Source organism: Cydia amplana, chromosome 4, assembly GCF_948474715.1.
Source record: "Cydia amplana chromosome 4, ilCydAmpl1.1, whole genome shotgun sequence".
NCBI classification, from domain to species: domain Eukaryota; kingdom Metazoa; phylum Arthropoda; class Insecta; order Lepidoptera; family Tortricidae; genus Cydia; species Cydia amplana.
Window position 1 is genome coordinate 6530295 of NC_086072.1, and position 70688 is coordinate 6600982.

General features: G+C 37.3%; 8 protein-coding genes and 1 long non-coding RNA gene across 12 annotated transcripts; 5 read left to right on the forward strand and 4 right to left on the reverse strand.

Moving 5' to 3' along the window:
• Nucleotides 1-6994: 6994 nt before the first annotated feature.
• On the reverse strand, nucleotides 6995-11805 carry LOC134663132 (alkaline ceramidase). The gene is made up of 5 exons (XM_063519461.1): nucleotides 11600-11805; nucleotides 11349-11505; nucleotides 10344-10443; nucleotides 7931-8068; nucleotides 6995-7680 (listed from the first exon to the last, which is right to left on the reverse strand). Exons 1-5 carry the CDS (start codon nucleotides 11690-11692, stop codon nucleotides 7359-7361), a joined length of 810 nt encoding a protein of 269 aa, XP_063375531.1. The 5' UTR covers nucleotides 11693-11805; the 3' UTR covers nucleotides 6995-7358.
• Nucleotides 11806-12977: 1172 nt separating this feature from the next.
• On the forward strand, nucleotides 12978-19497 carry LOC134647500 (uncharacterized). Its single transcript, XM_063501851.1, has 17 exons — nucleotides 12978-13131; nucleotides 13295-13454; nucleotides 13535-13757; nucleotides 14018-14148; nucleotides 14345-14476; nucleotides 15196-15313; nucleotides 15400-15466; nucleotides 15558-15623; nucleotides 16085-16146; nucleotides 16269-17046; nucleotides 17266-17311; nucleotides 17388-17485; nucleotides 17594-18169; nucleotides 18332-18424; nucleotides 18821-18970; nucleotides 19075-19199; nucleotides 19441-19497. The coding sequence occupies exons 1-17, from the start codon at nucleotides 13074-13076 to the stop codon at nucleotides 19495-19497; spliced, it is 2940 nt and encodes a 979-aa protein (XP_063357921.1). The 5' UTR covers nucleotides 12978-13073.
• Nucleotides 19498-19911: 414 nt separating this feature from the next.
• LOC134647588 (uncharacterized) lies at nucleotides 19912-20619 on the forward strand. Its single transcript, XR_010096837.1, has 2 exons — nucleotides 19912-20031; nucleotides 20389-20619. It is a non-coding gene; the product is annotated as an uncharacterized LOC134647588 (long non-coding RNA).
• An 885-nt stretch (nucleotides 20620-21504) lies between these two features.
• On the reverse strand, nucleotides 21505-24845 carry LOC134663133 (proteasomal ATPase-associated factor 1-like). The gene is made up of 6 exons (XM_063519462.1): nucleotides 24591-24845; nucleotides 23609-23928; nucleotides 22708-22924; nucleotides 22442-22571; nucleotides 22202-22366; nucleotides 21505-21859 (listed from the first exon to the last, which is right to left on the reverse strand). Exons 1-6 carry the CDS (start codon nucleotides 24644-24646, stop codon nucleotides 21566-21568), a joined length of 1182 nt encoding a protein of 393 aa, XP_063375532.1. The 5' UTR covers nucleotides 24647-24845; the 3' UTR covers nucleotides 21505-21565.
• A 346-nt stretch (nucleotides 24846-25191) lies between these two features.
• LOC134663134 (sorting nexin-17) lies at nucleotides 25192-34633 on the forward strand. Of its 2 annotated transcripts, XM_063519464.1 has the most exons (9): nucleotides 25192-25389; nucleotides 25531-25720; nucleotides 25990-26344; nucleotides 26620-26782; nucleotides 28891-29064; nucleotides 29417-29458; nucleotides 30816-30968; nucleotides 31828-31995; nucleotides 34447-34633. In XM_063519464.1, the coding sequence occupies exons 1-9, from the start codon at nucleotides 25330-25332 to the stop codon at nucleotides 34591-34593; spliced, it is 1452 nt and encodes a 483-aa protein (XP_063375534.1). In that variant the 5' UTR covers nucleotides 25192-25329; the 3' UTR covers nucleotides 34594-34633. The 2 variants fall into 2 exon arrangements, with proteins under 2 accessions (XP_063375534.1, XP_063375533.1); XM_063519463.1 differs by lacking the exon at nucleotides 29417-29458 and having other exon boundaries at nucleotides 28891-29106.
• Nucleotides 34634-38609: 3976 nt separating this feature from the next.
• Nucleotides 38610-39576, reverse strand: LOC134663140 (cytochrome b-c1 complex subunit 7-like). Its single transcript, XM_063519483.1, has 3 exons — nucleotides 39459-39576; nucleotides 39304-39351; nucleotides 38610-38904 (listed from the first exon to the last, which is right to left on the reverse strand). Exons 1-3 carry the CDS (start codon nucleotides 39487-39489, stop codon nucleotides 38657-38659), a joined length of 327 nt encoding a protein of 108 aa, XP_063375553.1. The 5' UTR covers nucleotides 39490-39576; the 3' UTR covers nucleotides 38610-38656.
• A 1776-nt stretch (nucleotides 39577-41352) lies between these two features.
• On the forward strand, nucleotides 41353-42042 carry LOC134663141 (uncharacterized). Of its 2 annotated transcripts, XM_063519485.1 has the most exons (3): nucleotides 41353-41445; nucleotides 41536-41699; nucleotides 41877-42042. In XM_063519485.1, the coding sequence occupies exon 3, from the start codon at nucleotides 41884-41886 to the stop codon at nucleotides 42034-42036; it is 153 nt and encodes a 50-aa protein (XP_063375555.1). In that variant the 5' UTR covers nucleotides 41353-41445; nucleotides 41536-41699; nucleotides 41877-41883; the 3' UTR covers nucleotides 42037-42042. The 2 variants fall into 2 exon arrangements, with proteins under 2 accessions (XP_063375555.1, XP_063375554.1); XM_063519484.1 differs by lacking the exon at nucleotides 41353-41445 and having other exon boundaries at nucleotides 41452-41699.
• A 148-nt stretch (nucleotides 42043-42190) lies between these two features.
• On the forward strand, nucleotides 42191-52393 carry LOC134663138 (lipoyl amidotransferase LIPT1, mitochondrial). Of its 2 annotated transcripts, none has more exons than XM_063519480.1 (4): nucleotides 42191-42733; nucleotides 43445-43552; nucleotides 48953-49166; nucleotides 51954-52393. In XM_063519480.1, the coding sequence occupies exons 1-4, from the start codon at nucleotides 42194-42196 to the stop codon at nucleotides 52340-52342; spliced, it is 1251 nt and encodes a 416-aa protein (XP_063375550.1). In that variant the 5' UTR covers nucleotides 42191-42193; the 3' UTR covers nucleotides 52343-52393. The 2 variants fall into 2 exon arrangements, with proteins under 2 accessions (XP_063375550.1, XP_063375551.1); XM_063519481.1 differs by having other exon boundaries at nucleotides 48965-49166.
• Nucleotides 52394-66710: 14317 nt separating this feature from the next.
• LOC134647501 (uncharacterized) lies at nucleotides 66711-67592 on the reverse strand. The gene has a single exon (XM_063501852.1). The coding sequence runs from the start codon at nucleotides 67590-67592 to the stop codon at nucleotides 66711-66713; it is 882 nt and encodes a 293-aa protein (XP_063357922.1).
• Nucleotides 67593-70688: the final 3096 nt, after the last annotated feature.

Consider the following 70688-nt stretch of genomic DNA (forward strand, 5'->3'; position numbering starts at 1 on the left):
TCGAGTGTAGGATGAATAAACATATTTTTTAAGCATAAAATAAAAAATAAAAAATCATAATAAATAGATCTCACGGTATCCGAGTGGTGCAAATTTCCATATCAATTGAGATTAATATTATGACCTAATCATCAAATTTTCGAATTGTGTAGGAATTTTTAAGTTACATTTATATCGATTATTTAAAAAATAACTATAGATTGAGCTTACTGTACACAGCTCACAGGAAACTCTCGGGATTTCTTTGTTATTAATCATGAACTAACTTAAGACATATAATTGATACATTATCCCGACTGTATGACTTAGTCTGTATAGTGTTCTAGATATTGACCCTAGGGTCATTAATTTCATGAAGAGCTCAATTACGGTACTCGAGATAATCGTATCGTGGGCATCTGTAAACCCTAAATATTGATTAGAAAAAGCTTTCGAGACTGTACGAATTAATGCAAGCAAAATTTTTTCTTCCCCCGCCTATAATGTTTTGTTACGAAAATGGTTGGCTGCTCTATTCGGAACTGTAAGAGTAGGAGTGAAAAGTGCAGTATAGATTTGTTTTATTTTACTATGTTTCTACATGAATAACTTAAAATTAATGCCGTTAAAATAATTTTCACTGTTGGTTAAAATTCTCCCACATTTTAAAGTTTGAGAACCTGTAAACAGCATGATGACGTAGGCAAGTGCCAGTTAGGTCATTCGCGAATCTCGGAATAGAGTACCAGGCGGAGTATATTATTATACCATGGTATATATGTGTCGCAGACCGTCTATTATGATTTATGACGGCTGCGTTTGATGGAATGTCAAGTATTGAAATAGTCTATGCTTGAGTGTGTTTGACTGCGATACAGTGACTTTTATTTGAATGACCTGAACAGCTTCTTTAATGGATTGGTTCCTGGCTGATTCTGCGGACAGTCCGAAATGAGATGGCATCCTGAGTGGAACCGTCAGTCAGATTTGAATTGGAAAAGTGTCGCAGTCAACCTCACTACATTCCTATAATTAATATTTTATGAAATCTATCGTTTTACCTATGCCGTACATTGAGCATCTCTAATTAACATGATCGTTTATCCCTCCTCGTCATCAGAAGTGGGCTAGGAACGAATCTGCGTCTTCTGCATTTGCGGCGGACGCCAAAGCCACTAGCCTTCCGGGTCACGGTGGTACCGGTCGAATTTCTTGAGACTTCATATTATGTTTTCCTTTATTTAGGGGCTCTTTGGCCCACATTTGATACAGCCAAAATGAACACACAACTACTCAAACCAATGTTTTAATTATGCAAATATGAGTCTCGCTTAAGGCTCGAAAGCATGAAGGTTCCTTCGACGGCGGGCGCAATGACACTTAATGAGCGTTCTTGGCGACATAGACACGACAACTTAAAACGTCATACACGGTTTGGAATACAATATGTACTATTTTTAGCATGAATACCCGATGGAGATAAACCAATTTTTAATTAGTAGCGCATAGCGAGATATAAGCTGTTCAAGCTTTGCAACGATTAAAAACAGTAAAAATCTGTAGTTTATTTACGTATATTGATGCACAAACGTTATCTGACAAATTCTAATACACCTACCTATTGTTCTCGTGACAAATTTTAATTGATCTTGCAATGTACGAGTCAAATAATGCAAATTCTATGTGACTTGCTTCCCGGTTTCCGATGGAACTGGAATGAGAATAAATTGGATGACAATTTAATGCCATATTCTTATGACGTAGAGCTGATTCAGATCAGCTCCACATCAGTGATGGAGTTGAATGGGACGACGTACCTAGCTTGGTTGTGTTTAGTATTGTTGGAATTGTCTCGATGAGTATTGGTTGCCTGTTGGAGGGCAGGTACAGTCGGCGATGGAGGCTTTTGACGAAAATGAAATAAAATAAAAATAAAAACACTTCTTTTAATCGTTCAGTAATCAAGCACGCATTTTAAGATTGTGTTAATTAATTAAATTATTTATTTTGAAAGACAACGACCGCTAGAATACTTACAACAAACTGTCACTGTGGTCCCCTGAACAGCGGGATAGAGTGGCAACAAAATAACTTTGATCCACCCTTAAATTTAAAAACTATTATGTATGTAAAAACGATTAAATTGTTAACAATACGACAAGTCATGTTGGTAACATAATGGATAATGTAAATGTTACATACAGATTTGACATAATTATTTGAATGGTCATTTTCATTTTAACATGTAGGTACTCCAGAAAGCGACTAAGTCGTGATTCAGTAACGTCAACTCGTCGTCGTCTGCCCAATGGACTAGGTACTGAAATTTGCTTTCAATTAACTTGAGGCGTACCTACCGACCGGGTCATTATTTTAATTTGATTTTAATTTTGATATGGAGACATTATGGACACATTGTGAGTGTAAGACTATACACATTCCCGAAGTTATATTGCTTTGAAGCAATTAGTTATACAAAGACTGCCTTTATTTGTTTTTTTTTCCCCAGGGGTAGGATGGATCAAGAAAGTAATACGTTTGTCAAATTGTAATTAGTTTGATTTTATTAAAATTAGAAATTTAATGTCTATTGGTGTCCGGGTGAAACACGCTTCACGCTTTTCATTTTCATAAGACATTTAAGGCATACGTTGCATGTGGTATATAAGTGACATGAAACACCTATCTCCGTGCTTTGAAGTTGAAGTAGGTAGTGTTTCGATGATTTAGCATAACGATCTTGTTTTTAAAATCAAACAAAGCCCAAGTTTATTTATTTATGTTAGTTATTTATTTATGCATAATATTTTCATGACAGTAGGCCAACATAAGTTGTTTCGTATGGTTGTTTTCTTTTCGTTAATGGTTATAAAAATAAAGAACGGTGAATGGAATGGTGAGGTGAGGCGATTTACTAGTCGTCGCGAAACCGATTTTATTTCATGTATGATAAGGACCGAGGATGTAAGAAGATAAGGACCGACTGAGCAATTAAATTCCTTTTCGTGTGTCATGTTGCGCGTTACACCGTGTCTTCTGTAGGTCCTGGTCACCTGGAAGGTGGTGAAAGGAGATAGATACACATCGAAGCAATGCTCATACCTACAAGTATGCTCACGATTGGTTAGAGAAAATAGGTAAGTGCCAAAACCTTTACATCCAAGTAATCTAGACGATGATAATGCAGAGTCTGGAGCAAGTTCGCAATGATGACTTCTGATCATTAATAAATCATTCATTCATAACATCACTATGCTCTAAGTTGATGAAATGTTTAACATTCTCATGCGGATGATACTAGTAGTATACTGTGGTTTTTCATTGGTGGTTTAGCCAATGATGCAGATTGCGGGTTACGCAATGAGTTGTGGTTTTTCATTGGTGGTTTAGCCAATGATGCAGATTGCGGGTTACGCAATGAGTTGTGGTTTTTCATTGGTGGTTTAGCCAATGATGCAGATTGCGGGTTACGCAATGAGTTGTGGTTTTTCATTGGTGGTTTAGCCAATGATGCAGATTGCGGGTTACGCAATGAGTTGTGGTTTTTCATTGGTGGTTTAGCCAATGATGCAGATTGCGGGTTACGCAATGAGTTGTGGTTTTTCATTGGTGGTTTAGCCAATGATGCAGATTGCGGGTTACGCAATGAGTTGTGGTTTTTCATTGGTGGTTTAGCCAATGATGCAGATTGCGGGTTACGCAATGAGTACTGTGGTTTTTCATTGGTGGTTAGCCAATGATGCAGATTGCGGGTTACGCAATAAGGACAGAGCCAAAAAAAAAGATTATACCCTATAAATAAAAGGAGTTTGGCCAATGATGTGGATTGCGGGTTACGCAATTATGGATGTACAGAATACTACTAGTCTAACAACCTGTTCCATTTTTACTGATAATAAAGCTCTAAGCAAATAAGGTTATTGCGAACTTGCACTTGAACTTGCACTTGAACTTGGACTTGTACTTGCACTTGAACATTGCGGCTTTAAAATTCTTATATTCCTAAATAAAATTCGATTGAACTTGATCGAGCGAACTTATGTAAAGTCTGTTTGCACTTATGATTGTGATCAGGATAGCCGAGTGGACTTGTTGTTCCTGTGGAGTTTTGACTTGCATCGTACTCTTCCCACGAGGACGTGTGAAAGGTCAGAATGGCCGTGTCGCAGACCGTCTATTATGATTTATGACGGCTGCGTTTGATGGAATGTCAAGTATTGAAATAGTCTATGCTTGAGTGTGTTTGACTGCGATACAGTGACTTTTATTTGAATGACCTGAACAGCTTCTTTAATGGATTGGTTCCTGGCTGATTCTGCGGACAGCCCGAAATGAGATGGCATCCTGAGTGGAACCGTCAGTCAGATTTGAATTGGAAAAGTGTCGCAGTCAACCTCACTACATTCCTATAATTAATATTTTATGAAATCTATCGTTTTACCTATGCCGTACATTGAGCATCTCTAATTAACATGATCGTTTATCCCTCCTCGTCATATGTATAATTATGTAGTTACAGTTACGAAAACAGCTTTAAGTGTATCTCTCTCTCTCTCTCAATTGAAATTAGTTTCGCTATTCGACACTAGATGGCAAAACAGTCGTAGTAACGATAGTAGTAGCGTATTCTCTAGTGACGCAGTGAATTTAATAAACTGATATACATATGCCACGATCAATTGTTGTTCCCAGCTATATTGTAAATTTAGACAAGATGTAGGGCACATTGTAAGGTTAAGGTACAGTCAGCTGCGGAAAGGGGTGACCCCCCTGCATACATACAATCAGTCTAATGCAGGGGAGTCAAGGTACTTCTCTCTGCAGCTGACTTTTTTGTTTTAGTGACATACACATAAATTAATTTATTGTAGGTTTGCCAATGAACTTGAAGTAACAGTAAACATGATTGAAGTAACGATAGTTTTAAAACGCTTTATTATAATGTAAATAATAATATATGTATATAAACTATTCGTAAAGCATTGCCACTCGAGCCAAAAAATAAATAAATAAAATAGATACCAAAAAAATCACAGCGAAAATATAAATTTGGTTCGTTCTAATTAGAGAATTCTAACTAAAAATATAATACTATAAGAAATAATACAATTTCAATGATCGTGCATTACTTATGTACATGGCGAGCACGTTTATAAGATGTAGAAGGTAACAACATTTATATAGGTTTCATGTCGGCAGATAGAATAACTAGGTACCTACATAAAAACATGCAAAAAAATATTTTAATGAATGATAATGATAATGAGCACAACCCTTAATTTCTAGATCAATGTTTTATAATTTTGAGCTAATCATTTATATATGATACATACTTATTAACACCAAATGTACCAGGTACCTATCCCTAATATTAGGCATATTCATAAGCAAAGATTCATTGATTGTAAGAGATTTTGTGTAAGGCAAATCTTTGTTCGGATTTGACAGCTAATGTAGATAGATGGCACTGTACAGCTTCGTACATTACAGCTACATCATTAAAAAAAAAGCAGTAGCACCGACCGGAAAGTCTAATGCTCAACAACATAAGACTTTCCGGTCGGTGCTACATCTATTGTCAAGTAGCAGTACTGATAATTCCGCTACTCGATGCTAGATGTCGACTATGAAAATAATAGTCTTTTTGGTACCAAAACTGATGTATGGAGTGAGCACTCTTGTCTTACTATATTTCTCTATGTCTATATGCACTCTGTTGTCAAAAGTTGGCGACATCTGGTTTAGCTTTCAAACTCGAGGGCACGATTTTACTTACACTACATCTCTACTACAACCATGAACTCTTTGTTCAAAATTATTGTTAAAACGGTTTCTGAAAGGACATTAATTTATATAGAATGACGTGTACATAATTATTTTCTTTTCGCATCCACAACGGCGACACCATTGTTTGAATTCACCTACAAAAAAGGCAATCCAACCGATCGAATTTGTTTATTCAAGGTTCTCGCCTGATAGATATAGACTAGACACGTTCTAGGAAGTAATAAGATCACCTACATACTAAAATCTAGCTCCAAACTATAGGTATTAAATCGTGGAGGCTACACACATAACGACATGAAACTATGTAACATTATCATTAGCCCACTGCACTGACACTTATTATAACGTCACAGATTTATACTACTTATTTACGACATATTTTTCTCAATGTAGGATTTAGATTTAACAATAAATACATAAACTAAATACAAACACCTATTTCTAATTTGTCTGCTACCTTAATATCCTAATAATAATAACTTACAAAATAAATGCATTATTAATTGTACACAGATCTAACAAAATAAATAAATATATGGGTATCTAAAAGTGCAGACATGATTTACATTGCCATTTTCAGCACAATCATTTATAAAATTTAAATTTAAAAAAATAAAAAAGCTTGTTTATCACTCATACCATAGCTCATACATTATCAGCTAATCGTAAAATATACTTTCGTTAAAACTCTACTTAATTCTTAGTCATAATATCTATAATCTGTTTTTTTTTGTATTAAAAACAATGTAAATAAATTTGGATAATGAGATGATAGATATCTTATATACAAAGAGTAACTTTTTATATCAGTGGTATTTTATTATAAGCAGATTCCCGTAGTTTTGTTTGTTTACATTATTTTAAATCAACTTTACACACTCAACAATGAAACTACTGATGAACATTATTGAATACGTGACGCCACAGTATTAATTATTATTTATAACACATTATTGGCATCCTTATATGTCTAACAAATTGAATGCCAAAAATAATACGCTAGTCATGATTCGAGGTGGAAACTATTCAGTGGCGATTAAAATTTTGATATCGGACCGAACATTGTGATCAAAAATATTAGAACACAAAGTGGTAGTGTAAAGCCCCGTCTCCATATCGCGCGGCAAACTATGGCTCGCGAGCCAACCCGGTATCCATAGCGCGCGGCTGCCGCGCGAGCCAATGTTCGATAGTTTGCCGCGCGATATGGAGACGGGGCTTTAGAATGTTTTTGATGGCTACTGTCATACTTTGGTACCTAAACTTATTGAAATTGAATTTCACGGTAATAATCAAATTACTTACATAATATCCTATGCTTTAGCGAGCTGCATTTGTTTTACATCTACAGCGTTTAGCTAAACATAGACATCACGATTTACAGTCTAATTCACACTCACATATCACATTCGATTTAGCGACTCATTTACGGCACGTGCACATTAGGCTCCAAGTTTGGTTACGGTCAGCCATCAGTTAGCATACTTAATATTTAGAATAGAGCGTTTACACTACGGATACAATACACCAAAATGGCTGATCAAGCCTAATGTGAACGTGTCTTTACGTACTACAAATATAGAAGAAGCGTTTTATATTGCCAAATCTTCATCTTTCTTACACGGACGTTTGACAGAAATATACGGGATACCCAATTCGAAGTCGTTGCTTGGCCAATACTTGAGCACAGGTTTTTGGTCCGGGTTTTCCTCGGAGACATTGAAATAGGCGAACACTACGAACGCCGTGTAGGTCGCGATGAAGCTAAGGATGTGCCAAACGCCGTGCATGTAGGGGAAGTCGATGGAGAGCCACGCGTCGCAGAAGAGGCGGTCGATGATCCAGCAGAACAGGGCTAGGAAGCAGACGGCCATGCTGCGCAACCCTAGGCGGTACACGCGCGCGCAATTTACTCTGAAATTGTGTAGAAATATTTATTACATACAGTTTCCCATCTGGGTTACCTAAGTGTAGATATTACATCATTGTTTCATAAGCGCTTGAAAACTGCTATATTTTCAGCAACACTCGTCGTCAAAAAAGGTATTACCTACCTAATTTTATTACGCTATCTGATAATCCGGTTCGAAAGACCAATTTGCTAAAGCATCAGTAAACTACCTTACTTAAACCACTGCGGTACAAAAACCTAATGTAAGTTTACCTTAATAACTCCTTGTACATGAACATTAAACTGGGTACGACGAGCGCCATCAGAGCAAACGCGTTGGCGAATGGATACATCAGCAGGAAGCCAGTTGATACAAATGAGAAAACGCACGCGTACAATGCTAGCATTTTTCTGGAAAAGAAAATATATAAATTGAAAAAAGATAAAGATATATTATTCTAACACTTGACGCGACATATCCGAAACCTAATCAATTTCCGGCTGACGTTATAGAGTCGGTTCGGAAATAGAAGAGTCGTGGAACGTATTGGGCCATATACAATCCACGACTCTTCTGTTTCCCCCGAATCTTTAGAGCCGTTTCCGAGATCCCCGAAATATATAAATATACAAGAATTGCTCGTTTAATGGTATATGATATAGTGAATTGAGTCACGTATCCAACCCCTCGTAGGTACTTTTCTAATTGGAGTTTCAATTACTTAAATGGCAAACAAAGCAGACATGTAAATAGACACCGGAAAAATAAACAGGTACATTTATCTTTTAATTAGGGATACAAGACATTTGGCAACAGAAAACCTACATACTCATTCATAAATAGATCTAGTTATAAATACATAAGAACAAAGCATCTAATTGTATGCTGTGTCAACAATAACGTCATTAAGTATGCTAACAATGCTTTAGCACTGTAGGTCATAATTAAACAATTATCAGTCTTATCAGCTATGTCTGTCCCAATAAGAGGACCTATTTCTAGTTCAAGGTAGAGTTATTTACTTCCAATAAGAAAAATAAATAAGTAAATGGCATTAAGTCCGCCTTTTGTACTGTAATTCATTATTTCTGAATAACCTTGTATTTAATAATAATAACCTAGTCCTAAACCATGAACCTAAGGCTTGTGCTATGCCTAGTAGGCAACAAAATGCATAGGCACTTAACCCGTGGAGCGCCCTAACAAGACACGTGTGATAGTAACTCCATACTATTCTTGGTTCGGGGCGCTCCACGGGTTAAACTTACTTATGTATGACAACTTGATCATAACTAATAACTTACTCAAACCACTGAGATAAAAGATAGACCCTCATAAACCATAAAATTAATTTTACATCTAGAAAACTATCAAGCTCTTTCTATCTCTCTCTCATACTTATAGAACAGAGTATAGTATAAATAGTGTCGAGGTCTATGTAAACAGTGATGTTTGTGGTATAGACTAAAAGTGAGAAACCACATTGACCACTTTGGTTTATGTACTTTAAAATATCTATACAATGCTCAATTCAGAGTAGAACAATACAAACAGTTTAATTAGAGCAGTAATAATCAAAACAGCTACATGTGCATGTGAACAAGCAATATTCAAGCCAAGGTCATATTACACAGGTATATGGTTGAGCAAGTATACTTACAGTAATAGAATACAATAATTTTTGCATAAAGGCTATTTGGAAATCTACAAAGACAAATTATTATTTTTCTATAAAACAGAATATGCACCTGAAAGCTGAAAGATAAAGCGCTGGTGGCCTAGCAGTAAGAGCGTGCGACTTGCAATCTGGAGGTCGCGGGGTTCAAACCCTGGCTCGTACCAATGAGTTTTTCGGAACTTATGTACGAAATATCATTTGATATTTACCAGTTGCTTTTCCGTGAAGGAAAACATCGTGAGGAAACCAGACTAATCCCAATAAGGCCTAGTTTACCGTCTGGGTTGGAAGGTCAGATGGCAGTCGCTTTCGTAAAAACTAGTGTCTATGCCAAATCCTGGGATTAGTTGCCAAACGGACCCCAGGCTCCCGTGGCAAAATGCCGAGACAAACGCGAGGAAGATGATGATGCATCTGAAAGCTTTTTTGGAATGTCATTTCTTTTCTATGTATTTTTTTAACATATTGGTAGTTCACAATTTTAACACTTAACATCCTAAAAGTTTAAATGTTCTGCAATTGTTTAAAAAATTATGACATCTGGGTCTAGTCAAACACATTAGTTATTTTCGATACAAGTGCGAAAAAGAGAAAATTCGAAACGAGTGGCGATAAATTAAAACACGACCGAAGGGAGTGTTTTAAATCGACACGAGTTGCGAATTACCTATTCGCACGTGTATCGAACAACGTTTTACAGTACATATGGCACTTTAAAGTTTCGACATACGCACGGAAAGTGCTATTTTACGCACTAGTGCGGAAAAGTAGCCTCATATGTACTGTAAAATTCATAGTTGTTTGGGGTTGCGTTTTATTTGAAAGGGATGTTTGTTTGTCATCATTGTGTATTGGGAACTCTGTAGGTATGTGGTAGTTTAGAATTGACCTAAGTAGGCTAAGAGTTTAACAGATACTTTCCTCTATTTTTGACATTTTGTAGTGTATGTTGAGAAGTTGACAGACCATTAAACGGAACATAATAATAATGAGTCTACAAAGCTTACCTATTACCTCCTAAGAATTTAGGAAAATATCTTCTTGGCAGAAACATAGCAAATGTAGCAATAAACACCCACAGTATGGCTATCTCATCCAGCAGTTGACCTGAAAGCAATATTACACATAAAGTATCATAATCAAAACCTGTTTTCGACTTCTAAAAGGTGACTCACTTTTTTCAAGTTCATTGAACCTTATCTTCCTAAGGCCCACCATACAATACATTCCTATTTTTCATTTAAACCTTGTTGGATAGTGAATCGGGATGACTTTCTTTTGTTAGAGAAAGCAGTGAAATAAAAGAAATGCTACTTTTTATTTGGTTTATGAAAGGTTCTAATTAGATTGAAACATGTACATTGTAATGCACATTAGGCCTTACGAGGTTATAACTGGTATACAGTAAAAACTATTTATAATTAGGTACATCAAGACTAGGGTTGCCAACCGTACTATATAATATAGTATTGTACTATATTTTGGCTCTCTGTACTATATATTTTTGGAAAAATATATAGTACGCTAAAATACTATATTTCCGATTAAACGTATTAGTAATACTTACTATGTACTTAACTATGTTTAATTATAGAGATAGTTCTTAAAGTGTATAACGTGTGTAATACAAGTGTACTAATTTTATCATACTGACTACATATCTATTAGCAGTATAAGTGTCTTGGCTATAGCTGTAAACTTATACTTAGTGTTTGCCTGAATAAAGAATAAAGAATAGTACACTTATGTTTAGTATTTTATCTAAAAGTACTATATTTTTTTGAAATGTACTATATTTTTGATGCCTTATTCTGGAAAATACTATATTCCACCAAAAAATAGTTGGCAACCCTAATCAAGACACCAATGTGTCAAGCTGTAGTTATAATTATATAATCAATTAAGTTCTTGTTAAAGATTTTATTACAGTTTCTTTCCTAATTTTATAAATCAGGTTGATTAAATCAGTTTTAGCTGTATACTTATTTTAGTTAGTTTAATTAAGAGCTTACCAACTAAACTGAGGGTCGCGTGAAAATAGGCCGAGCTCAGGCCCACCACCATCAGCATGATCCATAGTAAATTTATGGCTGGGTTAACAAACTTTGCATACTCTTGAAACAAATGAATGAGAACCGGTGGAAACAGGAAAAACAAAATGTTGCTGACCTGCAAATAAATTAGCACATTTACAAAAAAAAAGTCCTTTCTGAAAGAGATCGTTGACCGCAGAATTAACAAATATTTGAAATAAATTACGTACTGTGTTAACAAACTCTGCTATCATGGGAGATATAGAGTAATTAGATTCGCACCAATCTACAGGCGAACTACCCCGTTGAAGATGAGACCACATTATGAAACTCACGATCCTTTGTTTACCAACAAAGAATTTCCACAAAGAAAATCGCTCTTTTTAATTCAGGAGTTTTGCGCATTAACAAAACTGACTTCCAATCCATAAATCGCTACTCAGTGTATTTGGCAGTTTACGATATTCAAATTCCACAAATTTTTATTATTCCGAGTATAGTAAGTACGAGGTACAAGTAATAAGAACCGGCCACTACTTCGTTGATTTTCCTTGACCAAGACGATATGCATGCAAACGGTATGTATTGTATTGACAGCAAAAATGACAAGTCAAGTCAAGGCGCAATAGTGCTGTGTTATAGTCAATTTAGACTCTCGCGCGAGCCACGAGACGAGCCGCGAGCCGAGCCACGAGACGAGAGTGTAAGCGGTGGGCTCGCGGCTCGTCTCGTGGCTCGCAAGCTAGTCGAGCTAATATAATTTAAACACTAACGGCACGGCATAAGGTTTATAACCGAATGACCAGCCGAACGCGAGTGTAAACGGTGGACTCGCGTCTCGTGGCGCGGCTCGCGGCTCGTCTCGTGGCTCGCGCGAGAGTCTAAACCGAGTGTCGCGCGAGCCACGAGACGAGCCGCGAGCCGAGCCACGAGACGAGAGTGTAAGCGGTAGCTCGCGGCTCGTCTCGTGGCTCGCAAGCTCGTCGAGCTAATATAATTTAAACACTAACGGCACTGCATAAGGTTTATAACCGAATGACAAGCCGAACGCGAGTGTAAACGGTGGACTCGCGTCTCGTGGCGCGGCTCGCGGCTCGCGCGAGAGTCTAAACCGAGTGTTACCGGTTTATACAGTATTGCCACATGGTACAAACGAAAAGACATATCCCGCTCCACACGTGCGCGAATTGCGGCGTAAAGCCAAAGCTGATCTGCAAAATCGACGGTCGTGCTCGTGTATGATCGTGCGAATACTGCTTAATAAAAGCAACGATTATTTTATCTGTTGTATCGTATGAAACATGAAACCGGAAATAAGTAAAAATGGCGGTAAAGACGTCGATACAAGCCGCGGCGGAAAGTTTAACATGTTTAATAACAATAAAAAAACAATAAAAAAAAAGGTTTAAATAATATCTTTAACATGTTTTTGAATGCCTGATTGCCTGACAAAAGACGAAGAAGAAGATGGTAAATGATTATATAAATAATATTCTTACCTGTATTTTCGAGGTCTACAGTCCTTGGTATATATTATTATCTAATGTTCCATTGCTTAATAGATTTTATGAGTTTAAAATACGATTGTCAATGTCAGTTGGTGTTTTAAGTCTAAATTCTAAAAGCCTATACTTGCTTGGTTTTAAATAGACTGCATGTTTAGGTACTCCTTCAAAATTATTTGTTATGACGACTTAATTTACAATGCAAAACCAATTTAACAAACCCTATCAAATGAGTCGTATTTCATACCCTACGTCCGGTAAGTTTAAGTTGTGGTGTTACTGTATCATTGTCTATTCCATGATTTCCATGTACATAGGTACCTATATTGTAGGAGTCCATGGTTATACCACCCATTACTCTTTGGCCTCGTACCTAAAGGCAATGAGACCGCTCTCTACTCACCAATGTATACCTTTTAGATGCAGAGTTAGAAACATGGGTCGAACAAACTATTCAAAGAGAAATCGCTCGAGGTCGAATGCTTCAAGGCCAGAAGTCCCTAGCCTCGGAGCGCTCAAATAATGTCAATGTCCTCATCAAGCCGCCAAAACTCGCCAACGGCGGAAACTTCCAAAGAAGGTTCAATCTCTTGTAAGATTATGAGCATAAATTCTACTTTTACTTATCACTTCAACTTACTTATGTTAATTTATGTCCAGAACTATTTCGAAATGGAACACACGTGGTCGTAGTAAGTCCCCACTTGCAAAGAATGCCAGGATGAGCTCGTCAGTATCACGGGATGACAGTTGTCGTTCATACCAAAGTCCGCTGGTGGGCAGGCCGGCGTGCTCTATGCGAATCAGCGAGTTAGCTGCGCCGACCAAGCGACAGTGTATGGCTTCGTGGAGAGCCAATGCTAATTTACTTCCGGAAGCGATGGTGAGTTGTTTTGAAAAGTCGTCAAGAGCGATGGTAACACTTGATATTGTAGTCTAGACTTTGAAAATATTCTAGTATTTTTGTTAGCAGTAAATGAAAGATTATACATAATACCTAAATGTGCTTATATCCAATGCCAATGTCTTTCTATTGATATGATGACGACGATGGTGAATGTAGCATACAAAAAATCAGGTATCTCTACAGTTGTCTTCCGCTTCCTTAATATAAGTGTTATTGGGTATACGGTTCGGTTTTAGATAAATCGGCTGAAACAGCGTGTTATGGACCAAGAACCAATAGTTAAAGTCTCTGATGCCGTAAATTGTTTGAAACATAACAGGCGCTCATCTGATACTCATAACAGCGTCATAATTACGCCAAGTAAAAGGTAAGGTACTATATTTATCTACTTACATAGGTGACCTTCACATACATACGTGAATTTCTGGTTTTATTCATATACATGGGTAATTAAATTGCCACGAAGTAGAAAAAAAAACGGTTTTTTTTACGTTATCGTTTATCTTCTTCTCACTTTGAGCTCTAGTTTTAAATTGTTTCAACCTGTCATAATTCCATTTTAGGCCGTCAAGAAAAATAAACAAGGAGAAAATGCAGAACAAAATCCAAGCAGAATACAAAGTTTTAAGTGATGCATTTGGAATAAAAATAGCAGAGCTATTAATGAAACCAATTGTTATAACTCTAAATTCTCGGTAAGATCATGTTTTTTTCTTAATAGGTAAAGTCAAGGAGGGGACAGCCTCGGCTGTCGGCAGCAGGCGGTGTTCGCGGTGGAATGCTCTGCGATCCCGTATTCACTGTCACCATTGCTGCGAGACGGGCATACCGTAAAAAAAAGCATAGGCGTGTTCACAAGGAACAACAGGAGGTAGCTTAACCTCTAGAAGACCTCTACATATTAGTATTTTACTTGATTATTAGATATTTGTACCATGGGAGCACTTTCCCTATCCCATACCTAATCTTATAGGTATGAATGGTATGATGTACGAGGGGAGGCTGAATATTCGCGGCCAAAGCTAGAAAAAATAAATAAAAACTATGCTACTTTCTCCGCCTCTTTGGCAGTTTAAATGGTATCGTCTTGGGTCGTCCCATTAGTTTTTCGTCAAGTTCTGCTTTCGTCACCCATTCTACGTTCGTCACAATCGTCAGTGGCTTTCAATGTAGAATGAGTGACGAAAGCAGAATAGGACTAATTTAAGAACTTGACGAAAAACGAATGGGACGACCCAAGACGATACCGTTTAAATATTGCCGCCATTACTAACGACTATTGACGATTAATAATTAACATTTACTTTAATACTATTTTTTTAAGCCGCGAACTTTTGAGCGGCCCCTCGTATTTCCTATGGTATTGCATATCTATTAATATTATTTGTTTAACGATTGTTGTGTAACGATTTAGGTTACAAAACATCTCGAACATCATCAATCAAGAAATAAACAACATTATAAAAGATACAACAACGTTTAAAACGGACAAAGCAACCAATAAACGAATGGTGCGAGAAATATCAGAAAAGGTAGGTATCAATCAATCAATAACAAAGTAGTTAGGTACCTATTTGGCTATTAAAATTTAACCTGCCCTAATTTACTACACTCTCAGGTAACTATTTGGGTAGCCAAAATACTTGAAGATTCTGAAGAAAAACTACTGGAAGAAGATTTAAGAGGTAATTTTTCGAATTACATTCACTTTTTTTGCCATGTTTTACTCACTGTTGTCTTTCGATTTTTTGTTTATTTTTTTATATTTTATTTTAGCAAGAGCATTACTTCCTGCTGGAGATATGATAACACTCATTGAAATAATCACATACCAGGAAAAAGGTTTATATTTTTTTCATCAGTTTAATTTATTTTTTAGAGATTACGTTAAAAGTTCACACTAAAAAGCTCGGCACCAGACCTCATCAACATCTCATCCGCTCGCCGTTGACTAGATACCATAGGTGTCAAGTTAGGTGACAACGGCGCCTAGGGAGAAACCACGGCAAGTCTGCGCGCCGTCCACTCGCCGACGGCCGTCCAGTAGCTCGTGCTACAAATAATATTAAGAGGGTCGAGTTGAGTTGGTGCCGATTGCCGATCTATTGCCAAGCTTTTTGGTGTGCCTTAAAATATCGCCACGATTTGGGTATCTCCTTAAAATTTTCATAAATTGTTTAATCAGCTTCGAATACTTAACGTGTTTATTCAGATTAATTTTATTTAGAGAGCAGTGTAGCGGAAGTTTAAATTCTAAATTTCAGTATTTCCATAAAGTCTATATTTGTAATACATATTTGCAGATCTAGAAGAACAAGAAGGGCCCGTTCTTGATATATTTGACGACTTAGTGGACAGTATTTTGGTAAGTACATAGTATATTTGCATATAAACACTGTGCTAATAAACTTCAAATAGGTGACTAAAAATGTCTATAAATCCTTCCTCCCGTTAATTAATCTTTCCATCCATCTTTCATCATTCTAGCATAAATGTATCAAAACTCCATCGGACATTTTGACGCCAGAATTCTTAAGTATAACTTCAGACGACGTCGAAAAAGATGACCAACAAGAAACCGACCGTCAAACTGCTGATAAAGAAGCTTCACAAGATGACGCTATTACAATCGATGAAAAAGCTTCACGAGATGACGCTATTACAGTGGATGAAAAAGCCCATGAAGATACTGTAGAAAATGATATTATGAAACAAATATACGACGTTATAGACTCAGTAACTCAAGAAGATTCTTTAGAAAGCCCTAGCAAAGTATCTGACGTTCCTTCAATTAATAACGAAGAATATGGAGAACCTGATATTAAACCGGAACCTGATATTCAATCTGAACCTTATATCAATGCTGAATCTGATATTCAATCTCAATCTGATATCAAACCTGAAACTGATACTAAATTTGAACCTGATATTGATGTACTTTACAGTAACAATACTCCGTTAGCAATGCCCGAAGACGATAATGATGATGAGCACAATGAAAATATAAGTGGCTCTCCAGAATTAAGTTCGACCCAGCTACCCTCAAATGAAATTACTGAACCACCACCAATACCACCAGTGATTGAAAATGAAACTGAAGACGATGAAAAATTTGACGATAATACCTTATTGGCACCTGTGGATAATAACGTTACAGATACAAATGAGGAACAAAGCTCAAACGTGAGTGACGCAGTTGAAGTAATAACTGAAGAATTATCTGAGGAAAAGAACAAAACAGTTCAATTTTCTAAAGAAAACCTTGGTAATATTTATTTTAAATTATTTTTCTAGATTTTACTAGTAGAACGTACCCCCGAATTTTCTAATTATGTGGATCTTATCTGATTACTTTACGTCGCGTACCACGACTTGCATTTACATACTTACCTTAGTCGTACATAATATACTAAAATTAGGCGTACGTAAATCTAAACTAAACCTTGCAAGTTTAATTGCTAGAATAATTCATTTTTCTTTACAGACTCTATAAATGATATTCTTAAGGATCAAAATAATCTGCTTAACAGGTATACCTACTGAAATTTATATTTTTTTAAATAAATGTGCGATTCGTTTTATACTAAGCAGATTTTTTTCTTATAGGAAAAATTTACATTTAGAAGATGAACAGCTATTGGAAAATATTGCATACTCTGACAGACCTCATATAGATTTTGCCCCACCAAATGAAGAATTGTTGAGTAAGTTTACTATGTTAATAGATTTTTAAGGCCCTATGCAAACTGTATCTTTAAACAGTTTAAACAAGACAGTTGTTTAAAGATTTATACAATTTATATTTTTAATAGGTGACGCTGATGAATCATGGCCAGAAATGAAACCTTTAACTAAACCCAGTGCGAGTGTAACACGTTCCATCACTTCTATGGGGAAGATATTAGAAGCGGATGAAATGATATCTACTGCTCTTGAAGACGCTACTGAATATTTACTTAAAACTACGGACTCGAAAATACATAACGAGGTTGACAATGATGATAATAATCGGCAAATAACTTTAAGCCCAAATGTAGCAGAAGAGATTGGTGATTTGCAGAGTAGCAAAGAATCGCTCCATGTTAACGAAAAAGGCGACCAGCCAGACGGACCATTGGTCGAATCTGAAATTTACAATCCCAGTGAAATATCTTTAATAGAACCGACACAGGAAGGTCAGAAAGTAACGTCTATACATAAAGATGCATCTATTATTTTGATATGCGATGAAGATGTGCAAGCTTCTGAATTATATGACCAAATTGTTTGGGAATCTGATAGGTCAAAATTTAACCAGTCGCAAAGTCTTGAACATTTGCAGAAGGACACAACTAATGTTAATGAAAGACAGAATGCTAAAGAATCAATTTCGCAGAAGTTTGATTACCGTTGGTATTTTTATAAATTTTCTTTTAGCGCTAGCATATTACGTATGAGTTAGTTAAGCGAGTTCCATTCTATTTTAATCCAAACAGTTAGAAGGACGATACACTTTCGTGATAAGTAAAACTTGAAATCTAACAAAAATCTACATTGGCATGTGTTTTTAGGAGTTCATCCAAAATATGCCCCTGCCTGGATAAGACGCGGCCAAGGCGAACCCAACGTAGGTCCTTGCACCTGCATGTCATTGAACTACTCGGGTAAAAGAATAAGGGCTCCACTCGTCTTACAAAAAATCGCATACGATTTTCGATACATTGCGATTTTTGATCAATCTATCGATCGACTAAGTCGGCACTGTATTTAAAATTGGATGCGATGTGTTACAAGGTCCGTGGAGCCCTTAATTTGCACTATTTTTTATTTAAAATATTGTCGTTTATTACCGCGATAGTTTATAGTGTTTATATCGCGATAGTTTATAATGTTTATATTATACCCATGAAATATAATCCAGACATTTTGTGTGTTTGTATGCGATATATGTATCGCGTATGATGTATTATTTGTATTATACATACGTATATAATCCGTTAAAATAATTTGTTAATTTGTATCTACCGACTTCAATAAAATAAATCTTCGATAAAATGCAGGTTATGTAGGAACAGACAGAATGAAAGAGCGGGAGCGTAAATATAAAAAATGGTGCCAAGATTTGGACTTCATTCTCATGAACCTAGATAAATGGAACAAGTGGCTAAAGTACATATCAAAATATATTACCGATTTGAAACGAAAAGCAGGTAAACGTGATTATTTGATTAACAACAACTGTTAAAATGGATTTCGCAATAGATCTTGGGAGTAAATTCTGTTTCCTGGAAATTAATAACTAATTTTCCGACAGGCAAAATGAACAGAGGGCGACAAAGATCACCTGCACGCATAGAAGAGGACGTAACATGGCGGCAGTTACACAAGCGTGCAACAGGCGTAGAAGTGCGGAGGCATGATCAGACTGTGAAACTCAAGGTAAGTACTGTAATATTTTTATTAGTTATAACAGGAGCCCCGTAACCCTTTGACCGCTGACGAGGGCCACAGACTCGAATGCTTAAAATGAACAGAGGGCGACAAAGATCACCTGCACGCATAGAAGAGGACGTAACATGGCGGCAGTTACACAAGCGTGCAACAGGCGTAGAAGTGCGGAGGCATGATCAGACTGTGAAACTCAAGGTAAGTACTGTAATATTTTTATTAGTTATAACAGGAGCCCCGTAACCCTTTGACCGCTGACGACGGCCACAGACTCGAATGGTTAAAATGAACAGAGGGCGACAAAGATCACCTGCACGCACAGAAGAGGACGTAACATGGCGGCAGTTACGCAAGCGTGCAACAGGCGTAGAAGTGCGGAGGCATGATCAGACTGTGAAACTCAAGGTAAGTACTGTAATATTTTTATTAGTTATAACAGGAGCCCCGTAACCCTTTGACCGCTGACGACGGCCACAGACTCGAATGGTTAAAATAAACAGAGGGCGACAAAGATCACCTGCACGCACAGAAGAGGACGTAACATGGCGGCAGTTACACAAGGGTGCAACAGGCGTAGAAGTGCGGAGGCATGATCAGACTGTGAAACTCAAGGTAAGAACTGTAATATTTTTATTAGTTATAATAGGAGCCCCGTAACCCTTTGACCGCTAACGACGGCCACGTACAGACTCGAATGGTTAAAATGAACAGAGGGCGACAAAGATCACCTGCACGCACAGAAGAGGACGTAACATGGCGGCAGTTACAGAAGCGTGCAACAGGCGTAGAAGTGCGGAGGCATGATCAGACTGTGAAACTCAAGGTACCGTCAACCGGGGTGAATAGGGATGGCTGGGGGGAATAGGGACAACACTTAAAATGAGATTTACCTGACAATTTCTTAATATCTGCAATGCAGTGCAATAAGGTCCTTTCCATCTAAAATTCCAGCAGAAATTCTGATAAAAAGATCGTTATTGCACATGAAGCATAAGGACCCTTCTCCTGATGGAAGTCACGAATAGGTCGCATAGTGATTTTTAACCTACCTATCACTTAAGAACCGAATTGCAGTTGTTCATTTCTTTTTATAATAATGTTTTAGGAATTGGTACATGCCGTATTACACTATATTTTGCGGTTGGTCACTTGTTTTTGTCCAAATTCACTTCGTTTCCAGATTCCGTCCCCACCATTAAAGTACTGTCTAAATTGTGGACGCAGAAAACCAAATCCAAGTAAAAAACGTCACCATCAAAGCTATTTAAGAAACAATGCCGAATCAAAATGCAAGAGACACTACAGACGTGAACACGAGGTCCATCTACGCAAGAACTGAATGCTGAGGATTTTAATTATTTAGCCCTTTCCTGTGTCGTCAGAGCAGCAATGAAATATACTGATTTAAACTTAAACGATTTATACGCATTGTTATTTTGTTAAACGGGACTTACTGGGCTAGGCTTACGGGACTGGCTAGAGTTTTTACTGGTTAGAGTTGAGGGTCTACCGCGAACACCGAAGTTCGCAAATTGCGGACATCATTATCTTTTACTCCAATTAAGGCATAATTAGAGTGACAGAGAAACATGCCCGCAATTTGCAAACTTCGATGTTCGCGATTGCCCTAAGCGGTAGGACTTTTAAGATCAACATCTTCTAGGTACGCGAGTTTTTTGAAATAAAATATAGTACTAGGCATAATATTACATATATACAACAAACAAAACGAAATGTATGTCTTGGACATATTTTATTTAGCTCAATGTATAAATCACTAGGCACTAGATCATTCAAAATGGTTTAAACTTGCTTTTGTATTTGAGCGGAAAATGGCTACTTTTGGGGTGAAGCATTGTGGCGGGTAAAACTTCGCAGTAGGAACCTACTCCGATTTTCGTTTAATAGATAAATAGTGTTTGCTCTGAAATTCAACAAGTCTACCTAATTTAATTGAGAATGCTTAATTCAGTCAACAACATTCCTATCACTATTAAATTAACCCTTTGGCCGCCAAGACACGGTCCCAGAAAACGTGCCCAAGCCGTCACGCTCAACAAACCAAAATTCATAATTGGTTGTATTTCGAGCTGTTAGTGGATATGGTTGTTTAAGTCTATTTAAAATCAAAGCTTAGTCGGTAAGAATTTTCTAGACTTCTAGAGCAATGGCAAAATTACAGAAACATATTTGAAAGAATGAATATATAATAATTTGTAGATTTACTTATCTCTATCAGTACTTCTTAACGTGCATACACGTCATGGCACTGACACTTTCCATGCGTGCCCGTCCTTGGCGGTCAAAGATTTGAAAAAAAATTAACTTACAGATATTGTTACATGAAGTAATAACTCTCACTTAAAATGTACGATCACTTGATTGAAGTCATACTTCCTAACATTACAGTCGCGGCAGGCAGCAAAAATCCATTTTCCATTGAAGGCTAGGTCTCTGATTCCGTCGCAGTCCGAGCCGGTCAGTTGGACTCGCGTGGCGCCGTGGGCTTCGTGTAGTGACATGACAGTGCATGTGCCGTCTTGGCGCCCGACTGCGAACATCTGGTTGGGCAATGTTACCATGCTTAGGACTGGGCTCGCGGATTCGTGGAGCTCCCCTAGTTCGCCGTTTTGAAGGTTGAGAAGCATTATCTGTAAGTGAAATATACGGGATTTAAATTAGTTTTTCTTTCTTATTAGATGTATATTTGAAAACAAAAAAATATAGGTATATTATGTTTCTCTTGTATAACTTTTTCTCAACTTCAGTTTTGTCACAAGACCTCCCACAGTAAGCTCAATAAGACTTGTGTTGTGGTACTAGCCGATGATATTATATGTATACATAGAAAACATCCATAACTCAAGAACATATATCCGAGATAAACACACAAATAACACCCTTAACAAACAATTGTTTGGATCAAATTAATAAAAACCGATTGTCAATACCAAACTAACAGTAATCTGTAATATAAATTAATATTTGTTTACCTTCCCACTGCTACAGCCAATGATGGCATTCTGCCCTACAACAATGCAAGCATTGCAGGCGGAGTCCATCTGCTTCCGGAACACTTCCTCCCTTTTGGCCACGTGGGCACCAATGACTAGGCCACTCTCGCAACCAATAATTAGGAGTTTGTTACTTGTTCCCACCTAAAAATAAGTAATAATACTAATAATACAACTTAGGCTAATATAATGAATAAACTAATAGGTGCACAGTTTTACCTCTCTCTCATTATCAACAGGCACATCATCAGTTGTGGTCAGGGTGCAGCAATTTATCTGACCATGACCTTCAACAATATTGGCCAAACATGCTGCTTGGCCAACATCCCACAGCTTTGCAGTACCATCCCTTGAAAGAAGAGAAATATTTATCAGTTATTAATAACTGTATATATTTATTTAATAAATAAATATCAAGAGACAAGCTAACCTCAAGCATTCTAAATAAACATAATATAATGACGTAATATTTGAGCGTGCCTTACTTGCTGACAGAAATCACATTCCTTCCAACTTCAACAATAGCAATATCAGTAATGGCCAATTTGTGGCCTATCAGCGTAACAGGGTTGACTCCCGTCTCAGCAGACCAGATCCGACATGATCCATCAGCACCAGCCGATATCACCACTACACCAGAATTGAAGAATTTACTCTTGTACACTGGACCACCGTGGCCTTTAAGATCTAACATGACTTCACCTGTAAAACACACAGTGTTTATGAAACATAAAGAAATTATCAAACATGCACCAAGGGGTCATCCATTAATTACATCACACGTTTAGGGGGAGGGAGGGGTCAAGAAAATGTGACATATTGTGACATGGGGGAGGGGGGAGACACAAACTTTGTGACGTCACTTTAACTTCATCAGTAACCGAAAATTTACTTAAATGATTTTATTCGCTGTACATTTAAATAACAAGTTTTTAAAACGATAATCATTTTTATTCGTTTCATTTTCTTTCCTAAGCAGTTTTGGGTTTTAAAATTACTAATATTTATATCGTCAATAATATTTTGATAAAATATTAATAATACTTAGGTACTTACTTAATTCGATTTGGCGATTTCGTAGAAAAAATGTGACATCACACTTAGGGGGAGGGGTTTGCCAAATGTGACCAAGTGTGACAAGGAGGGGGGAAGGGTCAAAAAACCTAGAAATTCGTGTGACGTAATTAATGGATGACCCCCAATTGTTTTTGTAACTTGGCTACTCAAGTTCATAATTTAACTAATTGGAATCAAAACTTAAAAGTACCTACTAATTAATTAGAGTAAGACTGCTAAAATTTTTATTAATCTTTAAATTATATAAAATTGTTCAGCCATTGAGTGCTTTGTGAATAATTTCTAGATTTGTACAAAAATACATTATACCTGTCCTGCTGTCCCATACTAAAAGTTGGTCACCATCACAAGCAGATATAGCCAATGCATTTTCTGTGCCAGATGCAGACACAGTAGTGACTCCCTTCTTATGCACCTTATAAGCTTTTGTCGGGGCCACAAAGGCTGCCTTCAAACCAGATATGTGCTTTATCACAAGGCTGAGGTTTCCATGAGATATATACTGGTAATTATCTGAGAACTGTATCTTAATCTTCCCATCACTATTATTTAAACTTGTTCTAAGTTCATCATGGACACTATTTTGATTTAAATATTTGGAGGATATCCAAGCTTTGCACTTTGGCAGTCTGTAAATAAATTAAACAATATTATAGACATTTAAGCATTGCCGGCAAGATATAATTCTATGGTATAATGTTATAAAAGATACTTATTTCAAATAATAACCATTCCAATTATAATATTGTCAGGTGACAAGCAAAACTCACTAAGTACCACCACAAGTTCATAGCCATCGTGAACCATATTAGTACGAAAAGAAGGTTGATTTTTGTTTAAATATTTTATTGTCACTTTGTGACTTTTGCTTGTCACCTGACAGTATGCCTATTATAATATGCCTACTTGAATAAACTAACTTTTATCTTTATCTTTGATTTCATTGTGCAGTTATCAAAGGGATTGTATTTACACTTAATGCAGTTTTGTAAACAAAGAGATAATAATCAAACTTTTAATGCATGCACACTTAAATGTTCAGGTTCCAAAGTTTTCACATGGTGTATAAAGTCAAATTGAAAGTATTGGGGGCACTAACTACTATAATGGGCACTAAAATGTGGACCCATGATATATAGTAAACAGGGCAGGGCATAGGGCGGGGCATAGATGGCGGAAGGACTAACGCCTACTCAATAAATTATGGACTTCTGGGGAGCAGGGCTTTTTGTTAAGTAGTTGGCCAGGCTCGGGCTTGCTAATAAAAGAAAACGTTTATCTAGTAACTTACTTTATGACTTCATTCCAATCGCATTGAATTGTAATAACCGGGAATTTCGCCGACATGCTTTTAATAAGTTAAAATAAAAAGTTTATGACGGTGCCTTTCTATGTTGAAGTAACACAAGATGTGGATTCGCGTTTGTATTTTTAAGACGCTAATATTTTATCAATTAAACGCACATAATTGTGCGAAAAGAAGCAATAACAATGAACAACACTTTCAAGATGAGTTGCCTAAAGATGCGAATTTTCAAACTGACACTTGACAGCTGACAGATAAAAGGGTACGTTCTTAATGAGTAAAGTTAATAACGAATGTAAAGTTAAACAAACATTTTTAATGATTATATTGTTTATACAATCATTAGATACATAATTACGCATCCGACGTATTTTTTAATAGATTATTCATTGAATTACCTGGATTTTCTACTTATTTTGATTTGCAACAAATCAGCATATTTTCGAACATATCCCAAAAGATATTTAAGCTACATTTATTATCGCTCAAAAATTTACTTAAGTAATTGTACAAATATCAATGCTACCAACATTGAAAGCTTGGTTGCATTGAAAGATTGTCTTTTTACTATTTTTTATTTTTTAGTTTAGTCTGTGGATTGAAACGACAAACGAAAGTGGGCGAATATGTGTTTGTTTTTATTGTAAAAATAAATAGTGGAATCGAGGCGCCTAAAAATCGAATATTGGTAAAGTTATGTCAAGTAATAGGTTTCCTTGCAAAAATGCATTTTTCTATACCTGATCTGCAGCAGTTCCAAGATGACAACGGAGTTTCATACACGGTAAGATGTTTTTGAGAATGCCGTGCAAAGTATCCATCTGTTTAGTTATTGTTTTGTTACTTGTTAATTAAATAATTTATTTGTGTTGTGGTCAGTCAATGCATGTTGTTAAACGTTATTAATTGTGATTTTACCTTTTAGGGCTACAATATTTACATAGATGGATTTTTCCACTGCACAACCAGGTATAAGCAGCTGCTTTGCCTTCACGAACAGTTGCAAGCACAAAACCCTTATTTTAAGTTACCACAATTCCCACCTAAGAAATTATTTCTAACCAGTTCCCAACTAGAAGAAAGACGGATCTTATTGGAAAAGTATATTCAACTGGGTGAGTAAACATTTATTAACTGGTATATAAACATCAAATGATATTGGTCTGATATTATTTTCTGCTGTGTTTGGTGAATCTTCATTAATTATAAAATTATTAGCAATACGAAATGCATGTTTAGCTTTTTTAACAGGCAAAGCAAAATCATGACACCATAGTTATATTGGACATTTTGCTTTATATCATCATAAAATTATGACGCTTTTCTTATCATCATTGCCCATAGATATAATCTTATTAGCAACTAAGCTTAATATATATTGCAGTTGGACAAAACCCTATGTTGGCAAACTCTGAACTTCTGATCACCTTCCTGTTTTCGGCGCAACAAGAGACACACTCTGTGAGGATGCATGAAGTGGACATCGAAATATCTCTAATGAACGGTTACCGAATACCCCTCTCCGTCTCATCCACAGACTCCTCAAGCACCATACTTGACATTGCTTGTAATTATATTAATTTGCCAAAAGAATTGTCAAAATATTTTTCACTTTATCTTTTTAACTGGAGTTGTGCTAAGGACGGCCAGCCGGCATTAAAGAAGCTAGAGGAATATGAGTCTCCATACATATCTCAAAAGTATGTTAGGCCTGAAGATAAAATTGTTTTAAGGAAAAGGTAAGGACACAATACAAGTTTGATGTAATGACCACAGTAATTATAATAATAATAATGCATAGATTTCTAACATGTACAGTTAGCTGCAGAGAGAGGTGACAACCTGCATAGACGTTTGTTTGCAAGGGGGCTACCTCTCTCTGCAGCTGACTGTACAATAAAATTAACCATACAAAGTTAGCAAGATGGTGTTGTGCATTTTTAAGTCTTTTCGTCAGAGTTCCCTTTTTTATCATACAATATTTTTGTAATTTCATAAAATATTTTAATTTCAGTTACTGGGACCTGTGCTATGACCTGGATTTAATGATAGATAGGGTGTCACTAGACCTTTTATATTTACAAACCATAGAAGAGCTTGATCTGGGCTGGTTAACAGCTGACTCGCATATCAAAGACATACTGAAATCATATGAAGAAAAGAAACAAAAGAGAGAGGTAAGATTTTTCATCATCATCTTCCTTGCGTTGTCCCGGCATTTTGCCACGGCTCATGGGAGCCTGGGGTCCGCTTGGCAACTAATCCCAGTCATTGGCGTGGGCACTAGTTTTTACGAAAGCGACTGCCATCTGACCTTCCAACCCAGAGGGTAAACTAGGCCCATATAGAGGTAAGATTTTTAATTAACATTTTTATTTGTGGCCTGTTTCATGTCAACATGGAACTTGATCAACCACGATACTGTTGGAACTTGTAATACCCTTGTTTTTTCTGGTTAATACCATTAACACATTCACTGCCAATCATCCATATCATCTTACTGGAACTTCTTATTAAAAAACATAAAAAACTAATTTTAATCATGTTTTTATTATTAACTTCGGATGATTCTCATCTAGGTTTAGAGTACAGTATGTGAATGAAATGAAAACCCAGTGTGAGGTCTGATAGTAAATACTGTATTTAGTAAATACCTACCATGATAGCATGTAATGAAACAACATAGAAATTATCTTAAAGTGGCTATCAGTAATGTTCTGTGTACAGACATAACAGTAAATTGGGATCACAAACACCCTTATCTGGCAGTAAAGAATATATCCTATTATTGTGTGTACATTAGTCTTGTGATAATGTAGATTAAATTGACTATTAAATAAAAATACGGATTGACAACTTAGTAGATTTTATACATTTTGTAACTAGCTGCTAACTGCATTTCTTTAGGAGATAATTTCTGGTATAAAAAGTTTTTGGCAAAAATGCCATTTTTGGTACAAGCTTTTATCGCTGACTGTACTTTTCTTACGACAGACAACTAATACTCATCGAGACAATTCTAAAAACCCCTAACACAATTAGTTTGCGTTGTTTCATCACAGAGTTCCTATGGCCACCTCCTGTCTCCACCATCAGATCAGCTCGATGGTACCATAATATTGCATTGTCATCCGATTTATACATGCATGCAAAATTTCAGCGCAATCGGAAACTGGGAAGTGGATCAAATTTAACTTGCAAGATTTGATTACAGACAGACAACGGTCAGGTGAAAGTAAATAAAAGCTTGTAAAAAGTAATATCTGGGAGACCGAGCTCTGCTCGTAAAATATATAAAAACTCAAAAATGCGCGTTTTCTAGATAGAATAAGCTCGATCGATCGATCGATTTTTCGCCCCTAAAAACCCCCATATACAAAATTTCGTCGAAATCGTTAGAGCCGTTTCCGAGGTCCCCAAAAGAATTGCTCGTTTAAAAGTATAAGATTCTATATGTTCATTCATATTTAAAATTATTTATCAAAATCAGTTCTTCTCTTTTTGGTTCATTGACATTTATATTATTGGTTAAATTATTGAGAAATTGTAAATCAATACACAATTAATTGTTACGAACTACATCGTAACAATTAATTGTGTATTACATTGTCACATAGTCATGTGTGTTTTGTTCTTTCTCCGAATTGGGCTTGACGCAGCGCCATGTGCAAAAACTTTATCTTTTGAATCATATAATATTTATAATATTTAAAACCTTCGCGTTTTGAACACATATTAACTCACATTTATAGACGGGTCGAGTATAGTTTATTCTATTAAACATTGTATAGCATACCAGAATAAGCAAATCTATAATTAAAATAATACAAGAAAAGTATTCTTGTAAACTGTATTGGACTGTAAAATAGTGGCGAGGCGTCCTTAAAATCCAATATCGGAATTTTGAAAAAAGTCCGTCGTCTCATATTGTCGTGCCTGTTGTATCGTTGTGCCCATAGCTCTGACAATGCTTTTAGATACTCTTTAGTCTTAAGTGTTATGATGGCTTAAACACTGTCAAGGTAAACTATGCTTTCAAGATTACACTGGTTAGCATGTATGTATTATACCAATACCAATGATACAGTCACGCTTCGTGATTTTTACGCCATTTAGGGTTCTAGCTAAGTTGGACATGCATTCCATAGCGTAAGTATGGGACAACCAATTTAGCTAGGACCCTAAATGGAGTTACATTCCCGTGTGGTGACTGTATATAATTAAAGCTACGTCATATTTTTATGTCAATTTTTGGGCAACAAGTCAAATCAGATCAACATTTCAGTACTTAGAGCTAGCGCGGACCTTGAGGCACTATGGGCGGATACCGGCAGGCGAGGCGGTGACGGACGCGAGCAACATATCAGGCGCGACCGGCGCCACCTGCCGCGTGTCCGTGGCACTCGCCTGCCGCGAGCTCATGCTGACCAGCCCTCAAGCTAGGGAGCAACGGTACAAAGTCACGAGGATGCGGTGCTGGAGGATCACGACTTTACATGGGGTAAGTAATAGCGACTTTCCTTGGTAGTCAGCCTTTCAGCAGCAAAATTTGTGCCAAATTTTGAGGCCTTGAGTTGGCACGACGTTGGCGAGCTGACGCTGAACAGCCCTCAAGCTAGAGAGCAACGGTACAAGGTCACGAGGATGCGGTGCTGGAGGATCACGACTTTACATGGGGTAAGTTACAGCGACTTTCCTTGGTAGTCAGTCTTTCAGCAGCAAAATTGGTGCCAAATTTTTAGGCATTGAGTTGGTACGACGTTGGCGAGCTGACGCTGAACAGCCCTCAAGGTAGAGAGCAACGGTACAAGGTCACGAGGATGCGGTGCTGGAGGATCACGACATTACATGGGGTAAGTTACAGCGACTATCCTTGGTAGTTAGTCTTTCAGCAGCAAAATTTGTGCCTTGAGTTTGTACGACGTTGGCGAGCTGACGCTGAACAGCCCTCAAGCTAGAGAGCAACGGTACAAGGTCACCAGGATGCGGTGCTGGAGAATCACGACTTTGCATGGGGTAAGATACAGCGACTGTCCTTGATAGTCGGTCTTTCAGCAGCAAAATTTGTGCCAAATAAGCCTTGAGTTGGCACGACGTTGGCGAGCTGACGCTGAACAGCCCTCAAGCTAAGGAGCAACGGTACAAGGTCACGAGGATGCGGTGCTGGAGGATCACGACTTTACATGGGGTAAGTAATAGCTACTTTCCTTGGTAGTCAGTCTTTCAGCAGCAAAATTTGTGCCAAATTTTGGGGCCTTGAGTTGGTACGATACGACGTTGGCGAACTGACGTTGACCAGCCCTCAAGCTATTAGAGAGTAACGATACAACAACATTACAACACAACTTTGCATAGGATAAGTTTTAAAGGCCAGTTTTCTTGGTAGATGACGTATGTTTTAGTCATTCGTCTCTATGAGTAATGTAGGTAGGTAAATTCGCAACATATGTTGCAAATACGTAAATAATTTGATTTGTTCTACCAGACTTGAAACTGGATATGTCTGTTGACTTTGTTGTTAGTGATCTCACGTCACGGCTTGAATTTATTTTATGAAAGTGCATTTAGACGCCTCGGCTGCGTCAAGTGTATTGAACCTTATGATGCCATTGCATACTATCTTTAATGGCATGGTAGTTGATTACTGTTTACCAATCATTTATCAACTACCTATATTTTTGATCCACTGAGTACTCGCGCCTACCCTGTTTAATTTTCGATCGCGATTAGGGTTTGCACGACGGATCTGAAATGTATGGGAAGATCCGCGGATCCGGATCCAGATCCGGATAATTTCATACATTTCGGATCCGGATTGCAAACCCTAATCGCGATATATGAAAGTTAGTCGGATATACGTCCAATGCTGTTAGTATTAAGTCTGGTCTTAAAATTTTTTTTTTTAATAAAAGTATAAATACTGGTTGATACTGCAGACGTGCCGTATTAACAGGTACCGAATTACGGATACCCACGCAATTACGATACCTCAACTTGGGATGAACATTATTGACCAAATCCATCATTAAGCCATCGAACGCGGATCCGCGTACGAGGGAACTATTTGAAAAAAAAAACCGTCACACGAGAGGTTCAAATTTGAATCGTGTTGCCTTGGCAGCAAGGTCGACATTTAATCTTATCATTTTATTAAAGCAGCATTTCTACGACTATTTATTTTTAATTCATAACTTTGTTTACAATTTATAGGTAGACCAATCACTATCAAACGGCCACCGCTCTCTCCTGGACGAGTCGAACAAGAACTTCGAGCTGTCCTTCGAATACCTCATCAGCAAAGACAACCTCAAGTGGATAACCTTGAAGACGGAACACGCCACGTTTATAAGCGTCTGTTTGCAGGTACATTTTTAGGGTTCCGTAGCCAAATGGCAAAAATGGAACCCTTATAGATTCGTCATGTCTGTCTGTCCGTCTGTCTGTCCGTCCGTATCTCACAGCCACTTTTTTCCGAAACTATAAGAACTATACTGTTGAAACTTGGTAAGTAGATGTATTCTGTGAACCGCATGAAGATTATCACACAAAAATAGAAAAAAGAAAACAATATATTTTGAGGGTTCCCCAGAGGGTGAACTGAAACTCAAAAAAATTTTTTTTTCATCAAACCCATACGTGTGGGGTATCTATGGATAGGTCTTCAAAAATGATATTGAGGTTTCTAATATCATTTTTTTCTAAACTGAATAGTTTGCGCGAGAGACCAAAGTGGTAAAATGTGTGTGTCCCCCCCTGTAACCTCTAGAATAAGAGAATGATAAAACTAAAAAAATATATGATGTACATTACCATGCAAACTTCCACCGAAGTTTATATTTGAAGAGCGATCATCGAGCTACTCACAACACTGCAAGAGAGAGGGGTGTCACATTTAAGCCCTTGCTACACGGTCGCCGACAAGCCTTCTAACCGTCTGACCTTGGTCAGTTTTGGTCAAATTTTGTTGGAAACAACTGTCTACACGGTCCGTCCAGCCGGGCTAGCACATGATTGGCGCGACAGTATCTCGCGGCGAGATAGACTACCCGTCCCTCTTTTATTAACATAGTTAGAAAAAGACGGGTAGTCTATCTCGCCGCGAGATACTCTCGCGCCAATCATGTGCTAGGAGTGCAGACCAAGGCCACGCGGTCTGAGGGGCTTGGAGACCGTGTAGCAAGGGCTTTATAAATACCAATTTGTATTGTTTGTTTATTTGCAGTCGATCGTGGACGAGCTGATGCGGCAGAAGGGCGGGTCGGGGCCTGCGTCGCCCCGCGCGCGCGGCGGGGGCGGGGGCGGGGGCGGGGCGGGGCTCACGTACCTGCGCCGCGACGGCTCCGCGCACCGCGTCACCCCCTCCTCCTCCAGCGACACGCTCAGCTCCGCCGTGAGTACTGATTTACTTACAATCTTACAATATCATAATCATAATCATCGCATTTATTCGTGATAAACTATAACATACACAAGTACACAACAAACAGAGAAAATTAAACATAATATAAATACATAGTTTACCACGAAATGGTCCCGCCTCAGCATAATGCTAACCCAGAAGTTAGCGCTGATCTTCCGGCGAGGCCATTTGTGGGTCACGAAACGAAACGCAGCTGTACGAATATGTATAGTTTGTTGCTTTCTAATAGAGCCCGAAGCACAAAATAGATACAGTACAGAAGTCAATCACATGTATGTACTTCACTTTTCATACCTACGCTCGGCGGTCGCTCTAGGGTTGTCAACTATGATTTATGCACAAAAAACTATCGTGATAGTGGCACTCGTATCTAGTAGTGGCCGGGGCGGGGTGCATATCTACCTACCTAACTGTTCTGTTTAACGTTAAAACGAACCATCGAAATACAAGCAGATACCTACTTACCTCTCTGAAACCACTGGTAGCTTAAAAAACGACAATTCACCGTTTAATGTTGAATTTAAACAACCGTCCACTGAACAGTTATAATAACTTTTTTTTTTGTTTCCCCATTATTGCACAAAAAAGCTCACAGACGCGTGTCTCAAGCGGATGGCACTCGCGCTCGCACTGGTCCCAACCGGTCCGAGATATCGTGTCCGTGAGCAGTGTCTATGTGTGCGTTGCTCGAGCGCACTTTGTATGTAGATTGATTTCTGTACTGTATCTATTTTGTGCCCGAAGGCTAATCCTATTGTCTATTGTTAAGTAAAACCGCTCGTGCCACGTGCCACAACCACCTGCATAAAAAATCGGTACTTCGGTTACTGAGTGCCGGCGAGTCGAACGCTACAGAACCAGTCTAAAATGTGTCATCGAGATGCGTAACAAAGGCGCGTTATCGGAGAGCGCACCTATACTGGTTTTTTGAGCATTGGACTAGCCCGCGCTCAGGTGCCAAATAGAATATTTAGGACCCTTTTTTGTAGGTAAGTAGCACGTGCGATTTTACTGAACAATAGACAATAGGATAAGCCTTCGGGCTCTACTAGAAAGCTACAAACTATACAGTCGGCAATACTATTAGCCTAGCACCTTTGCATAGAAACTTATGCAGAGGGGGTACCTTTTCTCTGCAGCTGAATGTACATGTACGTTATAGAATATAGACTCGATGCACACAATCAAAAGCCGTATGCGTGGTTGTGTTGAATTAGGACATCGTAATCTTCGTATACCAAACTATAATAGCATACTTTTCATTTTGATGAAAAATAAGCTCGTTGATATCTTGTTCTATCCCTTTATCTACTGAGATACTTATTTAATTTCTTTTAACTATATTATACAATAGAAATAGTACATTATTGTCGAGGCTCGGAAGTAGCCTTCCAGCCGAGTCATATATAGTGCTTTTCTCAAAAATGGTGCAAGAAATAGAAATATTTTACAGAAGCAACGTTCTTATTTTCACAGAAAAAAGTAAAACCATTAAAAAGATTTGCTCTGCCGCCTTTAAATAAAAATAGAAGTGTATTTTTCTGCTGAAAATACGCCAACCTATTTGAGACACCTAAATAGTCGCGGTACCAACATTATAATAATAAGTGCTGATCATCTGTTTTGCTGTTTAATGGACCTATGCCTTCATTTGATATGACCATTTAAACTTTTAAAAAGTTTGGAACTTGTTAAATAATGGAATTGGTATGCAAAATTTTATTGCAGTCCCGAAATCGAGACTGCAATGTTTTTAACTTTTTAATTGTTTGACTGACCATAAACTAACTACACACTTCGCAACCTATTTTTTAATCGGCAACGTCGACTTTGCCGTCCATTTTTGAGAAAAAGTATTATTTTAGTTGATTCATAGAAAAAGTATTGTACCTATAAAATAGTAATCACGTACCTTACTTAGGCCACTCAGCAACTTCGTGGCCTAAACCTCGTACTCTACTGAAAAGCTCTCCATTGTATCACGATGCGGTATAAAATACTATTAGCCACATCTAATTTTCAGGAGAAAACCACGAGAGTTAGACCAAGCTAAGTTGGCAGCGATTTTGATAGCACAGACTATGCAAGTGTTATTTAACACGCCATAATTTCATAGAAGTTTGACGTTTAAAATAACACTTGCACAGTCTGAACTATCAAAATCGCTGCACTTAGCTTGTTCTAACTCTTGTAACAATATTTAACATATTGAAAGGAAATGTTCGTCATGTAGCGTGTTTTTGACCCGTTAAGGCCCACTTGCACCATTCCACTACCCCGGGGTTAACCGGTTAAACCTGAAGTAACCATGGTTACCAGTACAATTTGACACTAGGTTAACGGTTTAACCGCTTAACTCCGGGTTAGTGGGATGGTGCAAGTGAGCCTTATTATACAAATGTGACATTTATCTATTTACAGAATGGAGATTCATACAACTCGGGCAGCTCTCGAGAGATATTCTCAGTTCAGAAGTTGACTGAGAAGTTCGCGTCCGTCGCCTTCAAGACCGGCAAAGACTGCGTCGAGAACAACGCCTTCGAAGCTATTGGGGACGAGGAGCTATGAAGTACTGAGGAAACGAACGGTTAGTGTTTGTAAAGCCCCTTCCACATTCATAGTTGTACTATAAAGAACTCTACAGAAGCATAGATAAATATAGTAAGACAAGAGTGCTCACTCCATACATCAGTTTTGGTACCAAAAAATACTATGATTATTCCGCTACTCGATGGTAGATGTCGACTATGAAAGTAATAGTCTGTTTGGTACCAAAACTGATGTATGGAGTGAGCAATTTATGTTTTTTTTTTCTATATGACAGAATTAAGCGTGTAGTTTTTATCAGGCTCGGTAACTGTTAATAATAATGGAATTATCTAATGTAGCATATAATTTACTTCAAAATTTTACCGTAAAAAGTGCCGATTTGGAACCACAAGCTTACTTCTGCGAAGTTCTTTCTAATGCTAAAAAAACGAAGTATAGTGCGCCGCACTTTTCACAGGCAGCTTTGGAGGTTTTAGAGCCTTTGTTCATTATAATATAAAATTATGTAATTTTGTATGTTCGCGCGTGACTCGCGCTGTATGAGTAGGGGGGGTTATGCTTGGCTTTTCAACCACTCGGTAGTTTTTAAAAATCTGTATATTTTCTAATTTAGGCCTACAACTGTATATGTATACTTACTGTACAATAGAGTCCGTCTAAGATAACTTTGCACCGACTTGAATAGAATAAAGTGAGGAGTGTGTGTACATTTAGTGTATGTAATATGTACGTAGGAATTAAAAAGGGATTATCGTATAAAACTCATTTAACCGCATTATGAAAGCATTAGGACCCTATCACACTAGCGATTTGCGAGCGAGTACTCGCACTCATTGCGCGCTCGCCTCGCTTTCAACTCGCTCGTGAATCACTAGTGCGATAAAGCCCTTAAAGTTGATTCGATAAAACTCGCCAGGTAAAGGCCATTAGAAATAATTGTACGTTAAGCTCGAACAAATCGTTCTCCAAAGATCACATTGTAATTGAATAAATTTGTTGCCAATCCAATCTTTAAACATATGTGTAAATATATATTTTAAAAAAATCCATTAATTAGGTAATGTACAGTCAAACTTTCGGAGCTAGTATAATTAATTATACGTAATTTAGTTATTTTTTTTTTGTCTCTCTATCGTATAGTAAAATGGTATATTTAGAGGAATATTCTGGGTAAGCTTATACGATGTCGTTTATAGGTATTATGAATTATTATACATTTGATTCGGCCCTCTATGTTTTCCTAATTTTATACATAAAATATAATTTAATATTCCTTGAATATCAACATATTCAAATGTAATAGATATATGAATAAAAATGTATCCAAAATCCATAGCGAATGCTATACTTTTGATGGAATTATGATGGTTATGCCATATATTTGCCATTATTTACAATATATATTATATTGTAGGCTTTATACAGGCTCAATACGTTTAGTCTGTAAGCAAACAATTATTTTGTACTATAATAATATTGTATTTACTTATTAATATAATTTGTATAGGGTGTGTTTGTTTTACATCGAATATTAACTAGTCGTAAATATGTATCTCTATTAATCATGGTAAAACAGGGGAAATAATAGTTAAATAATATAACTTATGTCTTTACACTAACTATTAACACTATGTATAACTCGAACTAATCTAAACTACCTATATGTATTTTCGCCCGTGGTTTCCTAAGACGGCCCTATAGTAGTGTTTTGTCCATCTACACTAAAATTTCACATATTTAACTGTTTATATTAATAAAGTATACCATAGATAATTAAATGATCTCTTTTATGGACTAAATTATTTGCCTAATTATACAATGTAAAATTCTATTTTGTAGGCAGCAGTTCTTGTACCTAAATGTACCTAGCCTTTGTATGATCATCATCGACGGCCCAATACCCCTATGATGTAATTGACAGATTTTTATTTGCCATATCCTACCTACCAAATTTGTTTAAAAAAACAGATTTTCTAAAGAAGTTAATGATTTATATTTGTAATGGCAATAATATATGTTATATTGGCCGAACGTATATATTCGGCAAAATTTAATTAAACTTCATAAGGCAGGTTCTATATGAATTATGACATTTTATTTTATGAACATTTCAATGCGTCTTAACTTATTAAATAGTTACAGTTAGTAAATTGAATATAACGCATTTTATAAATAAACTAATATTTGACGTTTGTATTGAAATTTGTAAGTGTCTAAAATACTTTTTTATAAATAATTCTGTTTGGACCAATTTTAAGGCATTTTGAACAAGTAAAAATCCACCATTATCATTTTGTTACACCATGAGATTGTGAAATGTTGTATACCTAAAGTCTATTTTTTTATTCGGTAGACTAAAATGACATTTCATAGTATGAAATGACACATGATGTTCATACTATGAAATGTCATTTTAGTCTACCGAATAAAAAAAATAGACTACCTATAACTTCAGCATTACATTGCATGTTTCTACTTCATAGTAATTGTATACTTAATTTGCATGTTTTTACGTTTTCTTTGTTCTGTTTAATGTTTAGAAAAATATACTAATATTTAAATGTATTAACCCTTCGTATGACTAAGCACAGATCAGTTTTTCAACGAATTTAAATCCATTGTTTAATACAATAGGTTTGAATTCGTTCAAACTGATCAGTGCTTATACATACGAGGGTTAATATCTACTAAGGTAAACGTACTGGTGCTCGACGCGGTACCAGTACATGTCATCTTGAAACTTAAGTCATTGTCAATATTTAGAGGTGACGGTAGAGTTTCATCTATTGGGCATTAGCATGTCGAGCACTAGTACGTTTACCTTATTTGTTTATATTTGTAAACACATTTTTACAGTTTTTCAAAAATGCATTTTTATGGTTATTTATTATATGGTATTCGGTCAACATTAATTTTACCACGGTGTGGAAGTGGTCAAAACTGGGAACAGCTCTTTTTTTCTCTCGAAACCTAATTTGATATCTAAGGTATGATGTATAGGTATAATAGGTACTATACGGGGAATAAGACAAATATTTCGGTACACGGCGGGAAGAAGTTGATAACTCGAGATATTTTATTGAAGAAATTTGAAGTTAAAATTAAATTGCATAAGGTTCAAATTTCTTCCATTTTTTCCCGCGAGTTATCAACTTCTTCCCGCCGTGTACGGATTTATCCTTATCGATTTGTACTTTGGCACTTGGTACCTCTTATAGATATATTACGCATGAAAAAACTGGAAATAAAAAATGTAAAAAAAATGCATTAGTTGCAATATAAGTCAGGAATTCCTATGATTAATTACTTGTCTAATTGGAAGTTATGATGTGTAAGAGTGATTATTATTGTTGTCAATTTGTCTTGTTATTTAGATACATTATGAAATTATTGTTTCAGAGGGACCATATACGTTAATTATAATTTCAGTCTTATAACTAAAGGCCATAAGTATAAGCTCATCTTTTGCCATACTATTCTCCATCCTTTATTTTTATTTGTGTAAAATATTTATAGTAATAAAACAATTTTACCTAAACTATTTTTTATTCCAAACTGACCAGCGGCCATAGGCGCATGAGCCTGACCGCGACACAATGAGATTTGATGATTGCATAAATAAATTTTTTTTAGGTGCGACATAGTGCCACCAATCCCATGAATTTGTGCCGTATACTTTTCAAGATTTCGCGGTACTATTGTTGGTCGGACAGGGATACGATGATCCTGACCCGATCGCACCACACTAGTGTTAGTGTGGTGCGTGTACACATCACATCTCACAAATTAATGTAATTGGTGGCATTAAATAGGACCTAAAAAATGATGAATTTGTGCAATCATCAAATCACAATATTGTGTTGTGATCGGGCCAGGATCCAGGCGTCACGCATCCTGGGTCGACCGCAATGCATCGCCATCTACTTCAGCTGTCATATTTCAGGCTACATAGTCTTCAATCTTCATACATATTTTCCTGCTTACAAGTCAAAAATATGATTTCCGTAAAGTAAACCAGATGTAAATGAAACTCATATAATTACCTAATTTTATTTAAATTAATTTATTAAACAACAAACATCTAATAGTTGGCTTCCCACGCCTCCCTCTCCTTGCGTTCCTTCTCGACCTGCTTGACGACGGGGCTGAGGTACAGCACATCCTCCTCGAGCTTGGTCCACTCCTCCTTGGGCAGGATGGTCTTCTGAAGGGAGAGCTGCATGGCGCGGATGATGCGGAAGTTGCGCTCGTCGACCACGTGTGCGGGGATGCGGCGCAGGGCCTCCTGCACGTCTTGGTTTTCATACAAGCAGTCGTCGCGCATTAGGCCTGCAGATTGAAATATGTATAATCAAATACCTGTTAGATGTGAAACAAGATAGTGGGTGTGTATTAATAAACAAACGAATTAAGGGATAGAGGGTGGGTCAGTTGGTTGTGGGATTCATGTTACACAGTGATGTTTAAAATGAGTGTTACTTCAATTATATGTCATCGGCTAGGTTTGTGTCACTCTTAAACACTTTCTATTCTATGGGTCTGAGCTGTACTATTTCCTTACTCAACTGACAAGGGGGAAAGGTAATGTTTTTCCTTATATCAATGTTAAACCATGTAGATAGGGTATTGATCTGTGCACTGTTGACATTTTAGTATCTGCTGAGGTATTTTAAATCACATTGGTTATATCCAAAAATTTGTAAGTAAACTGATTTGAATGTAACTTACCATATTTGTTAAATCCTGACAAATTATAAGCCCATTGTTTCATGCTGCCTGGAAAAAATAATTTGCGTTATATAACAAGAAAATACTATAGAGACAACGAATATACGAGTGTTGTAACTTGAAACTTTTAAATAAAACATCAATATATTTCTTACTTAAACGAACTGCAGTAGCTCGGAGTGCCATTTTTGCTAAATTTACAACAGAAAAGTTGTAATTTAGTGGTCAATAACCAAATTTAGATTTTTCTTCTACTCAAATGTCAAAGTCAACATGTGAGAGGTGTATTTTCATAAGAGATAACAAGAAATAAATGGTCCAAATCATGCTTGCACCGATTAACCGTTTGGTATGGTTTCTTGTTTAATTTGTCTATTGCGCTTCTCATATATTATGCACTATATACTTGATTGTATGTCCCATAGAACTATGCATGACATATTATTCTACTTTTTGATATAAATAATAAAAAAATATTTTATTAGGTTCGATTGGACCAAGTTTGTCTTAGTTTTTTTCAATACAAATAGAAAAATACTCTTATCACTACAACTGGGCCTAGGGATGTGTATAATAATTATCGAGTAAATGGGGTTAGTCAGACCAAGATAAAATTGCAACGATATTTATAGGACACGCAGTGCAATTGTTATTTTAAAAGTCAGACTTCTATGAAATTATGAAGTTTAAAGCGATTAACTAATTACTGGGTTATGGGATAAAAAAACCCGATAACTGAGGGGTCTGGAGGCCTACCGCAAACACCAAAGTTCGCAAATTGCAGGTATCTTTCTCTGTCACTCTAATTACGCCATAATTGGAGTAAAAGAGAAAAATGCCCGTAATATATCCGGTCTGGCCTAGTGGGGAGTGAGCCTGGGAAACTGATACCGAATCCCTGCATTTATTTGTGTGATGAAATGAACACAAATATTTGTTCCTGAGTCATGGGTGTTTTCTATGTATATAAGTAGGTACAATGATTTATAACTCAAGATAGGTTAATGCGTTCCAAAATTGAAGCGCTTTCCTTGTGACAAATTGGACAAGTTGCCTTTAGTCGCGGCTGGACAAGCGAGAAATGTGCACGTACTAACAAGCTCCCGCACACCGAAAGAGAAAGAGACGACCTTATGTTTAACAACGAGTGTGACAAAGATGGATGGAATGAGAAAATTAATCAAAAATAACAGATTTCTTCGTAGGCACAGAAATAAATATGGAAGTATTTTTTGTGCTCCTCAAGTATAAGTATAACCTATCTATGGTTATATAATATCATTGGCTCTTTATCACCGTTTGGAAAGGCTGATTTAAAACTTCGCACTTCACTCTTTGTTACGGCTGTAGGACAGAATTTCCGCAAATATGAATAGGTTAATTTTGATTAAGATGGGATAGCTAAGTATAGCTGGTCAAGCAGATCTTGACAGTAGAAAAAGGCGGAAAATTTGAAAAATGTAGGCGCGAAGGGATATCGTCTCATAGAAAATTTGAATTTCGCGCCTTTTTCTACTGTGAAGTTCTGGTTGATCAAGTATATCTCTTTTATTTTATACTTGTTAGCATTCCTGCATTTTTATTAACAATAACTATGAAGTTAAGTTTTCTTTTTACAAGCTTTTATTTAGTTTCACCTGTCCCGTTGTCTGTCTGTCGGTCTGTAATCAAATCTTGCAAGTTAAATCTGATCCACTTCCCGGTTTCGGATTGAGCTGAAATTTTGCATACACATGTAAGTTGGGTGACAATGCAATATTATGGTACCATCGAGTTGATCTAATGATGGAGACAGGAGGTGGCCATAGGAACTCTGTGATGAAACAACGCAACCTAATTATGTTAGGGGTTTTTAGAATTGTCTCGATGAGTATTAGTTGTCTGTCGTAAGAAAAGTATAGTCACCAATAAAATCTTGTACCAAAAATGAACTTTTTGCATTCTTTTATTGCTTTTTGCCAAACACTTATTCCTGCTAGGTACTTCTATCCTTCTATCGATGTCTTTCTTGACAATTTTGTCGATAGCTTTTTGACGTGACACGATATGGACACGATGACATCCCTAGCCAATAAAATTGAAAATTAAGAAAAATCTTGAAATTAGGCTGTGTTTTGTAATCTAATTTATATTTTCAACGAGGTAAAGATGTAATGCAATATGTGGTTGATATGTAATTATCATTAGCTTCACAAAGTACATAACATTGTAATGACGTTATCCTGTTATCAGGCCGATCTTCTTTCGAAGCTAACACGATAAGAATTGGTTACGCGTGGTTCCTTCGTGCCTCTTATCAGGTTGTTTGCCGTCTTGGCGTGAACTTCGAATGCCCTCGCCCGACCTCATAGTTCCTCGGCCGGCTTATCACGATGAATAAAATGAGACGACGGAAGGTAACAAATTCATTCTGTATCGTCGCGCGGTCTCGTTCAGTTCGCTGATACGCATTTTGTTTGAACAGTTGTCCGCTTGTAACGAGTACATACTACCATTGTTATTGTTCTCTTCGCGAGTGTTAAGTTGTACTTATAAACTAACCTAGTACTTTTTTCTTTCATCCTGCATCCAAGAGGAGGAATGCCAAGTGACTGTCGGGATTGTCTGGGAATTCGTTTTCGAATTAGCACCCTGCACCAGACTTGGAAGTGGCTGCATCAGACCATCGCCCTCCACGAGTACCTCATCGCCCTCTCAGCGTCTGCTGCCGATGCTCCTTGTGCTCAACACTAGAGTGTTCCACCAGAATTTTTGAACACAAATTTTAGTGATATAATTAGGACTATTACTACCATTAAGGTAAATCTAAGCTTATAAACTGTTCTTATCTTTTCATACAAAAAAGTGTCTATTTGTGAACTGTTGAAAATAAAATTTATAAAGCACTAAAATGGCCCAAGCAATGATGAAAAAGATGGCCGGCAGCGCCTGTGTGGTGATCGGCATCACCCGCAGGACTAGCTCCCGCAGCCTGGTGACTGCCAGCAAGACCCTGGCTGCTAAGAAGGAAAGGGAGCTTCCCGCTGAGAGGGAGGTCACAAAGTCTGTATTCATGTCTCAGTCCACTGACATCTACACTAACCTGGCTTTAGAAGACTGGATGTACCGTAACATGGACTTCTCCAAGCACCACGTGATGATGGTATGGAGGAATGAGCCCTGCGTTGTGGTCGGAAGGCACCAGAATCCTTGGCTGGAAGCTAATGTGCCCCTGCTGGCTGACAAAGAGATAGCCCTGGCTCGCCGCAACAGTGGTGGCGGTACTGTCTACCATGACCGTGGCAACCTCAATGTCACATTCTTCACTCCCCGTGAGAGATATGACAGGAAGTACAACTTGGAGCTCATCAAGAGAGCTCTCTACAGAGGCTTTGGAGTCAACTCCGTCATCAACGAGCGCCAAGACATCATTGTCAGAGATAAATACAAAGTATCCTTTTTAAATAACCACTTTCTACCATTTTAAGGCTTATTTAGCCCACCGCATAAGGTTGTTATTAATTAAATACTGTGGCTATTAATTACTAAAACAATATAATGTAGTAGTATACCATATTATGTATATTGACATAGCTGCATCCTTTGTTTCCAACTTTAATGTGGAATTATAACTGTCTTTTCCTTCTGTTACTGTATTGTTATTAACATTTAGAGAGGTTTAGTATCAATGTTTATCATTACAAAATTTAATATATTTTATATTAACAATATCTATAATCCGAAAATTTCTAGAATCTGGGATTTATTCTGAAACTTTGCAGTTTACACCCATGCTCTGTTTTTGGATGACAATGACAAATTAAATCATAAATCATAAATCATTTATTTTGCTTAAAACATGGTACAATAGATGGTCAACAGTTATAAGTGAAGCACATATTTCACCAGTAGCTGGCATGCAAAATCTACACCTACTTACAACATTTTAAATCAACAAAGCCATAACGAAAAAATATAGATAATGGAAGTAGGAATCACATAAAAATATTAAAATACATTAAACTTAATATAACTAAATATTCAGTAGTGACATATATTTTCAAAACTATAGGCACTAGTTATTTCTTTCATAGTTTACATTACTAATAGATAATATACCAATTGAAATGTATCCACAAAAAAATCCTTAATAGTAACCTAGGTTTCTGGAACCGCTGCCAAGCTCGGCCGCCTCTCAGCGTACCACCACTGCACTCTCCTAGTTGACGCCAACAAGTCTGATCTCAGCAAAGCCCTGGCCAAGCGGGAGGTGAGTCAAAGTCCACATGACTGGACCTTTACTTATTTCACCTTTGTTATTGAACTACTTCAATACAATAGAACTTGTCCTTGTAGACTTAGTAAATTTTAATTCTAGCCTTTAACTATTATTGATTTTACAAAGTTTAACAGTTACTATGCACTCAACATGCAATTGAAATCGACTTTCACTGAATATTAATATAGAATAGAATTGACTCCTAACCCCTTTTTGGTTTCCGAATGGGTTTCCGAATGAATGAATTCGGAGAATAAACTTTATGAGCAAAGCATTTAATGTTTTAACTACTTGCATGAATTCAATAGGTGCCTGCCTCTGCATTCTTATAAGATGCTAACAAGCTTGGTGCCGGCAATGTATTTGACTCACAGTAAATATACATCCCATCAAAAACATTACATGTAAAAAGGTGCAAGTCTCGCAACGCTTCTACTACAAAAAAGTTTTGAGATGTAATGTGAAACCAAGTCGGTTATTTTAATCAGTGCCAGGGGGTGTTAAAACCGTATCAATAAGATATCTTTAATTTGTAATACGTATAATGACTTGGCCATCGCACGGCTGCATAATGACATATGGATCATCGTCACCTATTAAAAATAATTCTAATTGAACATAACGCTAGCGCTAATTGCAGTTTGAGCATTACACACACATTATATATACGAGTACGGTATGTGCGATTGCCAAGTCATTATGTATTACAAATTAAAGATATCTAATTGATACGGTTTTAACACCCCCTGGCACTGATTAAAATAACCGACTTGGTCTCACATTACGTCTCAAAACTTTTTTGTAGTAGAAGCGTTGCGAAACTTGCACCTTTTTACATGTAATGTTTTTGATGGGATCTCATCTGTTTTTGTAGGCAGTCGTTCTTTTCGGGTACTCATACCCATACTATGTATACACATATCATAAGTAAACACATCTTCATTCATACTCACATCGTGCATCGTAGTGTACCTTTACTTAATATATAACAATATATAACAATAGAATATAATATAATAATATGCAAGAATATGCAATTATGATACCTATGTACTTCTACTTATACTTAAATACTATTGTATACTGACTTATAACGATGTGTTATTAATAATAAATTTCATTTCATTACCTACTATTTGTAGGAACTGCAACAGTAACTTTGTAATAGCATATATTTTTATGGGATTACAAATTTATGCAGTTCTTAGATCTTTAAAACGTGACTGATATTACAATATTTTTAGGTTTTCTATCGCTTGATAAGCTGAAAACTACTTATGTTTAAAATTTGAAGCTTGTGGGTATGCTAGAAGTACCTTAGAATTATGATGATCGTGAGTGTGTCAGTGTCGAAAATAAGGAACTTTGACGTACAATAATTCTTAAACTACAAGTTCAAATTGAATGTTTTTACACGACTGCCCAAAAAAAAGAGTGTATTGTTTTCAGCGTTCATGTTTGTATGTATATATGTATGTGAGTTTCTTTATTCCACGATAACTTCAGAATGCCTTAACCGATTTAGATGTATGATATATCATTAGAATCCTTACGTCATCCCGGGTGACATAGGCTATGTGACGTCATTACAAAATCAATGTGGCGAACTTAATACGCCATATTACGCAACCTTAAGAAAAAAATATCTTGCAAACCTATCGAGTAGGGTATCAAAATGAAGCGCTTTGAAAGACGATCAATAATATATATACAATATGAGGGTTTAAGTCCAATTTTAAGAAAGTACGAATTTACAAAATATATTAAGAAAAGCTAATCTCATAAAACCAAATATTATCCTATTGTTGGAATATTAAAAGGAAGTGGTTTGACCGCTGATCATAAAAAAAAATATTATACATAGGTATTATATTAATCATATTTTACTTGTTTTGAAACCAAGCCAGTATGTTCTAAATTGCGCTAAGGGAATAGAAAAGTGTAAATAAGTTCTTTGTAGAGAGTCTGAGATTGTAGAGTCCGTCTTCAGATACAACTCTGCAACGACTTTGACGGAACAAAGTGTGAAAGTGTCATTATAACCGTATATTTTTATACGTATTTTTTATATAAAGCCCGAGATACACTTGTAAGTTTCACTTACGTAAGTAGGGACAAAGCTATTTGTTAGAATGAGATAATGATATTCATCTCTCATTCTGTAGTATAGCTGTGTCCGTACGTAGTACGTAATAAGTTAAACTTAAGACAGATGGGCTCTTCCTGCAACTTCCCCGAGTATTCCGAAGGCCGAACTCCGCATGGGGCCGACGGTCCGAAGCGTAAGGCAGGTGCGTGCTTCCTGTAACTTCCCCAAGTATCCTAATTGCGAAGGTCGAAGGCCGAGCTTCGCGTAGGGCCGAAGGCCCGGAGCGTAAGAGAGGTGCATGCTTTCTGAAGCTTCCCCGAGTAGCTTAATTGCGAAGGCCGAAGGCCAAGCTTCGCGTAGGGCCGAAGGCCCGGACCGTAAGAAAGGTGCACGCTCTCTGAAGCATCCTCAAGTTTCTTAATTACGAAAGCCGAAGGCCCGGAGCGTAATAAAGGTGCACGCTTTCTACAGCTTCTCCAAGTATCTTAATTGCGAAGGCCGAAGGCCGAGCTTCGCGTAGGGCCGAAGGCCTGGAGCGTAAGAAAGGTGCATGCTTTCTTTAGCTTCCCCAAGTATCTTAATTGCGAAGGCCGAAGGCCGAGCTTTGCGTAGGGCGGAAGGCCCGAAGCGTAAGAATGGTGCACGCATTCTGCAGCTTCCCCAAGTTTTTTACTTGCGAAGGTCGAAGGCCGAGCTTCGCGTAGGGCCGAAGGCCCGGAGCGTAAGAAAGGTGCACGCTTTCTGCAGGTTCCCCAAGTATCTTAATTGCGAAGGCCGAAGGCCGAGCTTCGCGTGGGCCGAAGGCCCGGAGCGTAAGAAAGGTGCACGCTCTCTGCAGCTTCCTCAAGTTTCTTAATTACGAAAGCCGAAGGCCGAGCTTCGCGTAGGGCCGAAGGCCCGGAGCGTAAGAAAGCTGCACGCTTTCTGCAGCTTCCCCAAAGTATCTTAATTGCGAAGGTCGAAGGCCGAGCTTCGCGTAGAGCCAAAGGCCCGGAGCGTAAGAAAGGTGCACGCTTTCTGCAGCTTCCCCAAATTTCTTAATTGCGAAGGCCGAAGGCCGAGCTTCGCGTAGGGCCGAAGGCCTGGAGCGTAAGAAAGATGCACGCTTTCTGCAGCTTCCCCAAGTATTTTAATTGCGAAGGTCGAATGCCGAACTTCGCGCAGAAAGGTGGACGCTTTCTGCAGCTTCCCCAAGTCCCTTAATTGCGAAGGCCGAAGGCCGAGCTTCGCGTAGGGCTGAAGGCCTGGAGCGTAAGAAAGATGCACGCTTTTTGCAGCTTCCCCAAGTATCTTAATTGCGAAGGCCGAACTTCGCGTAGGGCCGAAGGCCCGGAGCGTAAGAAAGGTGCACGCTTTCTGCAGCTTCCCCTAGTATCTTAATTGCGAAGGCCGAAAGCCAACTAATAGGAAATAATTATGTAGTTGCAGAGATATTAAGCCATATATATATCACTTTTCAATACGTCTGGTTTTTGGGTCAGACCTAGTTAGGTTTTTAAGCACGTTTTATGCTAACATATCAAAGATCAACGTGAAGAAACTAAATTGTCTTAAATCATAAAAAAATGTGGTTGGTTTGTATGGTCACTATTGTCACTAAAATATATAAAATAAAATAAATTAATTAAAAATTAAAAAACACGACTGCAGTTTAAAAGCGAACTGAAAAGCTAGAAATAATTTTTGTTATGTTAGGTACTCAACTTAATGAATGTAAAATAGAATATAAGTGTTCAGTCAGGGTCATAAAGAGCAATCGGAAAAGTTTAGGCTCATTTAGGATCGTGACTGTACCTGCATATTTTATTTCGATTGCAGTCGGGGACCTTGATATATTGAAATTTTCCCATTCACAGGTCCCCGACTGCAATCGAAATAAAATATGCAGGTACAGTCACGATCCTAAATGAGCCTAAACTTTTCCGATTGCTCTTTATGACCCTGACTGAACACTTATATTCTATTTTACATTCATTAAGTTGAGTACCTAACATAACAAAAATTATTTCTAGCTTTTCAGTTCGCTTTTAAACTGCAGTCGTGTTTTTTAATTTTTAATTAATTTATTTTATTGAGAATATATCTTAAGCATGTTAAGGCCTATATATTACTGAAAATTTAGGGTTCTAGCTTCAGCCAGCACAAAATTAGAGGACGTCGAAAATTGCCTGAATCGCTTCGAGAAAAGGATGGTACGGCCGTGCCTCTTTGTTTTGCTCGACTTGGCGGGGGCACTACCGTGCCCCCAGATTATAAGATAAATAGCTTGATTCTCTGCTATAAGAAATGTTTGTATGTCCTATGTATTTTCATAATTAAAAAACTATCGGCACCTAATTTACTAGTGACTTATATAATCAACTTTGTAGTTACGTTAGTTGTTAGTGTTGTTACTATGTAGAGTTGAACATGTGGCATTGTTTTTCTTTGCCGCGCGCTGCAGAGTTTTTACATATTCAGTAATGTGAAATGTCACAATGTCAGCTTGCGCATAGGCATGATTCACGTGCGACTGTATAAAGGAATGTAAATAGGTTTCAATTGTTTGTTCTATGCAACTTTAGTACTTAACACTATCCAATAGTAGGTATATACTCCTAATGACTAATTTAGTTTCGAGACTTTCATTTTTTGTAAAGTCTAATATTTCTTTAGTAAAGTCTAATTTTACCATGTTCATTTTTCAATAATATACTTAATACTTAACAAATTGTTTAATCGTGATTATCTGGAACGGGTATAAAAACTCATGATAATGAATTGATATACCATGATATGATAAAGATAAAATAAAATAAAGATTTATGTCACATGCTTCAGATAATATAGCACAAACAATATACCTAAAAAAAAATCTATAACTACTGATAAAAATGCATTGCACTTTGCTAGCGCCATCTATTAAAGTTTCATTTATGCCTTGCTAATCTAGTAAGTCCCAGAATACCTAATTTTTGGACTTGTAATCCATAATACTTAAATTTCAATTCTTTCCATATAAAATGACATCGTGATTTAGGAGACTATTGGCAATGTGCGAAGTCGGTGGAGGGGGAAGTGGCGCTGATCGTCACAAACACAGGTAATCTTATGGAATGTCCGATATTAGTACTAGCGGCAGCCGCTTGAACTAATTTTAATCCATAAGATTTAACGTAGAAAGTGAGGGCAGCACCAGTCGTGCACGTAGCGAATATGGAGACCTTGCCGTATATCTCATCGTAAAACACTATCCATCCTTTTTCTTGACTAACCAACTCCTCCCCCAAATACATAGTCTAAGGGCATATAATTCTATTTAGCATGGCATACAGACGAACGCGACCGCTTCCGTTGCGTCGCCCGTGGCCAACCTGTCGGAGGTGAACAACCGGGTGACGGTGGACGCGCTGCAGACTGCGCTAGGCTACGAGTACATGCGGACCCCGGCGCTGAGCCTCGGCGATGGCGGGCAGAACCTGATCTCGCAGCAGCGGGGCTTCCAGTTCGTCAATCCTTCGGAAGACTGGTTTCCAGGTGAGTCCATCTTCATATTATCTAGGTAATAGTAGTGCGCGAGAAAGGATTGTTTAATTTGAAATAGTTTGAGCATGTTTTTTTAGGGTGAAATCACATCTGTCAGCATCGAGCCGCATTTTATATATGAGAAATCGCTCGTTAGTATGAAGATGCGTACGCATGCTTTCAGCTTTCCGCATGCGTATGCATCTTCATACTAATGAGCGATTTCTCATATATAAAATGCGGCTCGATGCTGACAGATGTGATTTCACCCTTAAGAGAAGCTTTGCACAGTGTTTCAGATATAAGTGGCTAAAGGCTTCGTCACACAGACGCGTTATACGGGCGGGGCGTGAGCGGGGCGCTTTTACATATAAAACGCTCACGCGCGTGTGACGTGTGACGAAGCCTTTAGCATTCCGTCGTCGCTTTTTGTAAAGAGCATGATGAAGAATAACAAAGTCCTTTGGTTTCTTTTAGGTATACGGAATGTCTTAGATACCTACTAATCACTTGGTGTAGTATCGAAGGAAGTTTAAACACAAATATTTAGTTGCCATTGCGTACATTCAGTGGCAATAGTAGAGGATGAGACTACGCGTCAAATTATCTACCAATTTTCTTTCGAATAGCTTATCAAAAAGAGATATAGCCGCGTGTGTTTGTATAGTAGAAACACTTTTTGTATGAGCATAAAAATCTATAATAGACTAGAAAATAACATTAAACAGTTGCCTTTGAAAATGTTTAAAGCAAAATTAAAAGAATGGCTCGTACAAGAGGCTTTCTATTCCATAGAGGAATACATGGCATCTTTTGACCGAGGTAGGTGACATATTATAATATAGGCCTTGACTATTATGGATGTTTAAACTTAGTTTTAGTTGTAAATTTAGTTTTTTGCATGCCAGATGCTGGTGAAATATGTGCTACTTATGTATACTATTTTCAGACCATCATTTGTACCATATATCATGCAAAATAAAGTTATTTGTATTTGTATAATAAAAAACAATTAGTGAGGCAGATACTTTAGAACTATACAGATAATGTCGCTAGTAGTAATAGTAGTAGTAGTAATGGTAGTATCGAAGTGGCTTGTGTATATACATGACTGCCCAGAAAAGAATGTGATAATAGTTTTGCCACAATAACAACCAAATATTCCTGTCGCAAATAACTTCGACAAATGTTGAGAAACGTGATCATCACAACAAGTCTTCCTTTATCTGGGCCTTGGATACTCGAGGGTCGCGACCCACACTTGTTTAAACAAATTTGTAGCCGCATAGTAACCGAACAAAAGTTGGATCACTGAATTTATTTACCAAGTTAAATTATCTACTTGATTCAAGGATTTGCCTTTTTTATCGTTCGTACGGAAGTCTTTAGTAGGTTTATTCACTATTTAAATGAATTCATCTGACCCACAGTACCTAGTGAATGAAAACATGTTATAATTAGATTGTTGTTAAGCATCGCTGTTAAGCACCTGGCAATCCTGGTATACATTTATTGACATTGTATAATGGGTCCCGTTACGCCACCGAAGGCCGCGAATCATAATCTCGTTAGAAACGGTGAAGTTTTCCAATTTTCCTTTGATAATAAATTCTTTGTACATGTTTCCTTCGAAAGAAAAAAAAATGTTTAGCAATGAAGTGAAACCACTAAAGCCCCGTCTCCATATCGCGCGGCAAACCATCGAACATTGGCCAATCGTTCGATAGCTTGCCGCGCGATTTGGAGACGGGGCTTAATCTATACATATGGGGCATTATCTATGAAAAGGGACCTTATTGTCGATGGCGCTTACGCCGCACAGCGTCGCACGGCATTGTAGTTATCTCGGAGCATCGTTAATAATGGCGTAAGCGCCATCGACAATAAGGTCCCTTTTCATATATAACGTCACATATAATTGTTCTGGTATTCTGCAGCTGTACAATTTCGCCTGTGCCTATATTGCAAAAATGACTGCACCATTGTTATTTATGATACCACATGTAGACTGCTCAAGTAAACAACGTTATCACACGCAAATAATACTTAATTGGTACCACTGTAAATACATTTATCTCTTGAATAATAATTCAAATATTTAAAATTGTGATAAGCGACATAAATACAAAGATATGATTTATATCTGTGCTACTTTTCGTAGCTTAGATAATGAGAAAAAAATATAAACTAACTTTTTTTAATGTCTTGTACATACGCAATAGTAAAACTCGCTCTTTTCCATCAAAAAAAAAAATATTGGCCTACGGCACAAAAGGTAGACTACAATTTCTGTTTTATAGTAGTTAGCAGTGGCGTGGTATTAATACTATCAAAAATACTCTAAGGCTACCTATCCGTAGTTAATTTAACGCACCTACTTTTTAGTTGATTGTAGAATAATGTGCTGAAATGTCTTGCCGATGCTTGAAATAGAAACGCCACGCCACTGGTAGTTAGGTTTTACCATAGAGAAATATAGTAAGACAAGAGTGCTCACTCCATACATCAGTTAGACTATTAATTTCAGTGTCTACATCTAGCATCGAGTAGCGGAACTATCAGTACTGCTACTTGACAATAGATGTAGCACCGACCGGAAAGTTTTATGCTGTTGAGATAAGACTTTCCGGTCGGTGCTACATCTATTGTCAAGTAGCAGTACTGATAGTTCCGCTACTCGATGCTAATCTTTTTGGTACTAAAACTGATGTTTGGAGTGAGCAATCTATGTATTTTTTTTCTCTATAGTTTTACTTTGCTTATTACATTGAAAATAATGATATTATTGCGTTGTTACAGGTCTCTCGGAAATCAGGAACGAGCTCCAAAGTTGGGACTGGTGCTTCGGACGCACTCCCGTGTTCACCGTGAGCCGCACCTTCCCAGTACCTGAAGAACTGCTAGCACCATCCAAAGTATACTCCGCGACGCAGGAGCTCTCCATCAACATGAAAGTTGAGAAAGGTCTCATTAGTGACGTGACCTTAAACATCGCGCCTGGCCTCATAGAATCCGGGTTCCACGGCGAAGCCTCTGTGATCACTCATCTCATCGGGAAACGGTTCACGAGCGAAGCCCTAACGGCGCTCCAAGACGCGATGCTCACTCGCAGGGATTCGGGCGCCAAGCTTGACGACAGGGAACAGTTCGTGGCCAAGTGCTTTGATCAGGTCGTCAATACCGTATAATGTATTAACGCGATCGTACCGGTTTACTAGACATTTTCACGAGGAAAAGTACGTTTTTCTACTCCAGCACTTAAATGTGTCAATTAAATGACTGACAGTGATATCTAAAGCAATGTCATTTGAATGCTTTGTCTATAGGCTCATAAGATGACTGCTAGCAGTCATCTTATGAGTATAATACAAATGCTTTATTTTTTTTAAAGATACAAGTTCCGATCATCTTGATTGAAACAGGTATGTTTTCATTTACAATAATAACTCTTTTTTTTTTTTGAAATAATAACTCAATTTTTTTTAAATAATAACTCTTTTTTTTTAATAATAACTCTTTTTTTTTAATAATAACTCTTTTTTTTTAACAATAACTCTTTTTTTAATAATAACTCTCTCTCTTTTTTTTTTTTTTTTTTTTTTTTTTTTTTTTTTTTTTTTTTTTTTTTTTTTTTTTTTTTGCTTCAGCTGTCATAGAAAAAGTAATGTATGCAACAGCTCATAATTGGTTCTTAAAATTCTCGGGTCTTTTTTTACAAAACTCGACTTTTTTTTTTTTTTTTTTGCTGCAGCTGTCATAGAAAAAGTAATGTATGCAACAGCTCATAATTGGTTCTTAAAATTCTCGGGTCTTTTTTTACAAAACTCGACTACGTCTCGTTTTGTAACTTCGACCCTTGAATTTTAAGAACCCTTATTATATCACTGTTGCATAAACTACTATTTGGTTACAAAGTGGAAAAATAAGTGTATCTTCTCGTGATAATGCTCTAACACGTAATCTTTTATTTACGATTTTTTATTGTATAGACAGTGTGTATAATCGTAAGTATAATTGTAAATGTACAAATATGTAGATAATATAACTTGGTCTCGTTGTTTAACTTTATGTATAGTTAAAATGTGCCTTAAATTTTCGTGTCAATCAATCTCTTCTTATTTTTTGGCTGCATGTTCTTCTAACCTCTATTCTTCTTTTGCCTTTGAACAGAATTTTGTATTCTAATTTCTTTTCTGCTTGTTCGATACGTGTTGTTATAGTTTAGTCTAATGTTTAACGCGAGACGCACTTCGCGCCGCGACAAGAATGCATCATATCATTTGTTTTAATTTAATTATTATTTCGTAACTCAATTAATCCAAGTATTCCTACTTATTGATACATTTAACGTTACTTAGCATATGTTTTATAATGTGCTTATTAACATTGTTTTCATGATTTTAATGTATGTTAACACATGTCTTACCTATAGTCTGAAAGTCGTTTCATAACCCTTATTACTTTGCCGTAAGATCTGCCCTAAACAGGGACTTTTTTGTATGGAATGGAAGTAATATTAGTTATTTTTAATTTAGTTTGTTATTTTTAATAATGTTCTGTATCTCAGGATTATAGTAAAATATATTACATGACATTATATATTTGTTTTCTTTATCACCTCGAAGCGAAGGTCGGTATGTTTATCTACTTGGTAGTCGTTGGCACGTTGGCAGGTTAAAGGTTGTCTCGCTACAATAAGTTATTGATTACGTTTAGAGGCGCAATAAGGAGCTTTTAGCGGTGGTATGGCCGCAGGCTGTGCGCGCATTATGCGACTATGGATGGATTAGTGGAAGCGTTGTCCTCGCACAATGAAAACTGGCTTGGAAGCTCCTCTCGCTTTGGAGGTGGTTGCGCCCGCGCCAGTCCGCGCTCGCACTCGGCCGCACGCGCGCGCTCGAGCGCCATATTGAATTGTGACGCGTTGTCATGACAACCACGTAAACAGATCCTTGCCGCGTGTTTTTGAACTTTAAGCTTAGTGCTGTGATTTAGTATTTGAATGCGATCAGATAGAGATCTTTTTTACACTTTGAAGTGAGTGGGTATAAACAAATATTTATTTTTAGATTAAATTAATACCTGCTTACTAACTTTTAATCCTAAGTATTCTAACTTTAGAATAAACGGGAGAGATAGCTTCCGTAAAGATAAATAATAGGCACCTGAATTTGACCTACCTAATATGAGTAAACATAAGTATGTAGGTACAATTTAATAAAGTGTAAAAAAAAATATGGATGCATATTAAAAATAAGTCCCATAGTTCTCAATTCGCTGACACTCCTGACAGCTATGGGACATATTTTTGAGTATAATGTGTGCACCCATATTTTTACACTTGACTGTAAGTACCTAAATTGATGTAGGTATTTACATTTATACCTAATTCGTACCTATAGATAATGCCTAACTAATAGATAAGATAAACCTATTTTCCATTAAGGGATCTCTTCGACCGATGAACTGATTTGGACGCGGTTTTTTCGATTTAAAAGCAATTTTCTAGCAGTGATTCTTAGACATGCATTAGACAATTTTTCGGAACTTATGAACCAACCTCCAAAAATAATTAGATTCATAATTGCATACCTATAATCGTGAGTAAACCGGACTAAATGCCTATACTTGTGGTGGAATGATATCGATCCCAGTGTGCCCTCACGAACGGCAAAGAGGATGAAACGCCGGAGTGGGTTTAGTGGGTAGGGCCAAATTCTCCCCCCCTCTCGCCAAGAGAGGGACAAGGAGCGGCGAGTCCCACACACCGTGCGTAAATGCATTCCCACTCCGACAAAAAAAAAAAAAAAGGCTTGTTTTCCCTCAAGAGCTGAAGAGGTCAGATGGCGTAGTCGCATTCGTAAAAGTAAAAACTATTGCCTTTGTAAATTTTGGGATTAGTCTGCCGAGCGGATCCCATGCTCCCAGACAGATGAAGATGAGGCTGATCTCTACCATGCTAAGAAAAATATTATTAGGGCCATTTTCTGAATAGTAAAATTAATAATTGAGATAATTTTAGAGATATATTTTCGTCCAAGTCGTTGCAGTTTGGTTGGAGTCTGCCCTTGAAAATATATTCTAATTTTTGTGTGAAATGTTTCATAGCATTTTATTAAAACGTGTACAAATTCAATATAAAATACAATTTTGCGTTAGCCCTCTCAAGCTGACCAGCTGCCGCTACGCCATCGAGTTTAAAAACAACTAAATTTGTCCAGATAATTAATAATAGGTATTTATAATTTATATTGTATGTAAGTATGTCAGTTGCTTTCGGCTTCTATACTAAAATATAGAAGCAATCTGGGTGTTGGGTATTAAAATTATCATAAAATTAAATAGTTCGTATTACATACGAATAGAGGCATATTTGAGTTTAACGTCCTTCCTTCTATATAACACTTTAAAGTTTAAACTCTCGCGTTTTGTACACATATTTAATTACACAAACGGGTCTACCGCGATATAATTTCATTGTTTTTACCTTTAATTCCGACGTTTTAGCTGAGTTGTTGAGTTAAACTAATTTTGGGTACCTATTTTAGTGGTGTTTTATTAATATCTCCGTTGACATTTGTTGGGATGTCAGTCTTTCCGTGACCACAGCTGGTGCAACTCAGCTGAAACGTCGGAACTAAAGGTAAAAACAATGAAATTACATGGCGGTAGACCCGTTTGTGTAATTAAATATTATGTCCTTCCTTCTAAACAAATTCTACAACATGGGTGCGGGAGCATACCTACCTAATATCTGTCTAAGCTATAAATACACCTAATTATGCAATACACGCTTTTAATATGACTACATAGCGTGTTCAGCACTTAAAAGGCAATAAAATAGGTAATATTAAGTAATAACACATCCCTCCGCTCCTATGCTGGAAGCATCAAATTAAAAACAAATATACTACTTACTGGTATGTCTATTGCCTTTAAGCACGCTATCGTAGCATCTTGATTTTAAATGATTCTATTATACTACTATTTTCCTAAAAACGAGTTAAACTATTTTAAGCTGGGTATTCAGGAAATGAAATAGCTTATTAAATTATAATTTAAAAAGTGAAAATATTTTATAAAATATATATATATATATATATATATTTCGTAAATTGATATAACAGCTAGAGGGGCAGTGTACAGTGATCCCCACACTAGGCTTAGCCTGTGACGTGGGGATCTAAGCGAAATACAAATAATTATTAAAGGTACTACATTAAAATTAAAACTAAGAATTCTATTCAATGACTGATCCAACTAAGTACAAACAGATCATGATTATTTAAACGAAGTGAAAAATTTAGCCACTTTCAGAAAAGTGGCTCAATTTTTCACTTCGTTTGAGCGCAAAAGCATCTCGTCAGAAATGGGTGCCTTACATCCCTTGGTTAACAATATACATAATACTATATTCGCTCAGTTATCTAGCTCAAAGCGGTCTGCCTCAACTTTGGTTCCGTTTCGATTTTTGCGATTAATCATACGGTCCAAATTTATCTGCAAACAGTTTGTAATAAGTACCTGTATTTTAATTTGTTTATTGCCGTGACACTCACGTTATACTTTTGTTTGGGATTAGGGAAGCGGCAGGGTGAAACTGTTAATCGCATTGGAAGTGCAATAAACAAGTATTTCAAGTATTTTTCAAATTTAGATAATTGCTCTGCTTTTAACTTTGACTTTGGTCCTTCGAGCCGAACAGGGTCGCTTCTTTCAGTTCCGCCCGACGTAGAAATCGCACGCACATCCGTCGGAATGGCGCCGGCGCTTGCGAAATGAAACACTTGCATATTTTATCCTCGTATCAATAATATCTTGTAAACCTTAATTTAATTAACCGTTTTGAGCACGCCTTTTGTTATAAGCTCGAGGTTACACCTTCGTTTAATGACTGTAAATAAAGTAATAATATGCGTGTTTTATGACTGTCCTGATTTCCGTAAAAGGGAAAGATCTCTTACACTGTTTTTACGGTATAAATGATACCCCCTCAGTAGGCAAGCACGCGTCACAGGCAACCTTATAGTATATACAGGGTGCTTCCTGTAACAAGAGCAATAAATTAAACTGTAGGCTGTACTCCTCAAACTGGCCAACATTTGTTCAGCAACTTTTGAAAATAACTCATGTTTTGATTTTTATTACACTTTAAAGTTTATTCTAAGACGCAATGTATTGCAAATTTTGTTATGTTTAAAGCGTGACAAGCAACGTCAAACACACTGATGGGCAGCGTACATTGAAGGCAATATTTATTTTGTATGAAAAAGAGGAAGTCTAAAGGATTCATAATTTTTAAAAGTTGCTGAACAAATGTTGGTCAGTTTGAGGAGTATAGCCTTTAGTTTAATTTATTGCTCCTGTTACAGGAAGCACCCTGTATGTATTTGCATTTGTCGCGTGATAATGACAACAACTCCCGCGGTTTACAGTCAAGTGGTGCCATATAGGCAGGTAATGACACCAATAGCCCATATATACCTTATTGTTATCGCGCTGTTATTTCTGTCGTACTTTCTGAACAAGCACAATTAAACATGCAGTGTCACAGTAAAACAAATAAAGTCATAAATCTCATTTTTATGATTTTTACATTATGTAAATATTTAAGACTTGCCACTTGCCAAAGCCATTTGTTTATTTAGGAATTACGGAAATTAGCACTGGTCGATTTAAAGACCCTATAGTTATGTAATCAGTGTAATACAGAAATTATTTCAGAGATCAAATCTTTGCTGGCGTAGCGAATCATCACAAATTACCAATTTCTGATTAATATTTGTAACTTTTGTAAGTACTAACGCAATTCGTCTTTTGTCGCTCCCCCGTCTCTACCGGAGTAGGCGATTGCACCCAAAGATGTTTCAGGAGAATTGCACAATTATTTCAGTAATTGCCACAAAGCATAACAATGTCTGTGCAATTGTTGTCAGTTCGGATATCATGTTCGGTAACCGCGAACTTGACGAGCGGATTAGGCCACTGCCACACCACTATTTTGAACAGCACATTGGCTGTACGCATATCGCATGGCTGTAAAGTAAAGTATCTTGCATTGACTCTACGCATGGCTGTAAATTACCTTGCATGACCGCGTACACTCAGTAAGTCAATAGGTACATTATTAGCGATTCTAGTGTAATGAATTATTTATTTAATTCAAATCTAATCCTAAAATAGATTATTTATGTCATGTGTAATACAAAATAAATTAGTATATAAATGATTTAAATCTAACTAAAAATAAATTATTATGTAAATTATTTAAATCGATTTTAAAGAAATTATAAAAAAAGGAATGTTTAAATGAATTATTTAGATTCCAGTTTAATTAGAGTTGTTGATTTTTAATCATTGTATTTGTAAGTACATGTATTTTTATAGCGTTTACTGGAACTGGAAGATACTAAATGAAAATTTGCCGAATGTTGGTAGCCAAAGTAAACATATCTGTGAAATGTTGATTGGCATGTGAAATTCATGCAATAAAACTCCGGCGAAAAGGCGAAACACCAATATGGCCAATACAGGCATGCACTTTTGCAGCTCGCTGTATGTATTTTGAGTACGACACTTTATTTAGCGTAGGTACCCATTCCGGTTATGGTACAAATAAATCCAATTAAATCTATATGAAAACAAATGAAGCAGAGGCTACCGCGAAAACCGAAATTCGTTAATTGCGGGGATCTTTCTCTTTTACTCCAATGAAAGCGTAATTAGAGTGATAGAAAAATTCCCGCAATTTGCGAACTGCGTTTTTGCGGTCATAGCCCAGGTACTGGTAATGCGTACACCGCGCTCTCGTCAGTGTGTCCGTCTTCATTGCACAATGATCCGTAACATCACGTGACGTAACGCCGCCGGCCGCAATGAGGCTGCGCACACGTCCCGAGATAAATCGATAGATATCGGACATCGTATTGTATTATGCATGGTGATGCGAGCTGCTGGTTGTTCACAATACATTTGTCTCCACTGGGAGTGGATTTTTTAAAAATACGATGTTTTCACTTAAGTAACTCCTTCTCATCTCAAGATCGATATCAACTTACTATTTACTAGTTAACTATCTACCTATAGTCCAGTTGTAGTATAGGTAGATAGTTGACTACTGTAGTAGTAGTTAGCTATAGGCTAACTAAAAGGCTAGAGTCGGGCGAAGTTGATTCTGCAGCGTGTTTGACAGCACAGACTATGGAAGTGTTATTTAAAATTAAAATTTCATAGACATTTGACGTTTAATGATAAATAACACTTCCACACTCTGTGCTATGAAATTCGCTGCAGAGTTAGCTCTAGTTCTTTAAAAAAGCCGATTCGCATTCAGGCAGTAAAACAACTTATAACAATGTTTAACTTGAACCGCGTAAAATTACTTTTGTATTTCCTCAACAATGTATTTGTCAGTTTTTAACCACTGTCACTAAATTAAATAGTTTCACGCAAAGCGCAGTTGGCAATGCTTGGTAATTTAAGACGATAGTCCATCATTCATTAGTCTATCACCCCCCCCTTTTTTTCTCCTTAACCAGGCAGTATGCGTGAAGGTTTTTGATAGCTCATTTTGTTCCCTGGTGGTTCTCCTCAGTCGCTGCGCTCAGTGAGCGTTGTGAATTATAATAGTCCGATGAGGTAATGAGGGGTGTCCGATTCTTGCATGAACCCGATTGTTAGACAGCGTGGCGATCGTGTCATAATTACGGGTTATTAATGAGATCTCACCTACGTGCGATAAAGATGAATAATTAATGGGTTAAGCATGTATGTCTTAGGTTAAAAAGGGACTGAGAAAGTGTTTTAGTATGCAATGTTCAATAATGAAATGTTTATCGCAATCATAACTGCTAATTAAGCACTTATCTACTTGCAAAGGCGCGCTATGGAATGCTATGGACAATAACGTAACCTATAGTTTGTCAAAGGACTGTCTTATTTCAAACATAGACAGAGAGAATCATACTAGCTTTGTCTTACACTAGTACTAGCACCCAAAAGAAAAGGATGAGTATAGTTTTTTTTGTTCTTATTTACTGCCAATTTGGTTTGACCCATAGGCGTACCCAGAATTTGTTAAGGGGTGGGGCGGAAGTAAATACACTTATAAATCTTGGTCCAATTTAAAAAAAAATCTTAACTTCGGGTCAGACAGCAGGCTGGGTGGGGCAACTGCCCCACCTTGCCCCACCGTGCGTACGCCCATGGTTTGACCAGCTATATTAACCATCTTTCTCGCCAATGGTTAATTACCAATAAAACAAAATATGTACATACATAGTAGGTAGTCTAGTATCGTCAAGTTTCCCAACCACGATATTTTGTTTTTAATAGGTAATTATTATTAGGTACACAAATGCAAAAAAGACAATACCTACCTATGGCACACAACTACGAAAACGTAGTAATTAGGCATACTTAAATACTGTATTCCTTTCGCAGCCACGAGGCTGCATTTCCAAAGTAGATAGATACTTTATTGGAATTTCATAACATACCTACCTACTCACCTCGCGTCCTATCCTATGTTATTTCATAATTAGCTACTTTCACTGACTATCACAGGTGAGGTACCCACCATTAATAGAATGGAATGTAATACGAACGAAGGAAGCTTCGGAAAATGCTTGAAATATGCTAATTCGTTATCGATAGCGATAGCGGCATGTTTATGTTCTTCCGGCTACTTCTTAGATTTAATCGACCAAGTACACTAGTAAACTACTCGTACCTAATTGTATCTTGTCATGTCATGAATATGCGAGCGTGTATATGTAGCTTGTAATTAGTGGAACTTAACCACTTAGGAATTATAACGTCTGTGCTAAGAATATTTTGCGCAAGAATAATTTCCTCGAATTCTTTATGATGCTACTGTGTATTATCTGTATGTAAACATTTTAACCTATTTCTGGCCACCTATTTAGCTATATACTATAGGTATATATTACAATTTCAATTATATTTGGTACCTTGTATAAAAATAAAACAAATCCATCAATCAGGTTCAGCCAGATTACAACCAAATGGTAGGTATAATATATATTGGTTGATTCCCGCACGTCTTCCATCTCCGCCTCTGTTAAAATACAGTCTTAGACCGTATCTTTGGCTCTTAATGAGAATATAATACCACCTACCATAGTTCATCCTTACATTCAACACCCAACATACCTAGTCCATAATGAAATTCATTAACTGCCAATGCAACAAGCCGTAGACACCAGAAGTTAACACTCACTTATACAACAGACAACTTAGACAATCATATCGAATCGGGCAATGGAAATGTGAAAATGATTAGCTTCAGTACACCTGCCCTGCTCCTGAAAGTTGTTTGCTAAAATCTATTGGTAACCAGCGTTAAGAAACGCTCCGATTTTGCGTAAGTGCAAGTATCGGGGCGCTGCTAGTTTTGCATTTTAATAAGTGCAAGCAATTAAGAAATCGCATGCGTGTGATACTATTGGTTTGCTGTTATGTACTTACGTTATGGAAATAGCACAGATGACTTACCCATTAGACGGTGCATACATATATACGATGACTAGTTCACCATACGTTTCAGCGACATGCAACCGGTCTTTATGGCTGTGACTACGTTTACGACCTGGGCGTGTAGCCATTAGCTAACAACCATAGTAGTAGTGTAGCATGCCAATCTTTTACGCTCCGTAGCGAACGAAACGCAACGGTCACTGTCGCACTAATATGGAAGAGTGATAGAGAGTCACAAAGCGTACTGTTATCGTAGCGTAAGCGATGTCACCTTGGCTAGGCACCGTGGAGCCTGTTCTTGCGATCTGTTATGCCAGTACCTACTCATGCATAGGAATTTATAATTACGACCATAATGAGTCCTAATAGACCTCTATTACCTAAACTGCTGTGCTGCTGTAGTGTAACACGATGTAGCTAGGATAGGATATATGAAACTGGGCGGCACGGCTGGTATTGTACAAAAAACAGCTTGTCTTTGAAACTCTCCACCATGAGGAGCCTGTGAGGGGTAGTCTATGGACAATAGGCAATAGTGTCTTTGTCGTGTCGTGGGAGTCGAGTGGTCTCGCGAGTATCGCACGCCGTTAATTACAGCTATTAACACAATCGTGGGCCGAATAGTTCCATTATTTCTAATCTGAATTGGTAAATATTTAAATACATCCCTAAATTATGCAAGGATGTCAATAGTGATTAAAGAACGTTCTGCAATATTGATGACATAAGTGTCAATAGAACGCTTATTTTTTGCCTGTGCGCTATTAAAGGTTATATCATTTGATGCCGTTAGATCGATTACCAATGATTACGGATAAGGGACTTCTGACCGCTGATTCGCTGAATCATAATTCATTTAATGTTGCGGTGCTTGTGATTTGGCTAACCCAAGACGCTTTATAATAAACATTGTCGATTAAACACTTGAGGAAGAGTTTATATACCTGCAGTGTGCTCTAATTTTTCTGCAGGATAAATTATCCTGCAGAAAAGTAGAGCATAAAGAGAGAAAGAAATTTCTTGCCTCAAATTTTTGTTACGTAAATATTCATAGTGTGCAAATTTTTGTTACGTGTAAGGTATCCTTTAGTGTTATTAACTTATTACTTAATGCAAAAAAAGCCTTATTTAGCTTACTCTGGGGCTAGCTCGATTTGTGTAAGATTGCCCCATAATATTTGTTTAGTTTTATTTTATTTTTTTATCCGTTTTGGGCAAATTCAGACTTGACAAAGTCATCTGTGGACTTGAAATGAGAATTCTTGTCGGCGCTCGGGTCGGTAATTAGAAAAACGTTAATTGACAGTTAACGAGAAACGAATGAACCTTGACAATGACAACTCAATGCAATAACTACGTATTTGATAACTTCAAAGTTTGAAACAAATATCTTTGCTTCATGTTTCATTAGTGCGTTTAAATATTTGGTCCTCTTTATGTACAGGTACAGTCAGCAAAACCAAAACTACTAAGCAGCTTAGCACATCTTAGTTAAGAAAGTTAACTTAATCTAATTTATTCGTTTATTATTTTCAGAAGAACTCCAAGAACATAAGTTAGCAAAGACTGCAATAAGATGGAGAAGGACAAGATAGTATTCAAGGTAAGATTTTTTGGAACTAGTAATGTGTAAAATTATGTTCGACGCAATTTATCTACTGTTAGTATAACATTTATATTTTGGTCGATGAACTTTAGTAATTTCGATACAATATTTGATAACATAATAATGGAATACTTTGTACCTCTGCTAATCTATACGAGTTGGCAATAAGTACAGTATTATAACTTCAAAATGAAGACGTAAACAGTTTTGTATAGTATATGTAGTAGTACTAGCGACCCGCTCCTGCTTCGCACGGTTGAACAAATTTTTCTCTTAATTAACCTTGATACGATACATAAACCTTCCTCTTGAATCACTCTATCTATTAAAAAAACCGCATCAAAATCCGTTGCGTAGTTTTAAAGATCTAAGCATACATACAGACAGACAGACAGCGGGAAGCGACTATGTTTTATACTATGTATTGATAGTATAGTAAAGTTCCTATAGTATATGTACTTCTCGTATATCGTATAAATAGACGTCTGGCCACTGATAACGAGCCCAGATGTGTACATACGAGGGGTGTTCAAAATATTCTCGGTATGAGAATGAAAACAAACAAGTACGAAAAGTTTGATATTTTTATTTTTCAATATACTCCCCCCCTATGTTCATACACTTAAAAGATCAATCAATTATTTTTTTTAATCCTGCATAAAAATATTTTTTATCTTTGGTGTAAAAATGCTCCTCCACTGCCGCCTTCAATGCTTCATCATCGGAAAATTTATTTCCACGCAGATCCTTTTTAAGATTGGGGAACAAAAAGAAGTCGCTGGGGGCTAAGTCCGGACTATACGGTGGGTGAGTAACAGTTTCAAACCCACATTCAACAATAGCTGCCTTGGCAATATGAGCAGTATGGACGGGGGCGTTGTCATGCAGAAGCATAACACCTTTGGTTAACTTTCCTCGCCGCTTTTCTTTGATTGCATCCTTTAATTGACGTAGAATGTTAGCGTAGTATTGTCCTGTGATATTTACACCTTTTTCTTTATAATCGATCAGTAATACTCCTTCACAATCCCAAAATATCGTGGCCATGACCTTGCCAGCTGAAGGGATGACCTTGAACTTCTTGGGATGAGCTGAACCCTTAATGTGCCACTGCATGGACTCTTGTTTACTCTCTGGGTCATAATGATGAACCCAGGTTTCATCTCCAGTAACTATTCTTTGCAGCACCTCATCAGGATTTTCACCGCACAGGTCAATAAAATCGGAACAACAAGCTACACGCATGTCTTTTTGAAGCCGAGTCAGCATTCGCGGAACCCATCTTGCACTTACTTTTGACATATTAAGATGGTCATGGATAATATCATGTACGGTACCAATAGAGAGATTGGTTACTTGTGCTATAGATTTTACCTTCACTCGACCATCTTCCAATTAAGTTTTTCCACTTTATCAATATTTTCTTGTGAAGTAGCTACTACAGGCCGGCCAGGTCTAGGGTCGTCTTCAACACTCTCCCTTCCACGTTTAAACTCGCTTGACCACTTTTGAATGGTAGATAAAGAAGGAGCAGACTCACGGTAAACACAATCCATTTCCTCTTTTATGGTTTTTTGATTTTTACCCTGTTTTGTCAAGAATTTTATCACGCATGGATGTTCTAATTTAGTTAACATTGTCAATTCCCACATGATGTTCATGTTTGTTCAGCAATTGCAGAAAAACAAAAGAACATCTCGCTTCGAATTATACTTTTTTTTAATGTCAATGAATAAACCTTAGCGGCCAGTAACGAAAGAAATTTTAGAAGAGGTTGTAAGATATCAATACCGAGAATATTTTGAACGCCCCTCGTATCTTGCACCTTATATACACACGCATATTGTGCAATCACGATTCAAATTTATGATACGATACTACGCCCGTGTTAAATTCGCTGTCTTAATTATATTCCACGTTTCACTGGCACTGTCGAACCGCTGACAAATTGATAACATACCATTGAACAATATTATAAAGCTGCTGTCGTTACCAAGAGGGTGCGCCTTCTACTCGTAATGAAGCGGCAATGGGTGAAGTGAAGAAAAATAGTAGATTTTCTTTGTATTGGCTTTATAAAGCTACAAAAATTAAAGGGGGCGTGGATTGTATTTAATATTCGTGGATTGGATTCAACACAAAAACGGGGTTGGGAACTATCATGTAGATTTCCTTACTAATACCTCCTTCACCAAGCATAAAAGCCGTAACATCAATTGAATGATTCAATTGTTTACCTACTTACTGTGTTCTCGAGCAAAAAATTCCGAATTCACACCGGTTTTCCTGGTTTATTAAAACTTTAAAACCACAGACAATTTTAATTTTTTCATTTACAATTTGGCTGGCACATATAATTTTCTAACTTACAACTCTTTTAAAAAACGTCGTTTATAATTAAAACTGCAATCATACATATATCTGAAACCAAACATATTATCTGCAAAATATTCTCCTTTGGCTTTGATACACAAACGCAACCCTTTGTTAAAATTATCAACATTATGCACATGAAAAAAAAGTTGTAGGTACATATTTTTGGACCATCTTGTAGTTTAAATCTGTGACACGACCTTGATCGATTTCCTTCTTCAATGTCTTGAGAAGCATGCAAATCTGAAGCTAAGGAGATGGTTATATACCTAGTTAGTGTAGTTTATACAGCAAACGGGGTAATAAATGCAATGTCAACTGATGCAATAGATAGTCTGACTCGTCGTGTCGTACCTATTGCACACTCACGGTTCAGAGGACAATTCAATTAGCATAATAATGACAGAAACAGAACTGACCATTTACAGGCGAAGTGCAAACAACTCATTGAAACATATATCGCCCAACTTATGCTCATCGTGAAACACTTAGTGTTCAAAAGAACAGTGAGTAACACCGACTAATGTAGGTTTAAGAGTCATACGAACCCGCCGCCAAAAATTCGCTCCCATACAATCGAAGGGACGCTGCCTTACGCTCTCATTTTAAAACGACATGCTTAAGTCAAGTGCATCAACCTTGGAATGAATATTATCGTATATCTATGTCTAGAACTTTAGAACATATTATCGGTCCAGTCATAGATATTTCTTCTCTGTAAGTACTAGTTTTCTTTTCATAATAATTATTACAAACATCAAAAAGACTGAGTAGTAGTTTCGTATGTAAAACTTCTACTCGCTCTCATTTCTTTGTATAGTAAGGCTGCCTAATGCCTATTATCCACTATTCATAAACATAATACCATAATAAAAAATAAATAATAAAATATCATTTATTTCAGGCTTTTCACCCATACAACACAGAGACAAATCACACAATACATAACACAAGTAATTAAACGACACAATAACAAACCATACATATACTAACAGAACAATACAAAATAATGAAAATAAAAATGAAAATGAAAATGTCAACAAATAAATTATATAATCTAACTTAACTAGGTAGGTACATCATTTGGTCCAGTTATGGGACACTGGTGCATGCAATGACAACCAGTGTCCCATAAATGGTCCGTCAAGCCTGTCGGCGACGACTGCCAGCAGGGCGCTGCCGCTGGCGCGCACACGCCGCGCTGCTGAGGTTGCTCTCTTGCGCATGGTGGCGTAAAAGCAATCCACACGCGCCTCCGCGAACATTCCCGAGGCACTGCAAAACCTCGGTAAATGCAGCAGCGCCCTTAACGCGTTATTATATTGAACACGGAGAGCGTTGTATGCCTTCTGTGTGTATTTAACCCACAGGCTGCTCGTGTAAAAAGTGGTACAGTATGCACGAAACAGTGTAGTTTTGACGTTAAAAGAACAACGAGCAAACCTGCGGGCTATCATATTGGCTCGGACTGACAACGCTCTCCGCTCCCGTTCAATATCTTCGTCATCCTTAAGGTCGTCCGTTAACACATGGCCTAGATATTTGAACCGGTGAACACGCTTCAAGGGGACCCCGCTGAGACGTACAGGAGGTACCTCGGACGGACATTTAGTCCCCGCTCTGAAAATCATTAGCTCGCTCTTCTTAGCGTTATATTTAAGGCCGTGACTACTGGCAAACTGCTCGCAGAGACTAATGAGTTCGCGGAGACCTCCAACAGATGCACTCAGCAACGCCATGTCGTCTGCGTAGCTAATATTGTTGAAGCATACCCCGTCAATGTGACAACCGACATGGCGGCTGCTGAGCACCTCAATCAGATCGTTAACGTACAGGTTGAAGAGTGTGGGCGAGCTCAGCCCCCCTTGTCTCACGCCACACTCCAACCTGTACCCCTCCGAAATACTGTCCCCCCATCTGACATGATTGATCTGGTTATACCAATAGCGTTGGTTGTACATGTTGTAATCTCCACTCCGCTGGCTTTTCACTAATTTCAGAATGTTCTTTCTTCGTTCTGAAATGAGAGCGTAACTTCATTTTGTATGGCGGCGCGGCGGCTAGATTCGTGTGACTATGTAGTGGACAATTTTAGTGGTTTAAAAACATCAACTACCTACTTGGTTCTGCTTTTAATCGTTAACACGCTTCAACAAGAGGATGTTAGGTTATATTTTTTTCTATTGTTACGTCATGTGGCCATAAGAGACTCATCAAATACCTACAAAAACATCACAAGGCATCGTGAAAGTTCCGGTCCGGTACACTTCATAACATTAGATTGATCTTCCTATTCATCGGTCCAGTACTGGTGCGAGACTGCGGCGATGATAAATGTCTAACGCGAAAGTTTCTATATTCTTGACTTTACAATCGGTTGTGGTTATGGCTAGTGTGGTTGTGGCCAAATATGTAATGAATTGAAAAGAAAAATAACATATCATATATTTTAAATATGTTAAACTATCCCTTTTGCGCTACATATTTCAAAGAAACATATTATAAATATGTTAAACTATTCATTTTGCTCTACATATTGAGAAACCATGGACAAACAAGTAAATATACTTACCTATGGATAAAATGGACAGGTATAATATACGTTTGGTTATCTATTTAGGTACCTACTTAAACGGTTTACGAAGGACTATTTGGCTCGTAATACTAGTTATGGATAGTTATCAAAACCCAATCTTTTAAAGGACAAGTGCAAATTATTCAATCGTAGGATGAAATGAAGCCCTGCGTCCCTTGTGTCACGTCACGAGTCATCAAGGCACGCCGGGTCGTGCGGGCGGTGCATTCCTCGCGTGCCTACGCACCAAGGCTCTGCGTTCACCGGACTATTTTGAGAAATAAACAAGTAGATAATCGATCCTGTATCATGGGAGCGGCGTTGTTGATTTGGTTTACTCCTGTCCGAAGGATCTGACGGGAATATTATTTTTGGATCCATCAACAATGTGGCTTAATTCAATATAGCGAGAGTATAAATCAGACGCAGTTTAAGAAGACAGTATACAGACCGATAGACACAGGTTCGGCACAAGTTCGAAGTGCACGAACTTGTGTCGAAGGCCTAACTAAACGTTTAATATCATATGCCTAAGCTAAGCCATTGAAGTTAGTTAGGAAGTATTACTGCTATTATATTGATGTCAAACATAAAATCACCCTTCTCTTACTATTACCTAGTTAGTTACTTGTATTAGCAATTAATGTTGGTATCATGCCAGTATTCCTGCAGCATTATGAATTTATATTACTTTAATTAGCAATACTGATACTTCTAATCTTGAGTACTATATCTAAAGTTGATATATGTCCCTCGTTAAACCTTTAACATGGGATCAATTAAAATTAAACGCACGGTACGTGAACCCGTCTCTCGAGCCACTGCACTAAGTGCAACAGGTGCGTTCGCAACGTTTGTCAACCACCTTACCTCATGCGCACCAGTCTAAGCTTGACCTGTGGTTAGGCATAGTGCTTAATTATCTAAGGATCAAGTTATACTATGGACGAGCTTATATTTGACTCAGAATAAATAGATAACCTGTGCAGGAATGATTAATCGTCCTCCCGCTAAGAAGGCATTTAAAACCGGCCCATCAACTCCGAAGCAAATTACACACTTATAAGCTCTTATACCCTGAATAAGCGTTGAGTTAAAATAATTTAGCAATTTTACCAGTATAGTATAACAATGTTTTTGTTTTTTAATTGATTATTTAATTACCCTTGCTGGCCGGTTGTAAACAAGTTCGGCGCCGTGGCCGCCGCAGGTCGCAGTTGAGGCGAATGACATTCCTCTACTCTTTTTTTATCGAGACGCAAGTGGAAAACACCTTGAAATAAATGCCTTAAAGTGATGTCATTACTAGAGGATGTACTATTGTAGAGCGGTCGTGTTCGAACAACGTAAATAATTAAGTAAACAGCAGGTATTAAGACATGTGGTTCAGGCGATTATAAATTCAAAACAGAGTCCTGGTTTCAAATCCCGGCCCTTTGTTTCATTGAGATTTGAGAAAAAAAAATCCAGGATACCTACCTTTTTTAGAATTTCCATCAATTAGGTCTTCAGCAAAAGAAAACAACTGCGAAGTTAAATCTGTAAAATAAGAGCATGTGAAGTATTCAAATCGCATTGGGACAGCATGTGGTCGATTGCACGTTCGTTGGCCATAAAATACTGCACCGGTGGCTGTAGACCACACACTCGCGGCGGATATGACGACCCACACATAGGCCGATAATCAGACGGACGATGATAACGGACCATTTTTATCATTGGACTTATGCATACCGATTAGTTGATAACAGATAAACTAAATTATCACGGAACTAAATAATACAAGTTTACATAATCAGAATTCATAGGTAACTTAAAACATGCGAAAAAAAAACTGATTTCTATGACTATTAAATAGCTACATAGGTACTACGTTGTACCAATCTAATAAGAACACAATAGGACAAGGTAAAGACTCCGTGAAATCTCAGATGGAAGCACTTACGATAAAACATTTTGTTTTAAACCACGAGCTATTTAGAAAAATAATATTATGAAATGACCTTCTACTACTTACGCCTGTTCATCTCCATTTAAGTATCAATTGTGCTTCGTAACATTAAACGCAAAAAGAAGTACCTAATAACTTACCGTATGTGTAACATACAAGAACTATGTCTGTTCAAGTGAGGCGAACTGTATGGAACTGTTCCGGCAGGACGTTTTTGTTGAGGCAACGGACCATTACTATACGTCACTTTCCCAACCTCCTGTCTATTCCAGAAGTTCATTTGAAACTGAACTTTACATAGTACGTATCAAGGTTGCTTATTTCAATGTATGAGTATTATGAAATGAGATTAGGATAGCTAGTAAACTATCGAAGCATTAGTACAATTCGGAGGTGCGGTGCCTAGTGAGACGTGAATCGTTATGCCATGAGCTGTTAAGTAGCCATCCGGCAACAAACCTTACTTAGCACGAATGTCACGACCACGACTCAGGTAGCGACATACCTAAAATGCCCATACTTATCACGTAA

Coding starts and splice junctions, on each gene's coding strand:
- LOC134663133 (XM_063519462.1), bottom strand. CDS start 24,646: ATGTCGGCGAAATTCCCGGTTATTACAATTCAATGCGATTGGAATGAA. Junction 22,572..22,707: donor AATGTGATTTCTGTCAGCAA/GTAAGGCACGCT, acceptor TCTTCTTTCAAG/GGATGGTACTGCAAAGCTGT. Junction 21,860..22,201: donor TTGGCTGTAGCAGTGGGAAG/GTAAACAAATAT, acceptor TTTCACTTACAG/ATAATGCTTCTCAACCTTCA.
- LOC134663138 (XM_063519480.1), top strand. CDS start 42,194: ATGGCCCAAGCAATGATGAAAAAGATGGCCGGCAGCGCCTGTGTGGTG. Junction 42,734..43,444: donor TTGTCAGAGATAAATACAAA/GTATCCTTTTTA, acceptor ATAGTAACCTAG/GTTTCTGGAACCGCTGCCAA. Junction 49,167..51,953: donor TTCGGAAGACTGGTTTCCAG/GTGAGTCCATCT, acceptor GCGTTGTTACAG/GTCTCTCGGAAATCAGGAAC.
- LOC134647501 (XM_063501852.1), bottom strand. CDS start 67,592: ATGTACAACCAACGCTATTGGTATAACCAGATCAATCATGTCAGATGG.
- LOC134663141 (XM_063519485.1), top strand. CDS start 41,884: ATGCCAAGTGACTGTCGGGATTGTCTGGGAATTCGTTTTCGAATTAGC.
- LOC134663132 (XM_063519461.1), bottom strand. CDS start 11,692: ATGTGGTCTCATCTTCAACGGGGTAGTTCGCCTGTAGATTGGTGCGAA. Junction 11,506..11,599: donor TAGCAGAGTTTGTTAACACA/GTACGTAATTTA, acceptor ATTTATTTGCAG/GTCAGCAACATTTTGTTTTT. Junction 7,681..7,930: donor ATGTACAAGGAGTTATTAAG/GTAAACTTACAT, acceptor ACACAATTTCAG/AGTAAATTGCGCGCGCGTGT.
- LOC134647500 (XM_063501851.1), top strand. CDS start 13,074: ATGCAAAACCAATTTAACAAACCCTATCAAATGAGTCGTATTTCATAC. Junction 14,477..15,195: donor GTTATAACTCTAAATTCTCG/GTAAGATCATGT, acceptor GTAACGATTTAG/GTTACAAAACATCTCGAACA. Junction 18,170..18,331: donor TTCGCAGAAGTTTGATTACC/GTTGGTATTTTT, acceptor ATGTGTTTTTAG/GAGTTCATCCAAAATATGCC.
- LOC134663140 (XM_063519483.1), bottom strand. CDS start 39,489: ATGGCACTCCGAGCTACTGCAGTTCGTTTAA. Junction 39,352..39,458: donor AGCTACTGCAGTTCGTTTAA/GTAAGAAATATA, acceptor TATTTTTTCCAG/GCAGCATGAAACAATGGGCT. Junction 38,905..39,303: donor GTCAGGATTTAACAAATATG/GTAAGTTACATT, acceptor TTCAATCTGCAG/GCCTAATGCGCGACGACTGC.
- LOC134663134 (XM_063519463.1), top strand. CDS start 25,330: ATGCATTTTTCTATACCTGATCTGCAGCAGTTCCAAGATGACAACGGA. Junction 25,721..25,989: donor GGAAAAGTATATTCAACTGG/GTGAGTAAACAT, acceptor TATATATTGCAG/TTGGACAAAACCCTATGTTG. Junction 30,969..31,827: donor TTATAAGCGTCTGTTTGCAG/GTACATTTTTAG, acceptor GTTTATTTGCAG/TCGATCGTGGACGAGCTGAT.